General features: G+C 42.9%; 3 protein-coding genes across 3 annotated transcripts in view; all 3 read right to left on the minus strand.

Annotated features, from left to right (window-relative positions):
• Positions 1-378: 378 nt before the first annotated feature.
• Positions 379-8,708, minus strand: LOC106602932 (vascular endothelial growth factor C). Its single transcript, XM_014195953.2, has 7 exons — positions 8,138-8,708; positions 4,984-5,197; positions 3,337-3,527; positions 3,010-3,140; positions 2,095-2,198; positions 1,545-1,881; positions 379-736 (listed from the first exon to the last, which is right to left on the minus strand). The coding sequence occupies exons 1-7, from the start codon at positions 8,231-8,233 to the stop codon at positions 622-624; spliced, it is 1,188 nt and encodes a 395-aa protein (XP_014051428.1). The 5' UTR covers positions 8,234-8,708; the 3' UTR covers positions 379-621.
• A 7,454-nt stretch (positions 8,709-16,162) lies between these two features.
• On the minus strand, positions 16,163-42,979 carry LOC106602933 (macrophage colony-stimulating factor 1 receptor 1). The gene is made up of 21 exons (XM_014195954.2): positions 42,813-42,979; positions 32,966-33,232; positions 32,605-32,883; positions 32,365-32,501; positions 32,060-32,228; positions 31,583-31,793; positions 31,316-31,431; positions 31,064-31,175; positions 30,738-30,895; positions 30,414-30,541; positions 30,196-30,322; positions 30,005-30,112; positions 29,714-29,824; positions 29,422-29,602; positions 25,308-25,387; positions 19,416-19,525; positions 18,778-18,900; positions 18,559-18,670; positions 18,352-18,451; positions 18,152-18,257; positions 16,163-17,706 (listed from the first exon to the last, which is right to left on the minus strand). Exons 1-21 carry the CDS (start codon positions 42,862-42,864, stop codon positions 17,557-17,559), a joined length of 2,937 nt encoding a protein of 978 aa, XP_014051429.2. The 5' UTR covers positions 42,865-42,979; the 3' UTR covers positions 16,163-17,556.
• Positions 42,980-49,339: 6,360 nt separating this feature from the next.
• The window catches only part of LOC100380851 (platelet-derived growth factor receptor beta), a 26,151-nt gene continuing 4,130 nt past the window's right edge, over positions 49,340-71,360 (minus strand). The window contains exons 2-23 of the mRNA XM_014195955.2: positions 66,143-66,216; positions 65,685-65,966; positions 65,057-65,314; positions 64,757-64,887; positions 64,486-64,645; positions 64,089-64,272; positions 63,847-63,962; positions 62,039-62,159; positions 61,532-61,743; positions 61,106-61,200; positions 60,381-60,513; positions 60,142-60,246; positions 59,894-60,004; positions 59,631-59,793; positions 59,309-59,460; positions 56,579-56,697; positions 56,293-56,415; positions 55,523-55,634; positions 50,808-50,907; positions 50,589-50,694; positions 50,214-50,494; positions 49,340-49,955 (exon numbers count right to left, since the gene is read on the minus strand). Coding sequence (XP_014051430.1) covers positions 49,787-49,955; positions 50,214-50,494; positions 50,589-50,694; positions 50,808-50,907; positions 55,523-55,634; positions 56,293-56,415; positions 56,579-56,697; positions 59,309-59,460; positions 59,631-59,793; positions 59,894-60,004; positions 60,142-60,246; positions 60,381-60,513; positions 61,106-61,200; positions 61,532-61,743; positions 62,039-62,159; positions 63,847-63,962; positions 64,089-64,272; positions 64,486-64,645; positions 64,757-64,887; positions 65,057-65,314; positions 65,685-65,966; positions 66,143-66,216 — 3,307 coding nt within the window. The 3' untranslated portion in view covers positions 49,340-49,786. The remainder of the gene's footprint in view (positions 49,956-50,213; positions 50,495-50,588; positions 50,695-50,807; positions 50,908-55,522; positions 55,635-56,292; positions 56,416-56,578; positions 56,698-59,308; positions 59,461-59,630; positions 59,794-59,893; positions 60,005-60,141; positions 60,247-60,380; positions 60,514-61,105; positions 61,201-61,531; positions 61,744-62,038; positions 62,160-63,846; positions 63,963-64,088; positions 64,273-64,485; positions 64,646-64,756; positions 64,888-65,056; positions 65,315-65,684; positions 65,967-66,142; positions 66,217-71,360) is intronic.

Genomic DNA, 71,360 nt, shown 5'->3' on the forward strand with positions numbered 1-71,360 from the left:
AAGCCGGTTGGACGTACTGCAAAATTCTCTAAAACGACGTTGGAGATGGCTTATGGTAGAGAAATTAACATTAAATTATCTGGCAACAACTCTGGTGGACATTCCTGCAGTCAGCATGCCAATTGCACACTCCTTAAAAACTTGAGACATCTGTGGCGCTGTGTTGTGTGGCAAAACGGCACATTGTAGAGTGGCCTTTTATTGTCCCCAGCACAAGGTGCACCTGTGTAATGATCATGCTGTTTAATCTGCTTCTTGATATGCGACACCTGTCAGGTGGGTGGATTATCCTGGCAAAGGAGAAATGCTCACTAAGAGGGATGTAAACAAATGTGTTTTTTTTGGGGGGGGGAGAAAAATAAGCTTTTTGTGCAAATGTCAAATTTCTGGGATCCTTTATTTCAGCTCATGAAACATGGGACCAACAGTTTACATGTTGTGTTTATATTATTGTTGAGTATAGAATACCATTTGGTCAGTCTCCTCTCTGCCACACGTTCCTCTCTATTCCGGCCCATGTGGACAATGGTTGTGGACAGGTCAGCCTTCATTTCTGCTCTATTTCACCATACAGTTACAGTACATTGCAGTTTGGCACCAGTGCTAGTGACACCAGCTTTGTCAGTTCCACTCCTCTGACCTCATGTGGTTGGGTATGCACTGGCAGACGTAGTGGCTGTAGTAGAAGCCAGTTGGACAGTTCTTGTGTGGCTTTCTGCAGGGCAGCCGGTAACAGCTTGGTGGAGGGGAAGAGAAACCGACAGAACAGTTGGTTTTACGCAATGTACTGTAGCTTCAACTCAACTGTGACCCACTTGCATGACCCTGCGTGTGTAAGTTATTTGTGTGTGTGATCTCGGACCAATCCCCATTGTCTCATTGATAAAACATGCTCTAACTCTTTCCTCTGTTTGGATAGAACATTAAAAATAATAATGTTTTATCTCTTGCAAGAGAGGGGAATTCTGTGCTTTCTGGTAAATCTGGTTTCTCCATTCCAAAGAAATGTGGCAGGTGCCTTGCCTCGCTTATCCAGATTCATTGTAAAGGGACGTAAACAGGATATGAATTCTCAAGCTCGAGTAGTTCTTCACATTAATGTCTTGTCATTATCCGGAAGTATGAAATAATATTTGTATAACCATCATTACGTTTGAACAGATTCCACTTGAAATACACATTGCTGATGATACCGATACAGTCTCTGGATTCAGACTTCACCTTACGTTTGAGTTTCGTCTACTTAGTTCCTCTCTGTCTCTTTAAGTGGAACAGGTTGTGTGTTGCTCTTGCCAAATTAAAATAACCTGTAGTTTTAGCAGTTAAAGCTTTATACTATGTGTTCCCAAGTTGTCACACTAAGGTCATACGTGTATTATTACTTTGACCGCATCATAGTTCTGGGAATAGTACTTCATAGTTTTCTAGAAATGGCAAAGGGGATGTCCACCCGTGTCATTCGGCCTAATGAAATGTGAAGTGTTTGAACTTTCACCCTCTTCTGTTGTACTATCTGTGTTTAGAGTCAAATGTTTTTTTTTTACCTGCAGTTGTGTGCGTTGAACCTCTTGCCCTGCAGCAGGCAGGTGTGAGGACTCTCCCTGCACTGGCACAGGCACGTCTCTGGGTTGAGAGGCTGACTACGGGGGCACTCTGCCCGGCACACACAGCCACACAGATCTGGGTCCCAGCGTTGGTTGGGTGGGCAGGTCCATGGGCCGGGCTGGTCCTCACAGAGACACTCACAGGACTCTTGGTCTAGACGCCAGCCTGGCCCACAGCTGGCCTCCGTCAGACCGTTCTGACACACACACTCACAGCTGTCCTCATCCACGACTTTGTTGGGGCCACACAGCTCCAGCAAGGCTGACTCCAGGGGCTCTGCAACAGATGGTGGAGAGGAGAGATGCTAGTTAGTGTCACTTCTTGACCTCTAGACAGACATGTGGTTTAGTACATTTCACTTCAATGCGGTGAGGCATTAAATCATTCGAATTGACCAACTCTCTGACCTATGAGCTACAGTATCTCTCGGTGTTGGCAAACGGAAACGACTGTACTGGGGTTGTATGGGTACGGGCTAGTTTAACTTACCTAGCTCTCTCTCTGAGAAGGAGCTTGTGTCCATGGGAACACACAGGCAGCTGGTGGGGTCCCAGACCAGTCCTGTACTGCAGGGAACATCTGGCGGGGAACACCTGGAGAGGGAAGGAGGGACACACAGGCCAGTCAGTATCAGATCAGAGGTCTTGGCTTAGGGGGACCGCTACTCTCACAAAGCATTCCTGTGAATGGGCTGGACACCATGGGCGGTCTGTGAGAGGGAACTGAATCCCCTGGCCCTCCTCCCTGCTGGCCTTGGTCTGGCAGACAGCCTACACACAGCCGTCTGGAGCAGTTAGGCTGGACACAGAAAGACGAGGAGAGAGCAGGGGGAAACATGGCCTCTTCTCCATGGCCTCAGTTCAAAAGCAAATGCACACGCAAAGCACTTGTGACGGAATAGCTGATGGTCTAGCTCATTCACTTGCATCGTCAGATGCTGGTCCACATAAAATAGGATTAGATGGAATGGTTTAGTATCCTTGGCTTTGTCAGTCAGTTATATTATTACATTGCATTAAAATTGGACGATATTGTTTAACATGAACCAAATACTGTATTCCTTAAAGGTCCAATGCAGTCATTTTTATCTCAATATCAAATCATTTCTGGGTAACAATTAAGTACCTTACTATGATTGTTTTCAATTAAAATTGTAAAAAAAATAAACAAAAATAACTTTCTGGGAGTGGTTACAGTTGTTGGCGCGGTTTCCGGCCCCATCAATGCGCACGCATCATTTTTGTGACGTCAGCCAACCCGTCTATATAAAACACAGGAAAAACCCAAGTGTTTTGACTGCACTGGGCCTTTAATAATAGTGACATGTGGGTGTGTGTGTACACGTTGTGTCTTGATCGGCAGAGGTTACGTCTTAAAGTTGACTAGTCCTCACTACTCACTCACACGGTGAGGTGAGCTGCAGCGGCCCTCCTGATGACGGAGTGCAGGGGCCTCTTGGACAGACACTCACAGGACGTGTGGTTGACGAACGCCACCATCACCATAGAGCGGTCACGGTGAGACAACTCCACCAGCTGAGGCCACAGGGGGAAACAACACGGTGTCAATGACTAACATTCGGATTCGGCGTCTATTGAATACAATGCTCTTACTAAAGTTGTGACATTGGTACAACGCGGGTATAAGAGCGACTTGATGTAAAGTGTTACCCTGTACAGTAGCGTCATTTTAAAATGTCAAATGATATCTAGTTTGTCCTCCGCTGCTCACCGTCTTGTTGATGTAGATGTGGCTGGTGTTGGTGCAGTACAGACCCTCCTGGGGACAGCAGCCCCCACAGCGGTGCACAGACACACAGCGAGGCACGTAGAAGTGACTGGTGCTCTCCGGGTACTCCTTAGACACCTCCAGACATACCTCCCGAGGAGTACACATGGTACGCTGGATCTCCTCCAGAATGACTGGGGATGAGTGGAGTGACATTGACAGAGACAGGTTATCAGGGATAATATAATACAATATGCCATTTAGCAGACGCTTTTATCCAAAGCGACTTACAGTTAAGCGTGCATACGTTTTACGTATGGGTGGTCCCAGCGGGAAACGAACCCATGGTGTTGCAAGCACCGTGCTCTACCGACTGAGCCACACAGGACCGCCAAGTTCTAGAGAATATCCTGACTAATGTGGAATAGAATCGTCAGGAACATTCTGTTATTGGCCATCTTAAGCCACCCAGGTAATAATGTAGCTGCATTATTAGGCTATATTGCTGCGCTAATTGGTTGCAACATCATTGACAGCGTCCCCACCTACAATTTGATTTGTAATAGGCAATTTCCTTTTTGAAAGCCCATCCCAATAACTTAACCACAGAACCACACTGCCACCCACTAAGCCACATTGAGTAGGAAATATAAGATTAATGTCCATTTTTAAAAGGTTGAATTCAACAAATCATTTCCTTTTTAGTGCAATTTCTGTTGTCGGATGATCACCATAATAATGTGCAATTTGTCTCGGTGACAGAGTATAAGGACAACAGACTGCAAATACTCAAAGAGCGGGGAAGGAGAAAAGCTAACCCCTAATGATATTAACTTTTTAGACAACTTGGCGTCTGTCCAATACACGTCTGTTATGTTGTCTGATGGAAGGACACAATAGGTGGCTTTGACTGTGTTTGCTGTGTTACTGTGCCAGCTCTTTCATCTTGGGATGTCTCTTGTAAAGTATCATTGTTTAATGTCTTCTAATTCAATCTGATGTCCTACTTTCTGGCACTGGTCGATTCTCCAGCATGACTGTTTCCTTCATAAGACCTTTAGTCACTGGATCTGACTGTTTGCTTGACTTTAGTCTGTGGATCTGACGTCCTTTCTTTGAATTGTTTCTGGCATCATTTCATAGAGGTTGGGGTTGGTCAATGAAAGGCAATGGAGCAAGATCAACAGTTTTGTAATGTGCCCTTTTTACAACTTTCTCTCAGTAGCATCTGGAGGTCTGTTGTGTAAATGGGTGAACTGAGGCCAGGCCACCTCCTATCATTGTCCTTTAGGTTATGAGGGTCCCCTTAGCCTTTATCAGCTCTCCAGTAGGGCCTATATCTTCTGTGATGAGCTCCTGTGATCAGGAAGCAGACAGCTAGTTTAAACTAGAGCACAGAGAGAGAACACACAGTCTCTGATGAGTGGGGAGGGAAGAGTGAGGGGCCTCTTTAACTGTTAGGAAAAGAAGCACAGGCTTTTCTCTCTCCTTTTAACAACGACACACAGCTGTACTGCTCCCATCTGTGGGTTTGAGGGGGAAGAGAAATGGACTATCACGCTAACAGTTCCCCCTTGTGAGATAGGAAGACAACATTCTCTCTCAATGGGTGTTTGCTGTTATTAGGGCCATTCAACTGAAGAGCCTTACCTTCAATGGTGCTGTCAGACTTGACCAGTGCCAGCTCCCTGGGCTTGCCCCAGGCCCAGATATCGTCTTCAGCATGGAGAGGAGGGGAGGTGTGCAGGGCTTTCCTACGTAGGCAGTGCTGCACGAGACTATACTCTGGGTACAGCAGCTCCACCAGCTCGTCCACATTGGACACTGTGTCCAAACCACTAAGGCCTTCGCCAACCAGTGGGGCCTGATGAGGAACGGAAATATGAACAATGAGAACTTAAAATGTGTTACTTTGATCTACCAAAATTCAGTTTATGTTGATCATCCACTGCAATATATTATGTAGAAAATAATATATCAAATGACACAGATGGGTATCTCAACATATAGAAAAAAAAAACATGTTTGTAATAAAGACCATTTGATAAGTCAGAACTGTCTGTAACTAAGTTGTAGTCTGTCACTACTACAGTAAGAACCCTAAGGGCATCACTGCAACATTATCACTGTCTGCCTCAGAGATCAACACCCACCAAGCAGTCTGGGTGCTACCTTGTCATTATCTCTTATGGAAACAAATGCTGTTATTTTTTTCCCAGGTTGGTAATGCTAGACTGTCACTTCTGTCAGGGATGCAATGGAAACTGAGCCGGGTATGGAGCACTGTGTCTGTCTGAGCCCAGGGAAAACAAAGCAATGCAAGATCATATTTTTTCCATTGAGATCAGCCAAGTTCTTTCCTAGAGATAAGGAACAAGGTTATTATGTCTGTTACAATCAAAGGTCTCCATGTTCAGATGAAAGCCTTGAGTTCACTATCAGACATATTAAAATATACTTTAAAGGTCCTTCAGAAAGTATTCACACCCCATGTCTTTTTCCCACATGTTGTTGTTGTTACAGCCTGAATTGTCACTGGCCTTCACACAATACCCCATAACGTCAAAGTGGAATAAAGTATTTTTTTAATTATTTTTTTTACAAGTGAAATAAAACAAAATAAAATGCTGAAATGTCTTGAGTCAATAAGTATTCAATCCTTTTGTTATGGCAAGCCTAAATAAGTCCAGGAGTAAAAATGTGCTTAACAAGTCACATAATAAGTTGCACGGTCTCTGTGTGCAATAACAGTGTTTAACATGATTTTTGAATGACTACCTCACATACAATTATCTGTCCCTCAGTCAAGCAGTGAATTTCAAGCACAGATTTAACCACAAAGACCAGGGAGGTTTTCCAGTGCCTTGCAAAGAAGGGCAACTATTGGTAGATGGGTAAAAATAAAAAGCAGACATTGAAAATGCCTTTGAGCATGGTGAAGTTACTAATTACACTTTGGATAATGTATCAATACGCCCAGTCACTACAAAGATAGAGGCGTCCTTCCTAACTCAGTTTCCGGAGAGGAAGAAAACTGCTCAGAGATTTCACCATGAGACCAATGGTGACTTTAAAACAGTTACAGGGTTGAATGGCAGTGATAGGAAAAAATTGAGGATGAATCAACAACATTGTAGTTACTCATCAATACTAACCTAGTGAAAAGTGAAAAGAAGGAAGCCTGTACAGAATAAAAATATTCAAAAAACATGCATCCTGTTTGCAACAAGGCATTAAAGTAATGATGCAAATAATGTTGCAAAGCAATTAACTTTTTTGTCCTGAATACAAAGTGTTATGTTTGGGGCAAATTCAATACAACACATTACTGAGTACCGCTCTCCATTTTCAAGCATAGTGGTGGCTGCATCATGTTATGGGTATGCTTGTAATCATTAAGGACTTAATGGAATGGAGCTAAGCACAGGCAAAATCCTAGAGGAAACCTGGTTTAGTCTGCTTTCCACCAGACACAGGGAGATGAATTCACCTTTCAGTAGGACAATAACCTAGAACACAAGGCCACATCTACACTGGAGTTGCTTACCAAGAAGTCAGTGAATGTTGGCCGAGTTACAGTTTTGACTTAAATCTACTTGAAAATCTATGGCAAGACCTGAAAATGGTTGTCCAGCAATGATGAACAACCAATTTGACAGAGCTTGAAGATTTTTTTAAACAATAATGGGCAAAGAATAAAGGGCAAATGCACAATCCAGGTGTGAAAGCTCTTAAAGCTCTGTAAATGCTGTCAAATGTGCTTTCTACAAAGTATTGACTCAGGGGTGTGAATGCTTATGTAAATTAGATAATTCTGTATTTCATTTTCAATACATTTGCAAAAAATTCTAAAAACATGTTTTCACTTAGTCATTATGGGGTACTGTGTGTAGATGGGTGAGAAAAAATATATATTTAATACTTTTTGAATTCAGGCTGTAACACAACAAAATATGCAATAAGTCAAGGGGCATGAATACTTTCTGAAGGCACTGTAGCTGCTTCTAATGTTGTTTAGTATACACATTTTGAATGTGGACTTTTATGTAAGCCACTTGTGAGATTTCGGTTCCACTGGACTTGCAAATGTCACCCCTTGTGGCTGACAGTAAGCTCCTGCTCAGATCACACAACATGAGGTCATCCCCTTGGCAACATGAGGTCATGGCTGACCAATAGATAAACGGTGTATACCTCCCACACGATCGCTCATAGTGCTCAGGGTGAGTGTTTCTCATCACACGCAACCCATTGTCAGTTTACCTCACAATTTAAACAACGTAGCCAACTCAATTGTAACCATCCATAGTCACTTTTGCTATTCAACCTCACTCGTCTCCTATTGTTCAAATTGACAGTCCCTCTCTCCATTCAACCTTTTCAAAGGCAGACGTCTGTCTGAAGGTATGGCCTACTACCCGCCTCAATAGTGGAAGTAGACAGGCACAACATGACTAAGTCATTCACCTTTAATGATGCACAATGTAGCCACAAGCAGAGGAGGATGTTTTATTGCCAAATAAAGACACACCCGCTGTAGTGAAAGCACTGACGAGTAACAAGGAAACCGCCTGTCTCTTTTTGTTGTTGTTGAACTATTGAGACACCTCATTTAGTCAACAAACTGATTTAGTCAATAACAGTAGTCTATTACCTTCACATGCCTATTTATTTCGGTACTGAAATCAGAGTTCGGAGCATAATGGTTTCGTCCGAAAAAGCATCATCTGGTCAATTCTTATCTGTGCCGAACAATACGACACATCATCCAAAAGCAGCAGCGTGTTGTTAGTTAGTTACTCACCGTTGTGTCCTCCTCACCTGGGTACTCATCATAGTCATATCCATGAGTGAGATTGGTGACATTGAGAATCCAAATGACTAAAGATAATATCCACATAGTGTGTCGATGATGAAAGGGGGAGCAGGAGGAGGACGAGGGGGAGATGATGAAGGATCAGCTAATGCCCCACAGTTGAACTCTTATCCCACAGAGCACAAGGATCTCCTCGTTCCTTAGCCAGGAACTGACCTTGAGATAAGATGAGCCCCGTAGAGTGCCTTTCAAACACAGCATTTTCCTCCAGGAAGTATTTTCTTTCACTTCATACAGCATGTGAGACAACTTTCATTGTTTCATTCCAAGTATTTCCATCGCTACTCCCTTGAGTTTCCCTCTGAAGGCTTTGTATTTGGAATCAGATCCTTGTAGATGATCATAATCAGAAAAGAGGTGTAGAGATTGTGAGGCCAGATTCCATAGGGGTCCTGCAGGTCCAGATGGGGTGAGAGAGTGTAGGGTTGTGTCTGTCTCCTGTGAAGCCCGAGTACAGAGGAAGTGAGAGCAGACACATGTGACAGCAGGCAGGCTCCCTCGGCAGAGTGCCCTCCTTTCTCTCTCTCTCTCTCTCTCTCTCTCTCTCTCTCTCTCTGTTTTGGGAGGAGCTGCCACCGCCTCTCCAGACTGGGAGTTAGTGTGTGTGTGTGTGTGTGTGTGTGTGTGTGTGTGTGTGTGTGTGTGTGTGTGTGTGTGTGTGTGTGTGTGTGTGTGTGTGTGTGTGTGTGTGTGTGTGTGTGTGTGTGTGTGTGTGTGTGTGTGTGTGTGTGTGTGTGTGTGTGTGTGTGTGTGTGCGCGCCTGTGTACCAGTGAGTACTGTTGTCTCTGAGCTTGGTGAGCACACTTTTTAAGGTGCTATATTTTCCATCTCCACAGTATAATCTCTTATTTTCAAATGCTCGCTCTGTATATTTCCCTATAACGTGCTGAGGCAATGTGCTTCTCCAGAAAGGTGTTCGTATCTGACTTGGCCTCATCTCTTATCACCATAGCACCTGGCCTCCTGCTTTTCAGGGTGGTCTACTGTACTGTTCTGTACAGACGGGAGAAGCAGAAGCTCTCATTCTATGATTCAATGCTATCAAAACAGAACCTACTAAACTGCATGATCTCCCTACGGCTATGTGCTGTATGATTGTCTACTGTCCTCCTCGACCTCCCCATCGCTAACAGTCTACAGTAAACTTTAGATATGTCATGCCTGTCTTTGTAAATCCCTGGCATGGGTGTCAATGCTGGCATGGTGATCTAGTGAGTGAATCGTCAGTCCAACTGTACAACAATGTTTATTTTCATGGATGATTGAGCAGCAGAAGGAGTTGTGGTCATTTGTAGGTAAGTTGGTAGAGAATAGCTCTTGTAAAGCCGGGGTAGTGGGTTTGATTCCTGGGACCACCCATATGTAAAAATGTACACATGCATTTATTGTAAATTGCTTTGGATAAAAGCATCTGCTAAATGAACATTTGTTATTATTTTAGTTGTACAGATAGGGCTGTTTATGAGTTACTATGCTGTATGAAATGATTTACACATTTTGAGTCATTGAATTTGGCTCTGCTAAGAAGTTGACTTCCCTGATTCCTTGGTACAGTCTTAGAAAAAAGGTTCCAAAAGTGTTCCAAAAGGGTATTTCGGCTGTCCCGACAGGAGAATCCTTTTTTGTTCCAGGTAGAACCCTTTTGGGTTCCATGTAGAACCCTCTGTGGAAAGGGTTCTACCTGGAACCAATAAGGGTTCTTCAAAGGGTTCTCCTATGGGGACAGCCAAAGAACCCTTTTAGGTTCTAGAAGAGTGTATTTCCGAAGAGTGTATTGATGCAATGGCCTTTAATCAATATCTGCAAAGCACTCACATCTTACTTGTTGAGTGCGGTTGTTTGAGTCCACCTAGTGTACAACTGCTATACATCTGTCGTCATCATGCTGCTGGCGTGGGGACAGCCAGCCAGGCAGCGAGTATGGCTCGGCTCTGGCCAGCCACAGTCATTACACGTAATGGGCTCAATCCTCTCAAGTAGGGCCATGTTTACCCTGCTCCTAATGAACATCTCCCCATCGACAATATCTGGCTAATTCAATTCTCCCACAGCCAAAACACTCATTTCCTCCCAACAACTGCTCTGTTTCCCCCATTGTTTTCTCTTGGATGATAGAGACATACTGTAGTTTTTTTTTGGGGGGGGGCAGCAGCTGGTTGTTTTCAAACTGAGACACACTCACATAACATACTGTATATCCGGAGCACAAGTGTTCTGTATATGAATGGTCTCTAAGTTGGAGTAACAGACAAAGTAGATGGAAGACGAGTGGTGTTGCAGTGTGAAAGCCAGCAGCTGGCCATCGTATGCTGTAAGCTCAACAGCTCTTCATTGGGACTACCAAAGATTGCTCCAGTTTGTAGACAAGACAATATTCTGCATGACACAGTAGTGATGAACAGCTCCTCTCTCAGCCACAACTCTCTTCTCTCCACATACCCTTTTTAAATGTCAAATTATATGAGTACAAATCTTGCTAGTGCCTTTAGTGCTGGAGGCGATCAAGGCTTTTGTAGTGCACAGTAGCAGGTCTTGCCAGTGCATATCTGAGATATCTGTGTGCGGTAGATCCCTTACTATTGGGGACATGTTGGAGCTCGTACCTAACGCAACTCACAAACGTGAACTCTACAATGAGGCAAAGACTAAGTTGTGAAGGAAAGGGGATTACAATATGGCTGGATTGGTTGACAATAACCGTAAAGTAGCTAATAAAATCTACGCTGCGTTTTGGGGTTGGATTGGCATGTTAAATGTGCACGTATCCATTTTGGTGTACATGATTTATAAACGACACGCTGTTAGATGCAATAGATCTCTGTAGATTCTCTTAGCAGATGTGATCTAATCACAACAAAGGGTTGATGGGCAACAGATGGCGGAAAATGAGTTTTAAAATGCCAAATAGAAGAAGACAAAGATAATTGAGTGTCATCCCAGTGTGTAACGTTACAGACAAAGGCTGCAGGTGAGACACGAGAACAAGGTGGGAGCTTTTCAGATCTAGCCTCAGACCCAGTAAATCTCTGCAATGTGAGTGACAGGAAGGTTCCCAGGAACCTGCTCTGGATTAATGGCAGGAAACACGATGGAATGTTGTCTTTCTCCCACATGCACTGTGGGCCATGGCCTGGGGCCCTCAATGGTTTCACAGGAAAACATGAACCCAAACACCATTATCATAGAACCAAGACAGATCTATGTTACTGTATGTACCCATTAGAGATGGAGGTTTCAGAACTTTTCAGATGGCAACTCTGAAAGCAAAGCCTTTATTTGGCTTTGTTTTGTAATTCCTTTAAATATAGAAGGCCTCTCAAACATTTTGTCGGAAGACAAATATAGCCCTCAGACATCTCGTAAAATGCCAAGCTTTCATGAAAGTTTGGGAAAGGGCTCGAAAGGTTAATACAGCAATGTCCTTTGCTCTGAGCACAGTAGGGAGAATTCTTTGTTATCTGACAGTGGACATCGTTTTCATACCTATTGTATCTCTGAGGGGTTTTATTAGAAGGAAAAGTTGGTCTCGGGTTAGTCTGAAGTTACTCTCAGTGAGCCATACTCCAAGTGCTCTGCCAAGCTGTCTGGCTCATAATGACGTAATAGAATGGGCTATAGAAAGTACGTGATGTGGCCACACAGTGAGAGGATGTTGGTGAGGAACAATCTGAGATGTAGCTGAGTGGCTAGTTTCTTAGAACTCTGTTAATAAATTGTGTGCAATGGTACCCCCTAGTGTCACAAACAGTCACATACAGGTTAATGAGATAAGTAGGGCAACTGTCCATGAAAGATCAGCATAAATTACAGTTATTAATCTGTGGATTGTCATCACTCAGCCTTACCCTTTTTATATCCAACCCCTCTTCTGAATTCTTATTTTCATGGTTAGTTTTTGTGGTTATGAAGGGAGGGTGTCATCTTCCAGAATTGCAAAATAGTTTCACAGCAGAAGTAACTTGACCGTTTTTGCAATGTCTGGACTCTTTGTTTTCAAGAAATTTGGGCAAAATTCAGCACTTCCTGATAGTAAAAATAAAAGCTAATATGCACATTTTGGGTATGTGTATACACACTCGACTTCCTCAAGACAAGTTATATGCATGGGAAAATATACCCTTTACCATGACTGGATATGTGGAGTCAATGAAATTCATAGCATAACACCCCAATGTTTCCCACAGTTGTGTCAAGTTGGTTGGATGTCCTTTGGGTGGTGAAGTATTCTTGAGACGCACAGGAAACTGTTGAGCATGAAAAACCCAGCAGTGTTGCAGTTCTTGACACAAACCGGTGCACCTGGCACCTACTACCATACCCTGTTCAAGGCACTTAAAGCTATCGTCTTGCCCATTCACTCTCTGAATGGAACACATACACAATCCATGTCTCAAGGTAAAAATCTTAATCTACACTGATTTAAAGTGGATTTAACAAGTGTATTTAATAAGGGATCATAACTTTCACCTGGATTCACCTGGATTCCCCTGGTCACCTGGAAAGAGCAGGTGTCTTTAAAGTTTTGTACACTCAGTATATACACTGCTCAAAAAAATAAAGGGAACACTTAAACAATACAATGTAACTCCAAGTCAATCACACTTCTGTGAAATCAAACTGTCCACTTAGGAAGCAACACTGATTGACAATAAATTTCACATGCTGTTGTGCAAATGGAATAGACAACAGGTGGAAATTATAGGCAATTAGCAAGACACCCCCAATAAAGGAGTGGTTCTGCAGGTGGTGACCACAGACCACTTCTCAGTTCCTATGCTTCCTGGCTGATGTTTTGGTCACTTTTGAATGCTGGCGGTGCTTTCACTCTAGTGGTAGCATGAGACGGAGTCTACAACCCACACAAGTGGCTCAGGTAGTGCAGCTCATCCAGGATGGCACATCAATGCGAGCTGTGGCAAGAAGGTTTTCTGTGTCTGTCAGCGTAGTGTCCAGAGCATGGAGGCGCTACCAGGAGACAGGCCAGAACATCAGGAGACGTGGAGGAGGCCGTAGGAGGGCAACAACCCAGCAGCAGGACCGCTACCTCCGCCTTTGTGCAAGGAGGAGCAGAAGAAGCACTGCCAGAGCCCTGCAAAATGACCTCCAGCAGGCCACACATGTGCATGTGTCTGCTCAAATGGTCAGAAACAGACTCCATGAAGGTGGTATGAGGGCCCGACGTCCACAGGTGGGGGTTGTGCTTACAGCCCAACACCGTGCAGGACGTTTGGCATTTGCCAGAGAACACCAAGATTGGCAAATTCGCCACTGGCGCCCTGTGCTCTTCACAGATGAAAGCAGGTTCACACTGAGCACATGTGACAGACGTGACAGAGTCTGGAGACGCCGTGGAGAACGTTCTGCTGCCTGCAACATCCTCCAGCATGACCGGTTTGGCGGTGGGTCAGTCATGGTGTGGGGTGGCATTTCTTTGGGGGGCCGCATAGCCCTCCATGTGCTCGCCAAAGGTAGCCTGACTGCCATTAGGTACCGAGATGAGATCCTCAGACCCCTTGTGAGACCATATGCTGGTGCGGTTGGCCCTGGGTTCCTCCTAATGCAAGACAATGCTAGACCTCATGTGGCTGGAGTGTGTCAGCAGTTCCTGCAAGAGGAAGGCATTGATGCTATGGACTGGCCCGCCCGTTCCCCAGACCTGAATCCAATTGAGCACATCTGGGACATCATGTCTCGCTCCATCCATCCAACGCCAACGCCACAGACTGTCCAGGAGTTGGCGGATGCTTTAGTCCAGGTCTGGGAGGAGATCCCTCAGGAGACCATCCGCCACCTCATCAGGAGCATGCCCAGGTGTTGTAGGGAGGTCATACAGGCACGTGGAGGCCACACACACTACTGAGCCTCATTTTGACTTGTTTTAAGGACATTACATCAAAGTTGGATCAGCCTGTAGTGTGGTTTTCCACTTTAATTTTGAGTGTGACTCCAAGTCCAGACCTCCATGGGTTGATAAATTGGATTTCCATTGATTATTTTTGTGTGATTTTGTAGTCAGCACATTCAACTATGTAAAGAAAAAAGTATTTAATAGGATTATTTCATTCATTCAGATGAATGTGTTATTCATCTGGGATGTGTCATTTTAGTGTTCCCTTTATTTTTTGAGCAGTGTATTTAAGTGATAATGCCCGAGGAGCCGGTGTTTGTAGGATATATTGGCACGAAGTCGAGGGCCGACAAACACTCCAAACACCGGCTCTGAGGGAATTATCAATTTTATACAAGGGGTTACCAACATTTTCAAATAATGATTGAAATTATTGAAACGTGTTTTGATTAATTTATTCATACCATTTCATACTTCCACGAGATATAGCCCTGACACAAATCTAGGGTTGCTACCCAAGCCGGCTGGTCATTCATTCTATCGGTTCAGTTGCCAGACCAAGTCGTTAAGTCTTTTTGTGCTGTATCTATGGACATTCGTTCATTCTAAATGTTCGATTGCCATACTGGCTGGCAACGTTCTTCTTCTTATTGCGCTACCTGCCCGAATGCATAGTACCAACTGTAAAGTTTGGAGGAATAATGGTCTGGGGCTGTTTTTCATGGTTTGGGCTAGGCCACTTACAGTGGGGGAAAAAGGTATTAGATCCCCTGCTGATTTTGTACGTTTGCCCACTGACAAAGAAAGGATCAGTCTATAATTTTAATGGTAGGTTTATTTGAACAGTGAGAGACAGAATAACAACAAAAATATCCAGAAAAACGCATGTCAGAAATGTTATAAATTGATTTGCATTTTAATTTGCAAATTTGCAAATTTATTTCAAATAAAAAATCTTGGCTGTGTGCTTAGGGTCGTGGTCCTGTTGGAAGGTGAACCTTTGCCCCCAGTCTGAGGTCCTGAGCACTCTGGAGCTGGTTTGCATCAAGGATCTCTGTACTTTGCTCCGTTCATCTTTCCCTCAATCCTGACTAGTCTCCCAGTCCTTGTCGCTGAAAAACATCCCCACAGCATGATGCTGCCACCACCATGCTTCACCGTAGGGATGGTGCCAGGTTTCCTCTAGATGTGACGCTTGGCATTCAGACCTTTGAGTTCAATCTTGGTTTCATCAGACCAGAGAATCTTGTTTCTCATGGTCTGAGTCCTTTAGGTGCCTTTTGGAAAACTCCAAGCGGGCTGTCATGTGCCTTTTAATGAGGAGTGGCTGCCGTCTGGCCACTCTACCATAAATGCCTGATTGGTGGAGTGCTGCAGAGATGGTTGTCCTTCTGGAAGGTTCTCCCATCTCTCCAGAGAGGCTCTGTCAGAGTGAGCATCGTGTTCTTGGTCACCTCCCTGACCAAAGCCTTTCTCCCCCGATTTTGTCAGTTTGGCCGGGCGGCCAGCTCTGGGAAGAGTCTTGGTGATTCCAAACTTTTCCATTTAAGAATGATGGAGGCCACTGTGTTCTTAGGGACCTTAAATTCTGCAGACATTTTTTGATACCCTTCCCCAGATCTGTGCCTCAATGGAATCCTGTCTCGGAGCTCTATGGACAATTCCTTCGACCTCGTGGCTTGATTTTCACTTTGACATACGCTGTCAACTGTGGGACCTTGATATAGACAGGTGTGTGCTTTTCCAAATCATGTCCAATCAATTGAATTTACCACAGGTGGACTTCAATCAGGTTGTAGACACATCAAGGATGATCAATGAAAAAAGTATTCACCTGAGCTCAATTTTGAGTCTCATAGCAAAGGGTCTTAATACTTATGTGAGTATGGTATTTCATTTTTTTTATATACATGTTGCAAAAAATATAAAAACCTTTTTTCCCTTTGTCATTATGGGGTATTGTGTGTAAATTGAGGAAAATATTTTATGTAATGCATTTTAGACTTAGGCTGTAACGTAACAAAATGTGGAAAAAGTCAAAGGGTCTGAATACTTTCCGAATGCACTGTATATACTGTACCAGTCAAAAGTTAGGACACCCCTACTCATTCAAGGTTTTTCTTTATTTTTTACTATTTTCTTCATTGTAGAATAATAGTGAAGATATCAAAACTATGAAATAACACATATGGAATCATGTAGGAAGCAAAAACAAAATCAAACGTATTTTAAATTGTTCAAAGTAGCCACCTTTTGCCTTGATGACAGCTTTGCACACTCTTGGCATTCTCTCAACCAGGTTCATGAGGAATGCTTTTCCAACAGTCTTGAAGGAGTTCCCACATATGCTTAGCACTTGCTGGCTGCTTTTCCTTCACTCTGTGGTCTAATTGATCCCAAACCATCTCAGTTGGGTTGAGGTCGGGTGATTGTGGAGGCCAGGTCATCTGATGCAGCACTCAATCACTCTCCTTGGTCAAATAGCCCTTACACAGCCTGGAGGTGTGATTTGGGTCATTGCCCTGTTGAAGTCAAATTATAGTCCCAGTAAGCGCAAACCAGATGGGATGGTGTATTGCTGCAGAATGCTGTTGTAGCCATGCTGGTTAAGTTTGCCTTGAATTCTAAAAAAAATAACAGACAGTGACACCAACAAAGCACCATCACGCCTCCTCCTCCATGCTTCACGGTGGGAACCACACGTGTGGAGATCATCCATTCACCTTTAGCGGTTGGAACCAAAAATCTGAAATTTAGACTCATCAGATCAAAAGTCAGATTTCCACCGGTCTAATGTCCATTGCTCGTGTTTCTTGGCCCAAGCAAGTCTCTTCTTCTTATTGGTGTCCTTTAATAAAGGTTTATTTGCAGCAATTCGACCATGAAAGCCTGATTCACACAGTCTCCTCTGTTATTTGGGCTGCAATCTGAGGTCCAGTTAACTCTAATGAATTTATATTCTGCAGCAGAGGTATCTCTGAGTCTTCCTTACCTGTGGCGGTACCATCTAAACTGCTGTGAAATAACAAAAAAATATTGTATTTTCAGCTGTTTGAAGCTTGTGTACAAAATAGAAAGCGAAAGATGCAAAAACGAAACTTGTGAAAGGAAAAGCATAGAAATAGTGCACAGAACAGATCTACTGCTTCTTAGACTTGCTTTCACTGCAAATGACAGATCTATAACTCACATTTCCATGTGAATTTGGTGGGGTCACCCAAAAACGTACATATTGCAGCTTGAAAGATACTTTAACTATGTTACCTAATTATGAGCTTTTGGTCATTTGATCAATGATCAAGGCATAACATGATCAAGGCATAAAAGCTTAGTTCCCGATGTTGCTTACTGGCAGTTACCGTATTGGCACTGAAATCATGTTCTGTACAATGAGAATCAAGGCATTTGGATAAACTGGTGTGTGTCCACCCATCTCTTGCCTGTGATTGACAGATATTAATGTGAATGTATAGTCATTGATGATGGTCTGATGTGCTCTCAGCAGATCTGGTAGTTGTTCTTTTTCATCATGGGCTCCTCCTCTCCCTCCTGGTTCAGTGTCTGATCACAATCCTCATTCATCTTAGCTGGGTCCCCCTGCTCTCCTGCCTCCTGCTGTGGAGTCTTATCCTGCACATTCCTGTAGGTCTGGCAGAAGTCAGGATACTTAGTATCACATTAAAAGTCTTGATGTCCCCAAACCATATTTTCCCACCAAATGATATTCTTCCTCATACTTGTAGAAGTACAGTAGATCTAGCTGTAGGGAATGATTAGAAGTTAATGGAATGCTAAGAGAGAGACTAAACTTAAATATATTTTCTACAGTGAAAGGGGGATACCTAGTCAGTTGTACAACTGAATGCCTTCAACTGAAATGTGTCTTCCGCATTTAACCCTCTGAATCAGAGAGGTGTGGGGGGCTGCCTTAATCGACATCCACGGCGCCCGGGGAACAGTTGCTTAACTGCCTTGCTCAGGGGCAGAACGACAGATTTTTACCTTGTCAGCTCGGGGATTCGATCCAGAAACCTTTCTGTTACTGGCCCAAAGCTCTAACCAGTAGGCAGTAGGTCACTTAAGTCCATCTTACATGGTCTGGCTGGTCAGGCAGTAGCCTCTGGATAAGTTGGCCGATGGTACTGAAGGTTGGACGCTCTGTTGGTACCAGGTTCCAGCACATCTTCATGATGGTGTATCTGAGGAGAACAATCCGTTTCAGATAGTGCAGCAGGCTGTCAGGTAATGTCTTATCTCTTCGCTGATATACCCATCTTGAAGTATAATACTCACATTTCTGGAGGGGCAAAGTCCGGCTGAGACATGTAGCATCCATCTTTGATCATCTTGTAGAACCAGGTGTCCACCACAACATTAGGGTATGGGCTCTTACCTAGAAATACCAGCCAAACATTTATTTCGGATATTTTATTTGGACACAAACTTTGATTAATTCAACATAAGACAGTATTTTTGTCATCACATGCCAGTGTGACCCACCCAGAGAGAAGATCTCCCACAGCAGTATCCCATAGGACCAGACGTCACTCTGCACTGTGTACACACATTCAAAAATGCTCTCAGGGGCCATCCACTTCACTGGCAGACGGGCCTGGGAATACAATAGTTTTAGAGATCATCATCATTTCATAGTTCGCAATCATTCAAGGATCGGAGCCTCTAAAACTAAAGTGATTTCTTGATATGTTATTAACTCACATTTCCTTTCACCACATAGTTGGAGTCATTCTCGATGTCTCTGGCGAGGCCAAAGTCGCAGATCTTTGCCACACGGCCATCGGTCAAGAGGACGTTCCTAGCCGCCACGTCCCTGTGAATGCACTGCACGAAGACAACATAGGTTTCATTCATATGTACGTGTTTGCATCTGCATGTTACACTACATGAGTTATGATATTACCGTAATTTCCGGACTATTAAGCGCACCTGAATATAAGCCGCACCCACTGAATTTAATTTTTTTATTTATTTTGAACATAAATAAGCCGCAGATGTCTATAAGCCGCAGGTGCCTACCGGTACATTGAAACAAATTAACTTTACACAGGCTTTAACGAAACACGGCTTCTAACAAAAAATAAAAAATTACCAGTAAACTTTAGTTGTCTTTTTGCACTGAGTCAATTCCTCACGCTGCTGTTTCCAACGTCTTATCATCGACTCATTAAGACCAAGCTCCCGTGCAGCAGCTCTATTTCCTTTTCCAACAGCCAGATCAATCTCCTTCAACTTGAACAGCCGCGTCATTGTTGAAGCCGCGAGGCTCAAAGCGTGGGAAAAAAGTTGCGACTTATAGTCCGGAATTTACGGTAATTACATTTGTATTGTTGTATTACATTTTTGGATGCCAGGAAGTCCATTCCCTGAGCCACCTGAGAGGAGAACCTCAACAAGTCTTCTATGTCCAGCGACCAGGTGCCTGTCTCTGGATCCTCACATAGGGAACCTATCAGGAAGAGAGAGAGAGTATATGAGCCCAGGGTTGCAAAGGGAGGGCATATTTCAGGTAACCTTCGAAGTTTACCAGTAAACTACTGACATTTTGGAAACATTCAAGGTTTTTTTATGGAATTTTCATAACATATAAAAGGTATAGAATAATCAAATATAATTGTAATATAACAAATGGAATGACAAAGCTGTAAAACATTATCCTAAATATAACCCATCAACTAAGTGAATACCATTGGTGTTTAACATGAGAGTTTCAGCATGAAATATCCTTTATATATTGCACACGCTTCTATTTATTTTACAATGCCAATAGGTCTTTGTCATAAATGTTTTGGTGCCAAACTGGTGTCAGTTGTGAAAAATGTAAATCATTGGAAGCGTTGCATAGATATTTGCAAATCGAGACCTTGGGAGTATAAGGATCTATCTGACATTTTGGTCAAAAATGGGTTATTCACATAAAGCTGTTCTTTAGGTGGTTCTTCACATGTGAGATGTCAGATTTGTGAAAAAGTCAATTTACAATGAACAAAAAAAGTTATGTCTGTGCCAACACCTTTGAACTTGGTTCTATAAGGTTCTAGCAGCAATCCAATCCCACAATGCTGGGTTGTAAATAGAAAATAATTGTATGTAAGGTGATGTACTTATTGAGTCATGAAAGACGAAGACAAAACAGTTCTGAGATCTGGGACTTGAAAAACAAATTATCTCCAACCACACATTTTGCAGATAGAACCTTCATTTTGCAGAAGTCCTTCATTATTCGTATCATAAGTTCTGGTCTGCGTTTGCAAGTATTTAGATTTTTTTTCACCATTTTTTCAGAAGAATGGTCTTTATGGTAAAAATAAATAAATGCAGTGGCCTTACAGCTTGTTTAAGGCCCATTGGAGAGGCATTGCTATTTTTTTTACATGTTCTATATAGCAATATAAAAACCTCCATGGAAGGGGTATTTCACTAAAATAAACATCTACTACAGTTTATTGATAACTAGCAAATAGTTTACTGATTTTGGGTGTCAGAGACCAGAAAAATATATCACCCAGAGCTAAACTTTAGCAATGTTGCTAGTTTTCCATAGGATATAGAGTATTTGTCAATTTAGTGAACTATCGCTTTAACAAATGTGTGATGAACATTAATAAATACAGTGCCTTCGGAAAGTATTCAGACCCCTCGACTTTTTCCACATTTTGTTACATTACAGCTTTTTTCTAAAATGGATTAAATAAAAAAAACTTGGTCTACACACAATACCCCATAATGACAAAGTGAAAACAGTTTTTTAGGTTTGCAAATGTATTAAAAATAAAAAGCAGATACCTTATTTACATAAGTATTCAGACCCTTCACTATGACTCAAAATTGAGCTCAGGTGCATCCTGTTTCCATTGATCATCCTTGAGATGTTTCTACAACTTTATTGGAGTCCACCTGTGATAAATTCAATTGATTGGACATGATTTGGAAAGGCACACACCTGTCTATATAAAGGTCGCACAGTTGACAGTGCATGACAGAGTAAAAACCAAGCAATGAGGTCGAAGAAATAGTCCGTAGAGCTCCGCGACAAGATTGTGTCGAGGTACAGATCTGGGAAATTGTTACTAAAAACTGTCTGCATTATTGAAGGTCCCCAAGAACACAGTGGCTTCCATCATTCTTAAATGGAAGAAGTTTATAACCACCGAGACTCTTCATAGAGCTGGCCGCCCGGCCAAACTGAGCAATCGGGAGAAGGGCATTTGTCAGGGAGGTGACCAAGAACCCTATAGTCACTCTGATAGAGCTCTAGAATTCCTCTGTGGAGATGGGAGAACCTTCCAGAAGGACAACCATCTCTGCAGCACTCCACCAATCAGGCCTTTATGATGGGGGTACCACAGGGTTCAATTCTTGGGCCAACTCTTTTCTCTGTATACATCAATGATGTCGCTCTTGCTGCTGGTGAATCTCTGATCCACCTCTACGCAGACGACACCATTCTGTATACTTCTGGCCCTTCTTTGGACACTGTGTTAACAACCCTCCAGACGAGCTTCAATGCCATACAACTCTCCTTCCGTGGTCTCCAACTGCTCCTAAATACAAGTAAAACTAAATGCATGCTCTTCAACCGATCGCTGCCTGCACCTGCCCGCCTGTCCAGCATCACTACTCTGGACGGTTCTGACTTAGAATTTGTGGACAACTACAAATACCTAGGTGTCTGGTTAGACTGTAAACACTCCTCCCAGACTCACATCGATCATCTCCAATCCAAAATTAAATCTAGAATTGGCTTCCTATTTCGCAACAAAGCATCCTTCACTCATGCTGCCAAACTTACCCTCGTAAAACTGACCATCCTACCAATCTTCGACTTCGGCGATGTCATTTACAAAATAGCCTCCAATACCCTACTCAACAAGCTGGATGCAGTCTATCACAGTGCCATCCGTTTTGTCACCAAAGCCCCATATACTACCCACCACTGCGACCTGTACGCTCTCGTTGGCTGGCCTTCGCTTCATAATCGTCGCCAAATACATTGGCTCCAGGTCATCTACAAGACCCTGCTAGGTAAAGTCCCCCCTTATCTCCGCTCACTGGTCACCATAGCAGCACCCACCTGTAGCACGCGCTCCAGCAGGTATATCTCTCTGGTCACCCCTAAAGCCAACTCCTCCTTTGGTCGTCTCTCCTTCCAGTTCTCTGCTGCCAATGACTGGAACGAACTACAAAAATCTCTGAAACTGGAAACACTTATCTCCCTCACTAGCTTTAAGCACCAGCTATCAGAGCAGTTCCCAGATCACTGCACCTGTACATAGCCCATCTATAATTTAGCCCAAACTACTACCTCTTCCCCGACTGTATTTATTTATTTATTTTGCTCCTTTGCACCGTATTATTTATATTTTAACTTTGAACTTTCTTCAAATAACAAATCTACCATTCCAGTGTTTTACTTGCTATACTTTATTTACTCTGCCACCATGGCCTTTTTTGCCTTTACCTCCCTTATCTCACATCATTTGCTCACATTGTATATAGTCTTATTTCTTTCTACTGTATGTCGTTGATTGTATGTCGTTTTACTCCATGTGTAACTCTGTGTTTTTGTATGTTGTCGAACTGCTTTGCTTTATCTTGGCCAGGTCGCAATTGTAAATGAGAACTTGTTCTCAACTTGCCTACCTGGTTAAATAAAGGTGAAATAAATAAATAAAAAATAAAATAAAAATGATAGAGTGGCCAGACAGAAGTCACTCCTCAGTAAAATGCACACGACAGCCCACTTGGAGTTTGCCAAAAGACACCTAAAGACTCAGACCATGAGAAACAATATTCTCTGGTCTGATGAAACCAAGATTGAACTCTTTGGCCTGAATGCCAAGCATTACGGCTGGAGGAAATCTAGCACCATCCCTACGGTGAAGCATGGTGGTGTCAGAATCATGATGTGGGGATGTTTTTCAGCGGCAGGGACTGGGAGACTAGTCAGGATCGAGGCAAAGATGAACGGAGCAAAGTACACAGAGATCCTTCATAAAAACCTGCTCCTTCCAACAGGATAACGACCCTAAGCACACAGCCAAGACAACGCAAGAGTGGCTTCGGGCCAAGTCTCTGAATGTTCTTGAGTGGCCCAGCCAGAGCCCTGACTTGAACCCGATCTAACATCTCTGGAGAGACCTCAAAATAATTGTGCAGCAACACTCCCCATACAACTGACAGAGCTTGAGACGATCTGCAGAGAAGAATAGGAGAAACTCCTCAAATACAGGTGTGCCAAGTTTGTAGCATCATACGAGGCTGTAATCGCTGCCAAAGGTGCTTCAACAAAGTACTGAGTAAAGGGTCTGAATACTTATGTAAATGTTATATTTATGTTTTTGTTCATATAAATTAGCACACACACTTTTTTTTTTTTTTTTTTGCTTTTTCATTATGGGGTATTGTTTGTAGCTTGATGAGGGAAAAAACGAATTTAATCAAATTTAGAATAAGGCTGTAACCTAACAAAATGTGGAACAAGTCAAGGGGTCTGAATAATTTCCGAAAGCGCTGTATATTTTATGTGATTAGAAAGACGTAAGGGTATTATCTTTATTTATTCATTAAATGTCAAATTTTCTATTGTGAAAAAAAAAGAAGAAACCTGCACACTGCTCTTGATAGTATCACTGCTCTTTAATAAGCTTACGTATCGGCCTCAAGGCCTTCGTCAGAGCTTTTGGGAGTTTTTTTAAATTAGCACCCTTATATAGACATAGCCCCACCCACATCCGTTCCACGCATCGAATGGGGTTGGAGTCGAGGGAAAACAAGTAAGGCTACCAAATATAACAATCTGCATTTCATAAATATTCTTATAAAGTGTGTACATAAAATTTATTAAACACGTCTGTAAAACCACAATGAGGACATCGACCTACCAAGCAAGTTTTCATAAATCATTGGGTACAGCGCAAGCAAAACGTCAGAGTAATCTGAAATGGGGGCATTCATTTATGTTCACATTTACATCATAACATACGTTGGCATTTCATCATTAAGACTTTTAGGAAATAATGTCTGAAGGGTGAAAATCCCAAAACATTCTCTTTTGCTCAGAGTATTTAGTTTATCACCTCCCCTGTCTGATATCTTAACTTTCTCTATGCCACAAAATAAAAAGGAAGAAATGTCATGTTTTAGGTCATTAAATTGTGCTGCGACTGGATAATCCCTGTCGTTTCTCCTGATTTGAATTTTTATATTCACAGATTCTCTGTTTGAGAACGAGAGGTTTTATCTACATCAGACAGCCCACATGGACATTTAATCATGTAGATAACATGGGTGGTGTATCACATAATGTCATTTGTTTGTAACCGTTTCCCTGTATGTGGGTGGCAGAACTATTCACACCTCATCCTATTGCTGCACTGTGCGCAACCTCTGCATTTATAGCTACCACTCGGGAGAGGGCGTGAAAGAGCCTGGCTGATTTTCTTTTGTGGCTGGCAGTTGGCATGGACCATTTCATCTCGTAAATTGCGACATCTCATATGACAATAAGTGGTAGATTCTTAAATTAAGCTGGCAAAGCTGTGTCCGATGATTAAACATGCCAGTGTTTCTTGACATCTCCCACTTTTTTGTTATGTTCTATTGAAATTGAAAGAATTGTAACATTCTGTGTCAAATTGAACCTTATTGTTCTGAAATGTCAATCTGGGTTCAGCCATACGGTTCTATCTGCGATTGCACCCCCCTAGGAAGACTGTTTTACAAACGTCTCAGTATTTTGATAGTCTGCACTTAAGGTACTTTAAGGTGAAGACCTGAATTGGTTATGAAAGAAGAATTCACTACAAAACAGTTCTGAGATCTGGGTTGTAAACATTTTGATGCTCAAATTTCTCAGAACTATGCTTTGCGCAGATAGAACCTTATAGTCCCAACATTAAAATGTCATTGTTGATTAGACGCTTTTTAAAAGAATGAAACAATTTTTTTCTTGAACCATATGGACTATCAACTAGAAACTCATGGGCAATATGGACAGATATAAAGATTAAGAAAATATATATTTTATATGATCACATGTTTAAAAGTTATTCAAGTATAAATTACCAAATTTGCAATAGATTACCTGTTAATTACAAAATGTACTGAAAATGCTGGTAACTTTTGTAAATTATCAGTAGTTTTGCAACCTTAAGACTTAGCCGTGTATACTGCTGTTCCACTCCACAAACCTCTCTATGTTACTGTGATGAGTAAAGGATGCTAATTACCCATAGGACAGTGTTTGGGTCTCTGCGCTGGATGCATGGCCAGGTAGTTGTCTGAGCTGGAGCACGAGATCCCACTGTCACTGCAGACACACAGAGGACTGAGAGGTTTGTTCTGTTGTACGGCAGAATTACAGAACAGAATTGTTTTATTTTTTATTTCGTCTTTATTTAACCAGGTAGGCTAGTTGAGAACAAGTTCTCATTTGCAACTGCGACCTGGCCAAGATAAAGCATAGCAATTCGACACATACAACAACACAGAGTTACACATGGAATAAACAAAACATACAGTCAATAATACAGTGGAACAAAAGAAAACAAAAAGTCTATATACAGTGAGTGCAAATGAGGTAAGATAAGGGAGTTAAGGCAATAAATAGGCCATGGTGGCGAAGTAATTACAATATAGCAATAAACACTGCAATGGTAGATGTGCAGAAGATGAATGTGCAAGTAGAGATACTGGGGTGCAAAGGAGCAAGATAAATAAATAAATACAGTATGGGGATGAGGTAGGTAGATAGATGGGCTGTTTACAGATGGGCTATGTACAGGTGCAGTGATCTGTGTGCTGCTTTGACAGCTGGTGCTTAAAGCTAGTGAGGGAGATATGACTCTCCAGCTTCAGAGATTTTTGCAGTTCGTTTCAGTCATTGGCAGCAGAGAACTGAAAGGAAAGACGACCAAAGGAGGATTTGGCTTTGGGGGTGACCAGTGAGATATACCTGCTGGAGCTCGTGCTACGAGTGGGTGCTGTTATGGTGACCAGTGAGCTGAGATAAGGCGGGGCTTTACCTAGCAGAGACTTGTAGCCAGTGGGTTTGGCGACGAGTATGAAGCGAGGGCCAACCAACGAGAGCGTACAGGTCGCAGTGGTGGGTAGTGTATGGGGCTTTGGTGACAAACGGATGGCACTGTGATAGACTGCATCCAATTTGTTGAGTAGAGTGTTGGAGGCTATTTTATAGATGACATCACCGAAGTCGAGGATCGGTAGGATGGCCAGTTTTACGAGGGTATGTTTGGCAGCATGAGTGAAGGATGCTTTGTTGCGATATAGGAAGCCGATTCTAGATTTAATTTTGGATTGGAGATGCTAAATGTGAGTCTGGAAGGAGAGTTTACAGTCTAACCAGACACCTAGGTATTTGTAGTTGTCCACGTATTCTAAGTCAGAGCCGTCCAGAGTAGTGATGCTGGACGGGCGAGCAGGTGCGGGCAGTGATCGATTGAATAGCATGCATTTAGTTTTACTTGCGTTTAAGAGCAGTTGGAGGCCATTGAAGCTCGTCTGGAGGTTAGTTAGCACAGTGTCCAAAGAGGGGCCAGAAGTGTACAGAATGGTGTCGTCTGCGTAGAGGTGGATCAGAGAATCACCAGCAGCAAGAGCGACATCATTGATGTATACAGAGTCGGCCCGAGAATTGAACCCTGTGGCACCCCCATAGAGACTGCCAGAGGTCCGGACAATAGGCCCTCCGATTTGACACACTGAACTCTATCAGAGAAGTAGTTGGTAAACCAAGCGAGGCAATCATTTGAGAAACCAAGGCTGTCGAGTCTGCCAATAAGAATGTGGTGATTGACAGAGTCGAAAGCCTTGGCCAGGTCGATGAATACGGCTGCACAGTAATGTCTCTTATCGATGGTGGTTATGATGTCGTTTAGGACCTTGAGCATGGCTGAGGTGCACCCATGCCCAGCTCTGAAACCAGATTGCATAGCGGAGAAGGTACGGTGGGATTTGAAATGATCGGAAATCTGTTTGTTATCTTGGCTTACGAAGACCTTAGAAAGACAGGGTAGGATAGATATAGGTCTGTAGCAGTTTGGGTCTAGAGTGTCACCCCCTTTGAAGAGGGGGATGACCGCTGCAGCTTTCCAATCTTTGGGAATCTCAGACAATACGAAAGAAAGGTTGAACAGGCTAGTAATAGGGGTTGCAACAATTCCGGCAGATCATTTTAGAAAGAGAGGGTCCAGATTGTCTAGCCCGGCTGATTTGTAGGGGTCCAGATTTTGCAGCTCTTTCAGAACATCAACTATCTGGATTTGGGTGAAGGAGAAATGGTGGGGGCTTTGGTGGGTTGCTGTGGAGGGTGCCGGGCAGTTGACCGGGGTAGGGGTAGCCAGGTGGAAAGCATGGCCAGCCGTAGAGAAATGCTTATTGAAATTCTCGATTATAGTGGATTTATCGGTGGTAACAGTGTTTCCTAGCCTCAGAGCAGTGGGCAGCTGGGAGGAGGTGCCCTTATTCTCCCTGGACTTTACAGTGTCCCAGAACTTTTTTGAGTTAGTACTACAGTATGCAAATTTCTGTTCGAAAAAGCTAGCCTTAGCTTTCCTAACTGCCTGTGTATATTTATTCCTAACTTCCCTGAAAGGTTGCATATCATGGGGGCTATTCAATGCTAATGCAGAACACCACAGGATGTTTTTGTGCTTGTCAAGGGCAGACAGGTCTGGAGTGAACCAAGGACTATATCTATTCCTAGTTCAATTGTTTTTTAATGGGGCATGCTTATTTAAGATGGTGAGGAAGACACTTTTAAAGAATAGCCAGGCATCATCTACTGACGGGATGAGGTCAATGTCATTCCAGGATACCCCGGCCAGGTCGATTAGAAAGGCCTGCTCGCAGAAGTGTTTTGGGGAGCGTTTGACAGTGATGAGGGGTGGTCGTTTGGTCGCAGACCCATTACGGATGCAGGCAATGAGGCAGTGATTGCTGAGATCTTGATTGAAAACAGCAGAGGTGTATTTTGAGGGCAGTTAGGATGATATCTATGTTTATGGATTTGGGGTTGTACCTGGTAGGTTCATTGATAATTTGTGTGAGATTGAGGGCATCAAGCTTAGATTGTAGGATGGCCGGGGTGTTAAGCATGTCCCAGTTTAGGTCACCTAGTAGCACGAGCTCAGAAGATAGATGGGGGCAATCAATTCACATATGGTATCGAGGGCACAGCTGGGTGCAGAGGGAGGTCTATAGCAAGCGGCAACAGTGAGAGACTTGTTTCTGGAAAGGTGAATTTTTAGAAGTAGAAGCTCGAATTGTTTGGGTACAGACTTGGATAGTAATACAGAACTCTGAAGAACCTACTGAGACGTAGTGATGGGAAGTTTGGCTCTTTTTACTGAGTCTGATCTTTTCGACTCGTTCAGACAAAATAATGAATATTTCGACTCATTTTCGTTCATTTGAGTCAGCAATGCTGTGAGGGTCATAGCCCCCCCCCAAAACAATTAATTCCCGACTTGAATTTTATTGAGGAGAGGGTGTGTATGTTTTGGTTCTACAAAGCTGTGTCCATTATAAAATTCAATAATAAATTAATTGTAGTCATTCTTGCACCATGCGATCTATCATGAGTTCTAAACATGTATTTTTTAATTCTCTATGCTCATGATCTATTTTCCTGCGAGCATAATGACAGGCAGTTAGTAGTCGGAGCAGGTCTCTGGAGCCACTGAGCTGGAGGAGTGTGTATCAATCCTGCAGTAGGACTCATTGCGGCCAGCACTAGCAGGTCAAACGACTAAAATGAACAAGTCATGACTCTCGGGTCAGTAAAAAGAGTCGTTCAAAAGGAACGAATTGTTTGCGAACTGCACATCACTACGGAGATGATGTAGTGCTATGTAGAAGAAGAGTATATGTGCTGATGATGTTTGCTGTGATGGAGTGGTAAGCTTGCAGAGTAAATGTACCCTTTAATTATACCCATTGTGTCCTCATGTTACTGAGTCTACTACATGACAAGGTTACACTACGGTCTACACTATACATGTATTCTGTGTAGGCATTATAATGTGTGGTTTCAATGAAAGCATAAAGACCTTGACACGTGTGAAGAGGCATGCATTTCTTGTTAGAATGTGGATTGTGATACGGCACCACAGAGAGCAATGAATAAAATTGGAGCACATGAGGTCACTGACTAGTGGAATACACATTACATAAACCATTTGTGGAGACTGAAACTTTGTTTCACATCTGTTTTTCGTTTCTGGTGTGTTTTCACTTAAACAGGAACCATGTCTCTGCTGGGAGATTGGAAAAAGAAGAGTGAGTTGAGACTAGAGAGGCGTGTTAGTGATCAGTACAGCCTACCTCCTTACACGGGACTCCTGTGCACATGTGTTCTTGTAGTGATCACTGTTCTCTGGAACCCGTGGAACCTCTGGATTCCCTGGTCCGCTCGGGATAGAGTACAGGAACAGCTTGGCCTTGCCATGCAAGAAGTTAAGCAGGTCGCCATAGCTGCAGTACTCTGTGATCATCAGCATTGGGCCTGTGGTCGAACACAATAATGGGATGACCGATTTGGTTAACCAATGACACTCACCAAGTCATGTTGACCTTCTTGTGTGGAAATATAAGTACAGAAAAGAGTTTGTCGCACCTCCTTGAGTACATGCCCCTAACAGGTTAACAATGTTGTCATGAGATCCCAGGTGACTGAGGATCTTCAGTTCTGACATCAGAGCTTCTCTCTCTTCTGAGTGGGCGCTTGCTGAGGAGGAGAAGTAATTTTGTACTGAGGTAGTGCTTCTTCTACGATCGGTACAAGTATTCAATAACAGCAAGTATCCAATAACAGTTATCTATTGTACAATAACTTTGACTTCCTTTTGTAAAGTAAATGCAACGCTGCAGGAAAGATTTTACACACAGTATGAGGAGGCTAACTCACGCTTGAGCATCTTTACTGCCACGCGTGTGGTCATGTTGTCATTGGTCCCCAGACCATAGGCAGTGGCTTCCACTACTTTCCCAAAAGCCCCTGCTCCCAGAATCTGGCCTGGAACACACAGTATTCAGTCAGTCATTACTGTTTAGTGTACTGGTCTCTGTTTTTATCCCCAAAACTGCAATTAAACATACCAAGCCTCAGCTTATCACGAGGGAACTCCCACTTCTTATTATAAGGAAGTTGTGTAGGATCAATAAAGGTGTAGTTATTCCCGTCATTGGCCTCAATGATCTTCCACCGGACTTCATATTTTGGTTTCTATGAGAGAAAACATATGTTGTGTAATGGTCTAACTGCACATGTCTTTGGACATTGATTGCCAGTGAATGGGCTAGTAAATGCAACTTACCTGCTTGTATTTGTACAGGACAATGACAAGCAGAAGGAACAGAAGGGCTGCTGTGCTGGTGGCTCCAATGAAAGTGGGTGTGAACAGCTTGGACGTTACAAATTCTGGTGAAATCACAGCAGGGACACCTAAGACATAACAAACACATTTGATGCCCTTGAAGTCAGCTCATGACATTATTCAGCACTGAAAGGGGATATTACAAATAACACTACCTGTAGCTGTTTTAAAACTAGTCATAATGTGACAGAACCAGCGCCATGTGAGAATCTCACAAAACTTTTCTTTGTACAGTATATTGTATATCTGCAAAGGTTGTCTTACGCAATACGAAGATGTCCCGCTCTTTACCAACCAGGTTAAAGGTCACACACTCCACTGTGACCTCCATACTTGAGGGACTGAGGGTCAGCTCACTCTGCACCTCCATGGTGCTGGTGAGAAGAGGCTGCACCTCCACGGTGTCATTATCACCATCACACCTGACAACAGAGGAACATCAGGATGAGCACAGAACAGTGAAACAGCTCTCTCTGCATCTTGTGCCTTGGAAAGATCTTGTTCTATTGCAATCCAGTTAGGGAATCTACAATCAATCAATCAAATGTGTTTTATAAAGCCCTTTTTACATCATCAGTTTTTACACCTACGTGGTTTTTATTCCTGGGCACTGGTACCAGAGGATTGTGGGAGCTGGGTATCCAGAGGCGGTGCAGGTCAGGGTGGTAACATTCTTCAGTCTGACCATGGCACTGGGCTTCTCTACTCAGTCAGAGAGGGCAAACACCATCACGCTTTTTAAGTCGGCGTCACATCCTCAGATCGGGTCACAATTGCGGTCCATATTTTCTTGCCAGTTTGAATGTTGATGTGACCGATTACATTGGAGTGAGATCACTTACGGTAGACTTGGACATTGAAGGTGATGGAGCCGTTGAGGCATGTGCTCCTAGTGTGGAGGGTGTACTGGCCTCTCTCCTCAGACCTCACTCTCTGTAGCAGCAAGCTGCTCTCGTACCTACAGGGTGACCGTATCAGTCGGTTTCAAATAACAGCGCAGTTTCAGTAAATAGATTCTGTATTTACGCAGCATCTTTATAAATGATGCGATACAAACATTCAGAATCAGACAAATCATGTCCAGTGAAACTAGAGTGGAAAACAATGACCTGTTATTGTATCGGACGGCCCATGTGTCGTCATGAGTGGAGATGTTGTGATTGTGAGACATGGGGATGTCCCACCACTGCTCCTTGATTTGGGGATATGCTTCGATCTGAATGTTTATCTCAAGGTTTTCTCCTTCGTTCACTTCAACTAAGGAGCCATTTAGGTAGAGATCTGGTGACAGGCGGGGTATGAGCCTAATGTAAGGCTTATCTGATGAGGTGAGAGGGAAAATAGAGAGATAACATTATTGTGACCACGAACTTGAACTAAACTGAAAATTGAGATTGTCACACCCCAATTTCCTTTGAGGATGCTGAGCTGAGTTTCACTTTTAAAACAGGTTTCCGTGTTTGGTGTTTGTGGAAATCAACACTAGCCTCGTACTACCATCCTGATCTTGCAGGCTTACATAACTACTGTATGTTTCTGTGTAGTGAAACATATTAGACACTAGATCAACACTCCCTAATGCTTACCTACAACCTGCAGGTAGGTGGTGGAGCTGTTGAACCCAGCCTCATTTATGGCTGTACAGGTGAAGTTTCCTGTGTGAGACATGGCCACAGCTGGGATAGTCACACTACTGGTGATGTGCACTTGATTACTCTGGTCCTCTTGTATTATTTTACGTGAAAAGTCCAATGCCTATAAAAACAACACCAACATATCAGTTCAGATCTTCAGAAATATACTGTATCATACAAGTTAAAAGCACACGTCGGTAGGGAAAACATCTATGATTTAATGACAGAAATTGACAATACGCTACTGTTTAACTGACTTCGAGGGAGGAGTGTTTCCATGTCACGTTGTAGAAGTGGTTAGGGTTGCTGGTGATGCAGAGGATCAGGAGCTGCTCTCCAACAATACGAACATACCCATCTACCTCAATTAACACAGATGGTGGAAAACGCAACCCTGGAACAGACGTAGAGAAGTGTTTAGACGTGTTGAAATGCTTTGGGGCTAATAACCTCAATGTCCAACAAACACAAATGCACAGGCATCAACTTCATCTCACTTTGAATGACGAAGATGGGGACAACTTTGGAGACTTTCGTGACCCCATTGATCTTTGCACTGCAGACGTAGTCTGCGCTGTGGCTGGTCAGAAGGTATCGGATGAGGATTCCTCTCTTTGGGTTGACAGTGTAGTTCATGTCGGTGGGTGTAGGGTCTCCATTGGCCTTACGGACGGATAGGTCAGTGGCTATGGGGTTGGTCAGCTGACAGAGGAGAACATCACTGCCCTCCTTCACATCTCCCAGGGTTCGAGGGGTCACCAAGATGTTATGGGGATCTATAAGGACAATAACACGTGATATATGGTGCATGTGAGTCTTCAAGTTGAGCACTGAATATGACAATACTTACACACTTACCTTTCACATAGATGTGGACCTCTGACATGAGGTCTGGTTGGTTCTCATACATGCACTTGTATGTGCCAGTGTAGTCTACTGTAAGGCGGCTGGTGGTAATCACACTCCCCAATCTAGTATTCCTCATGAGTTTGAATGCTGTGGTTGACCAGGTGACTGTGCTGTACCCCTCACAGGTCAAGGTGAAAGATGAGGTTCCAATAGGGATAGTCCACTCAGCCTCCCTCAGCACCACCGAGTTCAGCTTGATCACTGGAGGGCTCTGCTCTGTCAACAGACCAAAGACAGAACCAGGAATAAATAACACACATAATCAAATCTAGCAATCTCGTGCATCATGGAATGCAGACATAGTCTACAGCAGCTATTCCCAAACTGGGGTACGTGCAATGCTGTCGTTAGTATGCCAAATAAAAATGGGATTCACATTTTCAAACAGTACATTTCTATTTTCCAACGGGGCTATACTTTTGGGTGAGGTTTTTTCTCGCCTGAGTAGCCTCGTTTCACTGCCAAAAATAAAATGAAACTATCTAGTGTCCAGCGAAATAAAAACACAATGTCAAATACAGGTAGCCTAGACAAATAATTAACATCCAATCACATTAACTGTTACTCTCTCGTGGGAAACTTCACTCTTGCGCAGACATTTAGAAACGAAACATGACAATTTGAAAAATAAGCCATGGGAGTTTTTTGAGCGAGAATAAAGACGACTTTTGAGTAGTAAGACATGTATAAAAGTAACAGATACCATTAATAAGAAGGGGCTATAAGCGTCTTATATGGTGAGCTACCGAGTGGCTAGGACAGGCAAGCCCCATACTATTGTGGAGGACTTAATTCTTCCTGCTGCCGCGAATATGGCTGGGACACTGCTGGGGGAAAAGGCCAAAAAACTATACAGACATTGTCTTCATCAAACAACACTGTTTCACAACGCATCAGTAACATGAAAGGAGATGTTTTGAAACAATTACTGCTTCACATACAAACCAGTGAATTATATGCGTTACAGCTGGATGAGCCAACAGATGTGTCACGCCTGGCACAGCTCCTGATATATGTCCGTTAAGTTAATGGGGGGCGGCAGGTAGCCTAGTGGTTAGAGCGTTGGGCCAGTAACCGAAAGGCTGCTGGATTGAATCCCCGAGCTGACAAGGTAAAAATCTGTCATTCTGGCCCTGAGCAAGGCAGTTAACCCACTGTTCCCCGGGCACCAAAGATGTGGATGTCGATTATGGCAGTCCCCCGCACCTCTCTGATTCAGAGGGGTTGGGTTAAATCCGGAAGACACATTTCAGTTGAAGGCATTTAGTTGTATCACTGACTAAGTATCCCCCTTTGCCCTATTAAGGAGGACATCCTCTTCTGCAAACCACTGGAAACCAGGACAATATGAGAGGATATTTTTAAAGTACTGGACAGCTTTATGACATCAAATGGACTTTGGTGGTCAAGATGAGTTGGTATCTGTACTGATGGTGCAAAAGCCATGACAGGAAGACATAGTGGAGTGGTAATGCATGTGCAAGCCGTTGCTCCCGACGCCACTTGGGTACACTGCAGCATCCACCGAGAAGCTCTTGTTGCCAAGGGAATGCCTGACGGCTTGAAAGACGTTTTGGACAATACAGTGAAAATGGTTAACTTTGTTAAAGCAAGGCCCCTGAACTCTCGTGTATTTTCTGCATTATGCAATGATATGGGCAGCGACCATGTAACGCTTTTACAAAATACAGAAGTGCGCTGGTTATCAAGGGGCAAAGTTTTTTTAAATTGAGAGACAAGCTTAAAGTTTTCTTTACTGACCATTTTCACTTGTCTGACTGCTTGCATGATTACGAGTTTCTCACACAACTGGCCTGTCAGGATGATGTTTTTTCTCACCTGAATGATCTAAATCTAGGATTACAGGGACACTCTCCAACTATATTCAATGTGCGGGACAAAATTGAGGCTATGATTAAGCTATGGGGTTGGTCTGTGTTAACTTCACTAGGATAGGGGGAAGCATTCGGAATTTTGGATGAAAAGCATGCCCGAACTAAACTGCCTGCTACTCAGGCCCAGAAGCTAGGATATGCATATAATTGGTAGATTTGGATAGAAAACACTCTGAAGTTTCTAAAACTGTTTGAATGATGTCTGTGTATAACAGAACTTATTTGGCAGGCAAAACCCCGAGGACAAACCAACCAGGATTTTTTATTTTTGAGGTCACTCTCTATTCAATGGGGTTTCATTGGGAATCTAGAATTCTAAGGCAGTTGCTTGCAGTTCCTATCGCTTCCACTGGATGTCAACAGTCTTTAGAAATTGGTGATGTTTTTCCTTTGTGTAATGAAGAAGTAGCCCTTTTCAGAACGAGGGTCGAGGGAAGTGTATTGTTTGATAGAGGCGCGTGACCTGAAAAGCAAGCTCCACTTTGCTTTCCTCCGGTATTGAACGCAGTTTATCCTTTCTTAAATTTTAACGATTATTTACGTTAAAAAATACCTAAAGTTGTATTAGGAAAGTTGTTTGAAATCTTTGGACAAAGATTACAGGTAAGATATTTTGTAGTCATGTTGCGCGAGTTGGAACGGGTGTATTTTCTGAATAATACGCGCCAAATAAATGGACATTTTGGATATATAACGACAGAATTTATCGAACAAAAGGACCATTTGTGATGTTTAATGGACATATTGGAGTGCCAACAGAAGAAGATCTTCAAAGGTAAGGCATGCATTATGTTATTTCTGACTTTTGTGTTGTGCCTGGCGGGTTGAATTATGATTTCATGTGTATGTTTGCTGGGGTGCTGTCCTCAGATAATAGCATGGTTTGCTTTCGCCATAAAGCCTTTTTGAAATTGGACACTGTGGTTGGATTAACAAGAAGTTTATCTTTAAAATGGTGTATAATACTTGTATGTTTGAGGAATTTTAATTATGAGATTTCTGTTGTTTGAATTTGGCGCCTTGCAATTTCACTGGCTGTTGTTGAGGTGGGACGTTAGCGTCCCACATATTCCACAGAGTTAACAAGGACAACACACAGGTCTTTCCATCATTGTATGATTTTTTGTGTGCAAATGAACTCAAGCTTATGGACAATGTCAAATGTGATATAGCGAAGCACTTGAGTGAGCTGGACACGCAATTACACAGGTACTTTCCCGAAATGGATGACACAAACAACTGGATTCGTTATCCCTTTCATGCCCTGCCTCCAGTTCACTTACCGATATCTGAACAAGAGACCCTCATCGAAATCGCAACAAGCGGTTTTAATCTAATTAAATTTAATCAGAAGCCACTGCCAGATTTCTGGATAGGGCTGCGCTCAGAGATTATTGCCTTGGCAAATGTGATGCCCTTTGCAACCACATACCTATGTGAGAGTGGATTCTTGGCCCTCACTACCATGAGGTAGAGGCACAGACTGTGTGTGGAAAATGATTTAAGACTGAGACTCTCCAATATAACCCAACATTGCAGAGTTATGTTCTCATTAACCTGTGGAGTTATTCACAATTTGTGATGAACAAATAAGGTATTATATGTAAGATGGCTAAAGAAAGAGCAAAATTATTGATTATTATTATATTATTATTTGTGCCCTTGTCCTATAAGAGCTCTTTGTCACTTCCCACGAGCCGGGTTGTGACAAAAACTCGCACTCATTCTTATGTTTAATAAATGTATAGTATAGTGTGTGTGTGGCAGGCTTACAATGATGGCAAAAACAACATTTGAGAGTGCGCTGACCCTGGTTCTAGAGGGGGTACGCAGCTGGAGGTTGAATGTTTGAAGGGGTACGGGACTATAAAAGGTTTGGGAACCACTGGTCTACGGTAATGATATACTTCACATTTGAATTATCACATTTGTAACTGCAATACCTACAGTACAGTGCATTCGGAAAGTATTCAGACCCCTTGACTTTTTCCACATTTACGTTAATAATTTCTCTTATCTATCTACACACAATACCCCATAATGACGAAGCAAAAACAGGTTTTTAGACATTTTTACAAATGTATTAAAAATAAAAAACAGATACCTTATTTATAAAAGTATTCAGACCCTTTGCTTTGAGACTCGACATTGAGCTCAGGTGCATCCTGTTTCCATTGATCATCCTTGAGATGGTACATTTGATTGATTGGACATGATTTGAAAAGGCACACACCTGTCTATATAAGGTCCCACAGTTGACAGTGCATGTCAGAGCAAAAACCAAGCCATGAGGTCAAATGAATTGTCCATAGAGCTCTGAGACAGGATTGTGTCGAGGCACAGATATGGGGAATGGTACCAAAACATTTCTGCAGCATTGAAGGTCCCCAAGAACACAGTGGCCTCCATCATTCTTAAATTGAAGAAGTTTGGAACCACCAAGACTTTCAGCTTTAATTTGAGGGTATTTAACATCCAAATCGGGTGAACGGTGTGGCAATTACTTTTTATATGTGGTCACCCCCTTTTTAAGGGACCAAAAGTAATTGTAATAAAGTAATTAGGCTGAAAAATCTAAACAAACCTGTCAGAGAGATAGCTAAAACATTAGGTGTGGCCAAATCAACTATTTGGTACATTCTTAAAAAGAAAGAACGCACTGGTGAGCTCAGGAACACCAAAAGGCCTGGAAGACCACAGAAAACAACTGTGGTGGATGACAGAAGAATTCTTTCCCTGGTGAAGAAAAAACCCCTTCACAACAGTTGGCCAGATCAAGAACACCCTCCAACTGAGCATGCATTTCACTTGCTAAAGGCAAAACTGAAGGCAAAACACCCCAAGTACATGCAGGATCTGAAGACAGCTGCAGTAAAGGCCTGGCAGAGCATCACCAGGGAAGAAACCCAGGATCTGGTGATGTCTATGGGTTCTAGACTTCAGGCAGTCATTGACTGCAAAGGATTTGCTACCAAGTATTAAAACTCACAATTTAATTTATGATTATGTTAGTTTGTCCAATTACAGTTGAAGTTGGAAGTTTACATACACTTAGGTTGGAGTCATTAAAACTCATTTTTCAACCACTATATACATTTCTTGTTAACAAACTATAGTTTGCGCAAGTCGGTTAGGACATCTACTTTGTGCATGACACAAGTCATTTTTCCAACAATTGTTTACAGACAGATTATTTCACTAATAATTCACTGTATCACAAATCCAGTGGGTCAAAAGTTTACATACACTAAGTTGACTGTGCCTTTAAACAGCTTGGAAAATTCCAGAAAATGATGTCATGGCTTTAGAAGCTTCTGATAGGCTAATTGACATCATTTGAGTCAATTGGAGGTGTACCTGTGGATGTATTTCAAGGCCTACCTTCAAACTCAGTGCCTCTTTGCTTGACATCATGGGAAAATCTCAAGAAATCAGCCAAGACCTCGGAAAAGAATTGTAGACCTCCACAAGTCTGGTTCATCCTTTGGAGCAATTTCCAAATGCCTGAAGGTACCACGTTCATCTTTACAAACAATAGTACGCAAGTATAAACGCAATGGGACTACGCAGCCGTCATACCGCTCAGGAAAGATACGCGTTCTGTCTCCTAGAGATGAACGTACTTTGGTGTGAAAAGCGCTAATCAATCCCAGAACAACAGCAAAGGACCAGATGCTGGAGGAAACAGGTACAAAAGTATCTATATCCACAGTAAAACGAGTCCTATATTGACATAACCCGAAAGGCCGCTCAGCAAGGAAGAAGCCACTGCTCCAAAACCGCCATAAAAAAGCCAGACTACGGTTTGCAACTGCACATGGGGACAAAGATTGTACTTTTTGGAGAAATGTCCTCTGGTCTGATGAAACAAAAGTAGAACTGTTTGGCCATAATGACCATCATTATGTTTGGAGGAAAAAGGGGGAGACTGTAGGCAAGCCAAAGAACACCATCCCAACCATGAAGCATGGGGGTGGCAGCATTATGTTGTGGGGGTGCTTTGCTGCAGGAGGGACTGGTGCACTTTACAAAATAGATGGCATCATGAGGAGGAAAATGATGTGGATATATTGAAGCAACATCTCAAGACATCAGTCAGGAAGTTAAAGCTTGTCCGCAAATGGATCTTCCAAATGGACAATGACCCCAAGTATACTTCCAAAGTTGTGGCAAAATGGCTTAAGGACAACAAAGTCAAGGTATTGGAGTGGCCATCACAAAGCCCTGACCTGAATCCTATAGAAAATATGTGGGCAGAACTGAAAAAGTGCGTGCGAGCAAGGAGGCCTACAAACCTGACTCAGTTACACCAGCTCTGTCAGGAGGAATGGGCCAAAATTCACACAACTTATTGTGAGAAGCTTGTGGAAGGCTACCCAAAATGTTTGACCCAAGTTAAGAAATTAAAGGCAATGCTACCAAATACTAATTGAGTGTATGTAAACTTCTGACCCACTGGGAATGTGATGAAAAATAAAATCTGAAATAAATAATTCTCTCTGCTATTATTCTGATATTTCACATTCTTAAAATAAAGTGGTGATCCTAACTGACCTAAAACAGGGATTTTTTTACTAGGATTAAATGTCAGGAATTGTGAAAACTGAGTTTAAATGTATTTGGCTAAGGTGTATGTAAACTTCTGACTTCAACTGTACACTGGTGCAACGACTGTGCTTTTTTTTGACGAATGCACTTTTGTTATAAATGTATATAAATGGTTATAATTCCTACACGGTTCATACAATAATTTTGTAAAAACCCTTAAATTAGAGATGAAAGTCTAAACTTAAAGCGCATCTTGATTCTTTCCTTTCAAATCCATTGTTGTGGCGTACAGAGCCAAAATTATGCAAATTGTGTCACTGTCCAAATACTTTGGACCTGACTGTATATGTATTTAATGGTTAAGATCTATCTAGCCGCTCTTTCGTCCTGTCATATAGGCTTTTGACAATAACACGGTGGGATAACACCCCTTGTTATGTTGTTTCATTAAGTCCAGTTTCCAAGCCTTGAGCCGCGTCTTGGGATCTGTCTATTGTGCTTGAGGGTATTTCACAGCAGCCTTTTGAGCCTCTGGAAAGCGTTGAGAGTTATCTCTTCTTCAAGACCGCTTTACTGTTAGCCTTTATGGCCATAAAGCAAATGAGTGAGCTGCATGCACTTTTAGTTCACCGTTCATGCCTACAGTTTGCCACGGGGTTTTACAAGGTTCCCTTGTTTCCTAACCCTGCCTTTATGCCTAAGGTCAGCGACAATTAGAATTGTTTTGCCTTGGCACATGTGGCTTTCTACCTCCCTTCCCTTCAGTTTTACGGAAGATGAGTGTCTGTACCATTTGTGTCCAGTACGCGCATTGCACATATTCTTGATAGAACAAGAGCATTGCGCAAGAGGAGTCAACTCTTTGTGTCCTGGGCCCTGCAAGGGGAGGCCCCTCTCTTGTCAACGGTTATCACATTGGATTGTGGAAGCTTTTATATTGGCCTATAATAGCAAGCAGTTACAGCCTCCGAAAAGTCTGAGGTCTTGTTGGGCATCGTTCGAGAGTATCTCCTTACAGGAGATTTGCAATATGGCTTGTCGGGCATCATCTCCTCATACTTTTGTGAGGTTCTACTGGCTAGATGTCACTGCGCCTTCTTTGGCACATACCGTCCTGTGTCAGGGCCTCTGAGGGTTGGCTCTGTCACGATCATCGTAAAAACTGGACCAAGGCACAGCGTACGTAGCGTTCCACATCTTTATTATAAAGTGACACTTCAGCAAATACAAAATAATAAACGAACAAATGAAACGTGACGTTCTGGAGTGCTCACAGGCAACTACACAAAAACAAAACAAGATCCCACAAAACACAGTGGAGAAATGGCTGCCTAAATATGATCCCCAATCAGAGACAACGATAAACAGCTGCCTCTGATTGGGAACCATACCAAGCCAACATAGAAATAGAACAACCTAAACTACCCACCCTAGTCACACCCCGACCTAACCAACATAGAGAATAAAAGGCTGTCTATGGTCAGGGCGTGGCAGGCATGTGGAGACTACCTGGCTTTGGAAGAGCATGTTTGCCATACGGAGTTGGCCATATCCCACGTGAGATATTGAAAGATATATTATGAGATTCAGGTGAATCCCATATGTGCGATATCTCATTCATAATATCAGAGAACCTGGGTTACGAGAGTAACCTTGACTTATATTCACATTATTTGAGTATCAGACTGTGATTGGTTTATCACCTAATTGTTAACCTTGAGTCGATGTCCGTGCCCCCATTGTTGCATTGGATTAGACATTGTTGCATTGGATTAGATACAAAGTATTTAAAATGAGAAAAACATGTCGAGACTGTGGTTTCTCACTCTACTATATGCCATCTCAGCCTTGAGGCTGCGTGACTATCAGCAGGTACAAGCAGTTCGCATCCTGAGAATTAAAGAGATACATTACCATTACCCAGTACTTTTCCATCATTGCGCATTGCAAGCATACAAAGGTTATCACATATATACAGTAATCATGGCATTGGTGTAGCCCCACACCCGACCCCCAGGGTAACCCCCAACAGTGAAAACAAAGACATTTTGTGGTGAGTGAAGACATCCCATTTTAATTCATGGCAACAAACCTGCAATAATAATTGTAATTTTTTTACTGTACATCATAGTATTTCACTTTTTTGTATGTAAAATACTAAATTGGGCATCAAACAATCCCCTTACTTTAAGTCAGTGAAGTACATCTTCTTGAATTTCTCCTCTGTCAGGAATGATGCCAACACTTGAGTACCAAAGTTATGTCATTTGCTGTTACTGACATGATAGCATTGTATCATAATGGTGAATGATGAGTTACTTCAATGGTAATGCCTTAGAAATCATCCATAGAAAAAAGGAATGATTCAAGGAAAATGTAATTTCTCGGTGTGCACCAACGTCAACAGTGAGAATTATTTAGCAATTAAGGCATTTCTGTCTGTTTCATATTTGTTCTGTTGTTTTTTTTTAGGGAGAAAGGGGAAATGAGAGTGTGCCTGAGCCGGTTTGACCCGTGTCTTTGTGTGTGTGGAAATGGTTGAAACGAAACCCCACATAGCGTCTAGTTCCAGGAAACACATTGGGCTGGGGACCTGCTTAGGCGGATCGTGGTCTTTGGGGGCCTGTTTCCCATTCTCACTCTTACTTCTGCTTTTTATGGGGATGTGGGGAAGTGAGGGGGGGGGGCTCACCAGGAACTGGACAGGTCCCGTTAGCTCTGCCCACCCCCCAGCTCTCAGATGTCAGAACTCACAAAGCCAACTAAACACCTGTTCTCACTGTAACAGTCTTCACTAATGCAGAACACCTCAAAGTCATTATCAACTTGAGTAAAAATTCTGTTACACCCATGGTTACATTTTTATGTTTTGTCATAAACCTTTAATTAAGACAAAACATAATGTATCTATATTGTAGAATATGTCAAATATAATACAACCACCCAGAATATTGTGGGTTTTTATGTGTGTTATAAATTCATTAGAAACTTCAGAAACACTTTATATGAAAGATACACTTTTGGATGACTTTTGTGAATGATGTAATGACAATTTATCTGTGCAAAATACAATATAATGATTTTTTTTTAAATCAAAATAACTCATGACACATTTATTACACATTTTAGTGAATATTAACAGAACCATATGATTTTAAATTAGGTCTTGTTGGTTAAGAAATCCCAATTATTTGGATAACAAAGGCTGCGTTTAAGCAGGCAGCCCAATTATTTTGCCCATTTATTGCCAAACGATCTGATCTGATTGGTCAAAAGACAAATTACGCAGCCATAGGAGCTGATTTTCAACTACTTACAGTATTACTAGGGTAGCATTTGATTCACGTGCTTACCTTGGGCTGTGCAGCAGACCATGATGCCCAGGAGAAGGGCTAGGAAGAGCATTTTCTGTCCCTCTCACTGCCTCTGTCTGTCTCTGACTGCTCTGTCTCTATGTGTAAATGTCTGTCCGCTCTACTCAAGGGTAGTTAAGGAACTGGTTGATTGGTGTGGCTTCTCAGTCCTTATAGCCTAATGTCATCAGAACTTCCCCTTACTCACCTCGCACAGTGCATACAGCCAGTACATGTTAAAGTAGTTTGGGTTTTCTTTCATTCTTTTGATGAACGAGTCAATGAGTAAGGTTATGTGCACACAATAATGCGATTCTTGTGAATAGTCAGATTAATATAATAGTTTGATTTAAAAGTTAACAAGCTTTGCAAGAAGAATGATTTCCATAATAATCCTGTTTTACATGGACACATCTGAAATCAGGCTACCTGACGGGACTTTTGATAAATGCAGAAAATCACCAATCAAAATAAACTTTCTACCACAGCGCCCATGTTATTTTTGTGAAGAATATTTGATTCTGAGTTAGGAAACATAATGTTTGTATGTGAAAACTATTTCTAAGATGCACACTTTCAGCTATTTCGAGCTCACTTCTGTCCTGCAAAAGAAAGAAGTTTGCGCTGCTTGTGCTAGCACATGCGCAGATCAAGTACGCCACTATAATTCTGATTTATTGCTTTTACATGTAAGGGATGAACACTGACGTTCTGTACATTACCTTGAAAATAATGGACTACACGGCGTGACGAGGCGGAGCCAAGTCTCGTTGCGGAGTTCATCTGTACAGAACCGAGGTATTTACATTTACATTTTAGTCATTTAGCAGACGCTCTTATCCAGAGCGACTTACAGTAGTGAATACATACATTTCATTTTTCATTTCATGCATTTTTTTTTTATCCCGCTATACCACAGTTGCCAAAGAAAACAATACTAAAGCACACATTTACGGGTATAAAAAAAAAAATCCATTGATAATTCATTATTTCTCATCTTTTGGTTGCTTGAGACGCAACCCAGTTCTATGTGTTCTGTTGCCATGCTCGCTGGCAACATTCTTGTCCCTTGCTTACTAACTAGACAACTAGCTATGGGTAACACAGTCTCGACCTCTGCAGCCAGAATAACCGCAAAGTAGCTGCATTTGTTTAGGATATTTTCTATTGACAGTCATTCGAATACATCCATAACAATGAGCTAAGTATGTCCGATTTTGCCGGGCATAGCTAGAAAAAGTTTCCTTCTCGCCGAGCCCTGAATGCTAAGGCACCTTGGAGGTTTGTGATATACTGTATGGCCAATATACCATGGCTAAGGGCTGTATCCAAGCACTCTGCGTTGCGTCGTGAATAATAACAGCCATTAACTATGGTATATTGGCTATTTACCACAGCCCCTCGGGCCTTATTGCTTAATTATATCACAACATTGTTGAATACTCGTTTCTGATTGGCTAGAAGGGCATTCTAGAGTTGACAGTTGGAAAAAATTTCAGGACAGTTAGAAATGATATCAGGACACCTTGCAATCATGACACAATATGCCTACACATGCAGACCATACTTGCAACAAAGTTAAAGAAAGCTAAACCTACAACCACACAAACCGAAATTGGATACATTGTAAACGCTGGCCCAACTAGGAAAAACGTAGCTACTAGTATCGATTTAAAAAAATTTTTACAGAGACATCTTTTTGGGGACCATCTGGTGTCCTAATGCAGTGAGTGATCAACATGAATTTCACCGGTCCCTTTGTTGCAGTCATGACGCAAGTGGCGCTATGCTGTCAAATCCTCCCACATGTTTCTAGTTTGAACAGCTACTTTCAGCTACTGGTATGTTTTAATTCGGTTGTCATACTGGTAGGTTTTCTGGAAACAAACTAACGTTATTTAGCTAGCTTCTAGCCTAGTGTTTGATATGCTATGCAATCGCCTCATAATAAACAGTGTTGAGTGCCATGACAAGAAGGCAACCTTTTCTAGCTACCCAGGGCATCATCAGCTCATTGTTATGGATGTATCCAAATGAATGTCAATAGAAAACAGCTTAAACAAACGCAAATCCGGCTACTTGCTTTTATTCTGGCTGCAGAGGTTGTGATTGTGTTAGCCATAGCTAGTTGGCTGGCTAGCTACAGTAGCAAGCAAGGGACAAGTATGTTGCCAGCGAGCATGGCAACAGAGCATACAGAATTAACAACTGTGTCGCATCCATAAATATTGAACTAATCGAACGAAAGACTGGGTCGCATCTCTAGCAACCAAAAGATGAGAAAGTATGAATTATCTTCTAAAAATGAAAATATCAATGAAGATATAATTTATACCTGTAAATGTGTGCTTTAATATTGTTTTCTTTGGCAATTGTGGTGTAAGCATGATAAACACCTCTGTTATGTACATTACCTTGGAAAAATGAACTCCCCAAAGAGACTCGGCTGTGTCGTCCATTATTTCCAAGGTAATATACAGAACGTTGGTGTTTATCCCCTTACATAAGTCTAAAGATTGCTCAGAAAGCAAGGTGTTTTAGTTGGTGTATGCTTACTTCGATTATGACCTTATGCCGATTAAGACAAACAGAGTAAGGTGTTTACATGTGTCACGCCCTGGCCATAGAGAGGTTTTTTTATTCTCTATTTTGGGTAGGCCAGGGTGTGACTAGGGTGGGCAATTCTATGTTCCTTTTTCTATGTTCTTTATTTTCTATGTTTTGGCCGGGTATGGTTCTCAATCAGGGACAGCTGTCTATCGTTGTCTCTGATTGGGAACCATACTTAGATAGCCCTTTTTCCCTCCTTGTGTTGTGGGAAGTTGACTTTGTTTATGGCACATAGCCTTTAGCTTCACGGTTTGTTGGGTAGTGTTTATTGTTTTGTTCAGCGTCTTTTCTAATAAAAATAATATGTACGCTCACCACGCTGCACCTTGGTCCTCTCCTTTCAACCGACGTGACAACATGACTAATGCCATAACCGACCTACTGCTATAATCAGTTTAATATTGAATTATTAGTGCGCATGTAAACTTACTCATAGTTAGTAGATTTTTTTTACAATATAACAACGTTCACAGTTAATACAATGTATTTACAGATGGTCAATTCAATTACACATGAGTGGAAATAATAGTGAACATCTTTATTGCATGTACAGTAGAATGGGCTGCCCATTATTCACTTAAACTGATATAACAAAATACGCAAGCAAATGCCATTAAAAAACCCTCGCAGTGCATTTGCTGTGTAGCAATGTATGCATCTCAATTAATGTATGGAGTTCATTAAAAATAGAAATGTGCACCTTTTTTTCTGTCTAAGATGTTTAGATATCGTTTTTTGTCTTATTCAGAAACATCCCTCTACCGTGTGCCTTTCCATCTTACTATTATTTACAATTTAGATACCTAACAGAACAGGGAACACATACATGTTTTGCCAGCCCTGGTTACAGTAATGAAAAGTGTATATTTAAGCAATAAGGCCCGAGGAGGTGTGGTATATGGCCAATATACCATGGCAAAGGGTTGTTCTTAGGCACAACACAATGCGGAGGCTTGGATATAGCCCCTTAGCCTGGTATATTGGCCATATACCACAAACCCCTGAGGCACCGTATTGCTATTATAAACTGGTTACAAAAATAATTAAAAGTAATTTTGCATCATATCTGTGGTATATTGTCTGATATACCACGGCTTTCAGCCGATCAGCATACAGGAACCTACCCAGTTTATAAATAAGAATATACTATCATTGCTTTGATATAGAGGTACCATACATTACAGACTGTATACGAATGATACTATACCGAGAGTAAAAATTGAAAGATTATGACAAAAATGTTAACAATAAAGGCACTTCATTTGAAATTAAACAACATGAAAATCATTAAGACAACATTAAAACTAAGTCATTTACTACATCTCAAGAAATTGCATGTAAAGTATCAACTGCCCTTTCAATGTGTCTGAGTTAACACTCAAGGATACATGCCACAGACCTTTCAATATAGAGTTGGAAATTCAACAGCATTTTGTACAAGACAATACTCTAGCCAGGCAAACAGATTAGGCACAATGAATATATACTATTGATGAAAAATGTATCACAAATTAATTCTGACATTTACAATCAGTACCTTTTAATATGCTGACGAAACCTGATGGAACAACCCTGACCGCATGAGAACCCTTGGAAGGAATGAGATGTAGTGCTTAAGGGGGAAATCTGCAGTTCAAACAATAACAAAGCCGTCATCCTGCCCCTGTTTTGGGTAAACAGCTGAGGGATGGGGCTGGAGAAATGCAACCACTCTCAAATTCATAAACAGAGCTACGGATGGAAGGACTGACCATCCATCATATCAAAATAATAGTTTGATATAATCATATCTGCTTTAGCTGACATCCACATAGCAGCTGCCTTGGCGGTGTCTGAGGTGGAACTGTATTAAGCTTACAGTATGCTTCCCAGTCCAAACAGTTTGCTTAAATACAGTGCAATCGGAAAGTATTCAGACCCCTTGATTTATTCCACATTTTGTGATGTTACAGCCTTATTCTAAAATGCATTAAATCAAGTTTTTTCCTCATCAATCTATGCACAAGTCCCCATAATGACAAAGCAAAAAGATGTTAGAAATGTTTCCAAATTTATAAAAAATGTAAAACTGAAATACCTTATTTACATAAGTATTCAGACCCTTTGCTATGAGACTCGAAAGTGAGCTCAGGTGCATCCTGTTTCCATTGATCATCCTTGAGATGTTTCTACAACTTGATTGGAGTCCACCTGTGGTAAATTATATTGAATGGACATGATTTGTAAAGGCACACACCTGTCTATATAAGGTCCCACAGTAGACAGTGCATGTCAGAGCAAAAACCAAGCCATGAGATCAAAGGAATTGTCCGTAGGATTGTGTCGAGGCACAGATCTGAGGAAGGGTACCAAAAAATGTCTGCATCATTGAAGGTCACCAAGAACACAGTGGCTTACATCATTCTTCAATGGAATAAGTTTGGAACCACCAAGACTCTTCCTAGAGTTGGCCGCCCAGCCAAACTGAGCAATCGAGGGAGAAGGGTCTTCATCAGGGAGGTGACCAAGAACCCGATGGTCACTCTGACAGAGCTCCAGAGTTCCTCTGTGGATATGGGAGAACCTTCCAGAAGGACAATCATCTCTGCAGCACTCCACCAATCAGGCCTTTATGAAGTGGCAAGACGGAAGCTACTCCTCAGTAAATCTAGTACTGAAAGCATAAGCCACGGCTAGCTAGCACTGCAGTGCATAAAACATGGTGAGTAGCTGACTCAAGGAGAGAGAAAGACAATAGTTGAACAGTTTTGAACAAATACATTTCTTCAAAAATGAAGATCCAAGAGAGGGAGAGCTATATTTTGTATTTTTTTCACTTTCACTTACTTAGCTATGGAATGCAGCTAGCTAGTTTAGCCTACTCAAACACCCGGCTCAAACAGAAAAGGATGCTATGTTACCTAGCTGACTATGGCGATCCAACAGTGGATCTCTTCCAAGTCAAGGTAAGCTTTTGGTTTGATTAATTTATTGCCACCGGGGCCCGCCAATGTAACTGCTAAACTGCTTGCTAACTGTACACTGCACTGAAGTCCACAAGCGAATCGAAAAGGTGAGAGGAGTAGATGCAAGAAGGAATTCTACAACGATCGAAGGGATCATGCTGTTTGTATGTGGCTGCTATGAAATTGAACTGTTTGAGTGTGATCAGGGGTGTATTAATTCCGCCCATTCTGTTGAAAAAAAAAGCTTAAATGGGGATAAACATAACTGAATTGGTCCAATAGAAACTCTCGTTTGCAACTGTTGGACTAATGATTACACCCTAGATCAGCTAGATGCAGGCAAGATTGTGCAAAGCGGTTGAATGTGTCAATGGCTGTCACCTTGATTACTCAAATTTCTCTCGACCTGTTGCGCCTATGTTGTAAACTCATTCATAGGCTAGGTTTTAGCAAACTCATGATGGGTATAGGGAAAATTTGTGTATCATGTAGTAGCCTAAACTTATCGATGTTACGTTGAACTGGGTGAATGGAATATGAATGACAAACAAGTGTTCTACCTGACAACAAAAAGGGTTGTTCAAAGGGTTCTCCTATGGGAACAGCGAAATAACCCTTTTAGGTTCTAGATCGCCTACACTTCTGACGCGAGTGGGGCGTGGGTTGCTTCGTTACAATGATCGCAAGAGCAGCTGCTGACTGATTTGATCGCTCCAATGCAGTTCCACCTCCAACACCGCCAAAACATCCTATACAGCTGTTTGCTATCGCCGGTTAATGCTTGATTTGATTGAATTTAGGCCCATGTTTTGAGGCAGTGTTTGTTTACAATTACATTGTTTACAAACAGTGGAGTTAAGCAAGCTTATATTTTGGGTTCTGATGGGGTATGACAGTTGAGCTAAGCTGGCATTTATAAGTTATATTCTTCAAGAATCAATGGGTATATATCATTCATTTAAAAGTCCCAAAATGTATGCTTAAATTTATTTAATCGCTTTTACAAAACATAATTTTGTCTAAAATTGAGAATGAGAAGTGCAAATATGCGGTGCATTACTGCAAGCTTACATTCTCTTAAAAAAACTTTTTTTTTAATGATTGAAATTAAATGTATTCCCATGCCAAATATACTTTTCTTTACAGTTTGACAACTTCAATTTGATTACATTTGCATATAATATTACCATTTCCATTGCCATTTGTCAAACTGCTGATGCTTTTTTTTGTGAATCATAGCATTAAAAGGGAAAAAGTACCTGAAAGATATACAGTATATTACCAATATACAAAAATAATAACGATATAATGTTTCCTAAAAGGGCCTACAACATTAGTGTTTAACTAACAACACACATTGTCATGTACAACATTGTCCTATACAGTAGACACCTCTAACTTCAGCTCTCTAATGAGGGGCTACAGGAAACTCTCCTCCACTTCAGGGGTACATGGAGACTGGGGGAGCTTGTCTTCTTGCGTGGGGGGAGGCACCTCTTCCTCTGTGGGTACTGGTTCTTCTAGGGATGCTTCTGGTCCATCCAGGGAGGCTGTATCAGTATCTGTCTGGTCGATTGTGCTTGGAGGACTAAGAAGGCAGAACAAAGATTGGTTTTACGTTATTACTGCTTTATTAATGTCAGAGGAAAATCAATAAGACCGAGTGTCAACTGCCAATTATTAATGACAATGAGCAATAAACAAAAACAACATAAGAAAACATTGTGCAGAATTGGGAAGTCCTCAAATGCTGCCTCTGACTCACGCAACCACACTCTTCCTGTGGGAAACAGCCACAGAGTTGACAGACAAGAGACATATCTGTGGAGAGAAGATCCTACGTTACCTTGATGTACTCTGTGTGGCGGTGTCCAGCACCTCACCACCTGCTTCTGCCTCTTCGACTACATGGATATCTGGGATGGCGATTATGTAGTCAGTCTGGGAGGGGCCAGCCTCCTTCCCAGTCTCCCCTATCTCCCCCGTCTCCCCTGTCTCCTGACCCGCTCGATCCCCTGAGGAGTGGTCATCTGAAGACACAGCCGGGTTCCCTGCCGGTATGGGTTTGGACCTGATCGCAGCGTGGTGGTCGCTCTTCAGAAAGCTCTCATTCACCTGGGTGTATTTCTGGGATGGTTTGGAAATTATATGGAGTTATTAATACATGAGCAATCAAAGTAGTCATAGCCATAGTGTTGAGAATGATTCTAGTTTTCCATACCTTTTTGTAAGCATCAGTCAGCAGCTTTCCCGTCAAATTAACCAGAGAGGAGAACAGTGGCCTCTTCTTGAATTTCTCATCCCAACACTTGCACATGACGTCATAGCTGAAAGAACATTTTTATTCCGAGTGAATCTCACCTTGTCCTATGCATGCAGTAGTTATTTTACTCATAACCGCAAAACTCCTACAGACAAAGAGAGACAGATGAGGCCTTACATCTCGTCTGTAGCGTGAGCGGGTTTGGGCATCCTGTAGCCTCTCTTCAAGGCAGCGTAGAATTGTTCGTTCATGGGAATGTCAGGATAGGGCGTTCCTCCTGAAGTTAGGCCGAAACAAGGTGTATACAGTGCATTCGGAAAGTATTCAGACCCCTTGACTTTTTCCAAATGTTCTTACGTTACAGCCTTATTCTAAAATTGATAACTACTTTCCCCCCCCTCATCAATCTACACACAATACTCCAGAAATAAAAAACAGAAATACCTTATTTACATAAGTATCCAGAACCTTTGCTATGAGACTCAAAATTGAGCTCAGGTGCATCCTGTTTCCATTGATCATCCTTGAGATGTTTCTACAACTTGATTAAAATTCAATTGATTGGACATGATTCGGAAAGGCACACACCTGTTTATATAATGTCCCACAGTTGACAGTGCATGTCAGGACAAAAACCAAGCCATGAGGTCAAAGGAATTGTCCGTAGAGCTCCGAGACAGGATTGTATCTGGGGAAGGGTACCAAAACATTTCTGCAGCATTGAAGGTCCCCAAGAACACAGTGGCCTCCATCAATCTTAAATGGAAAAGTTTGAAACCACCAAGACTCTTTCTAGAGCTGGCTTCCCGGCCAAACTGAGCAATCGGGGGGAGAAGGGCCTTGGTCAGGGAGGTGACCAAGAACCCAATGGTCACTCTGACAGAGCTCCAGAGTTCCTCTGTGGAGATGGGAGAACCTTCCAGAAGGACAACCATCTCTGCAGCACTCCACCAATCAGGCCTTTATGGTAGAGTGGCCAGGCGGATGCCACTCCTCAGTAAAAGGAACATGACAGCCTGCTTGGAGTTCGCCAAAAGGCACCTAAAGGACTCTCAGACCATGAGAAACAAGATTCTCTGGTCTGATGAAACCAAAATTGAACTGTTTGGCCTGAATGCCAAGTGTCATGTCTGGAGGAAACCTGGCACCATCCCTAAGGCGACGCATGGTGGTGGCAGTATCATGCTGTGGGGATGTTTTTCAGCGGCAGGGACTGGGAGACTAGTCAGGATCGAGGGAAAGATGAATGGAGCACAGTACAGAGAGATCCTTGATGGAAACTTGCTCCGGAGTGCTCAGGACCTCAAGCTGGGGAGAAGTTTTACCTTCCAACGACCCTAAGCATACAGCCAAGACAACACAGGAGTGGCTTTCGGGATAAATCTCTGAATATCCTTGTGTGGTCCAGCCAGAGCGCGGACTTGAACCCGATCGAACATCTCTGGAGAGACTTGAAAATAGCTATGCAGCAACGCTCCCCATCCAACCTGACAGAGCTTGAGAGGATCTGCAGAGAAGATTGGGAGAAACTCCCCAAATACAGGTGTGCCAAGCTTGTAGCATCATATCCTCTTTTGGAAGAAGCTAGCTAGCTAACGAAGAACAACAAAGAATATCTAGTTAACAGAAGAAAAGAAAGAGAAAATCAGGACAGAAGAAAAAGGATACCAAAGTCAAACAGTTCTCTAAAGATACAAGAGACAATAATACAAGAAACAACACTTCTGTAGCTTGTCAACTATGTGTCTGCCTATCCCTGTTCTCTCCCCTCTGCACAGGCCATACAAACACTTCACACCGCGTGGCCGCTGCCACTCTAACCTGGTGGTCCCAGCGCGCACGACCCACGTGGAGTTCCAGGTCTCCGGCAGCCTCTGGAACTGCCGGTCTGCAGCCAACAAGGCTGAGTTCATCTCAGCCTATGCTACCCTCCAGTCCCTAGACTTCCTGGCGCTGACGGAAACATGGATTACCACAGATAACACTGCTATTCCTACTGCTCTCTCTTCGTCTGCCCACGTGTTGTAGCATACCCCTAGAGCATCGAGCCAGCGGGGTGGTGGCACTGGAATCCTCATCTCTCCCAAGTGGACATTCTCTCTTTCTCCCCTGACCCATCTGTCTATCTCCTCATTTGAATTCCATGCTGTCACAGTTACCAGCCCTTTCAAGCTTAACATCCTTATAATTTATCGCCCTCCAGGTTCCCTTGGAGAGTTCATCAATGAGCTTGACGCTTTGATAAGTTCCTTTCCTGAAGATGGCTCACCTCTCACAGTTCTGGGTGACTTTAACCTCCCCACGTCTACCTTTGACTCATTCCTCTCTGCCTCCTTCTTTCCACTCCTCTCCTCACCTCACCCTCTCACCTTCCCCCCCTACTCACAAGGCAGGCAATACGCTTGACCTCATCTTTACTAGATGCTGTTCTTCCACTAATCTCATTGCAACTCCCCTCCAAATCTCCGACCACTACCTTGTATCCTTTTCCCTCTTGCTCTCATCCAACACTTCTCACTCTGCCCCTACTCAGATGGTATTGCGCCGTCCCAACCTTCGCTCTCTCTCTCCCGCTACTCTCTCCTCTTCCATCCTATCATCTCTTCCCTCTGCTCAAACCTTCTCCAACCTATCTCCTGATTCTGCCTCCTCAACCCTCCTCTCCGTCTTGTGACGGCCGGGCCGCCCAACAACCTGCCCACTTGACCCTATCCCCTCCTCTCTTACATTTACATTTTACATTTTAGTCATTTAGCAGACGCTCTTATCCAGAGCGACTTACAGTAGTGAATGCATACATTTCTTTTTTTTTTTTTTTGTGCTGGCCCCCCGTGGGAATCGAACCCACAACCCTGGCGTTGCACACACCATGCTCTACCAACTGAGCTACAGGGAAGGCTCTTCTCCAGACCATTTCCGGAGACCTTCTCCCCTACCTCACCTCGCTCATCAACTCATCCTTGACCGCTGGCTACGTCCCTTCCGTCTTCAAGAGAGCGAGAGTTGCACCCCTTCTGAAAAAACCTACACTCGATCCCTCCGATGTCAACAACTACAGACAAGTATCCCTTCTTTCTTTTCTCTCCAAAACTCTTGAACGTGCCGTCCTTGGCCAGCTCTCCTGCTATCTCTCTCAGAATGACCTTCTTGATCCTAATCAGTCAGGTTTCAAGACTGGGCATTCAACTGAGACTGCTCTTCTCTGTGTCACGGAGGCTCTCCGCACTGCTAAAGCTAACTCTCTCTCCTCTGCTCTCATCCTTCTAGACCTATCTGCTGCCTTTGATACTGTGAACCATCAGATCCTCCTCTCCACCCTCTCCGAGTTGGGCATCTCCGGCGCGGCCCACGCTTGGATTGCGTCCTACCTGACAGGTCGCTCCTACCAGGTGGCGTGGCGAGAATCTGTCTCCGCACCATGTGCTCTCACCACTGGTGTCCCCCAGGGCTCTGTTCTAGGCCCTCTCCTATTCTCGCTATACACCAAGTCACTTGGCTCTGTCATATCCTCACATGGTCTCTCCTATCATTGCTATGCAGACGACACACAATTAATCTTCTCCTTTCCCCCTTCTGACAACCAGGCGGCGAATCGCATCTCTGCATGTCTGTCAGACATATCAGTGTGGATGACGGATCACCAGCTCAAGCTGAACCTCGGCAAGACGGAGCTGCTCTTCCTCCCGGGGAAGGACTGCCCGTTCCATGATCTCGCAATCACGGTTGACAACTCCCTTGTGTCCTCCTCCCAGAGTGCTAAGAACCTTGGCGTGATCCTGGACAACACCCTGTCGTTCTCCACTAACATCAAGGCGGTGACCCGATCCTGTAGGTTCATGCTCTACAACATTCGCAGAGTACGACCCTGCCTCACACAGGAAGCGGCGCAGGTCCTAATCCAGGCACTTGTCATCTCCCGTCTGGATTACTGCAACTCGCTGTTGGCTGGGCTCCCTGCCTGTGCCATTAAACCCCTACAACTCATCCAGAACGCCGCAGCCCGTCTGGTGTTCAACCTTCCCAAGTTCTCTCACGTCACCCCGCTCCTCCGCTCTCTCCACTGGCTTCCAGTTGATGCTCGCATCCGCTACAAGACCATGGTGATTGCCTACGGAGCTGTGAAGGGAACGGCACCTCCATACCTTCAGGCTCTGATCTGGCCCTACACCCAAACAAGGGCACTGCGTTCATCCACCTCTGGCCTGCTGGCCCCCCTACCTCTGAGGAAGCACAGTTCCCGCTCAGCCCAGTCAAAACTGTTCGCTGCTCTGGCACCCCAATGGTGGAACAAGCTCCCTCACGACGCCAGGACAGCGGAGTCAATCACCACCTTCCGGAGACACCTGAAACCCCACCTCTTTAAGGAATACCTAGGATAGGATAAAGTAATCCTTCTAACCCCCCCCTTAAAAGATTTAGATGCACTATTGTAAAGTGGTTGTTCCACTGGATATCATAAGGTGAATGCACCAATTTGTAAGTCGCTCTGGATAAGAGCGTCTGCTAAATGACTTAAATGTAAATGTAAATATCCAAGAAGACATGAGGCTGTAATCGCTGCCAAAGTTGCTTCAACAAAGTACAGAGTAAAGAGTCTAAATACTTATGTAAATGTGATATTTCAGTTTTTTATTTGTGATAAATTTGCAAAAATGTGTAAAAACCTGTTTTTGCTTCGTGATTATGGGGTATTTTGTGTAGATAAAACAAATATTTAATTCATTTTAGAATAAGGCTGTAACGTAACAAAATGTGGAAAAATTCAAGGGGTCTGAATACTTTCCGAATGCACTGTAACTAATATCAAGAAATACAGTCATAGATATTATCTCTAGTTGCAATAAGTAAAGAATCAAAACACATCTGTTCTATGCAGAGACTTTTGTATTTACCTAGAGTAAAGATCTCTGAAAGCAGAATGCCAAAAGACCAAACATCGCTCAAGGTTGTGTAGAGGTTCTGGAAGATACTCTCTGGAGCCATCCACTTCAGTGGCAGGAATGTCTATAATATCACAGACATACTGTAGGTAATCAATTTTGGGTAATGACAGTTGTAATACAGAGTTACAGATGTAATTATGGAAAATGGCCTTCTGCTTTTGGTACAGTGAAGAAAATGTACATTGTTTTGGTATTCTGACCGAAGTCCTGTACCATCTATGGCATAATGACTTTTGGAAAGCTGTTTCACATCCTCTTCTGATCGAAGACCAAAAAAGCCAAAAGCCAAGAAAACCCCAGTGGAAAGAGTCTGCAGCCCAGATATCCAATAACTCAACCACATTTCTGGCAAAAACAACTTCACCCTACTAGGAAGTTTTAGCATTTAAAAACCCTGAAAATGGCGTCTGCGCCATCTTTTTAACCTAAAACATATTTTACTCTCAGGATGTACAGAATTAACCAACAAGGGGGGAAAAAATTGCTAAAACCATTTAAACATTATAGTGTTGTCGGTCAGATATTTTGCATAAGTAGGTCATATTTACCCACATCTCTGGAAGTTCCTTATCAAAAAATTGTCTTTCAGTTTCAATCACTTTCATCTCCGAACAGAATGACTGTTTGGTTGGTTCTTCCCTACCTTTACTTACTGCACATCTTCCAATGGCATGTAAACAAATACATAACGACAAAAAAAACGAAACAAATGAACTCACGTTGCCTTTGGCTATGTAGTTGGAGTCATTCATGACATCACGGGCCAGGCCAAAGTCACAGATCTTCACCAGCTTTCCCTCGCAGATGAGAACGTTTCTTGCAGCCAGGTCACGATGAACACACTGTGAGGACAGGGCCAACAGTATAGACTATTATTGGAGTTCATGTGGGTTCAGTAAGGTAATTTACACATGTTCTCCAGAATTAAGGAACGTTTGATGTGACAAGGCAAGAAATGTCATGATATGAATAAGGATGTATTATGAAGCTATTCCATAGTCATACATTCTTGGACGCCAGAAAGTCCATGCCCTTAGCCACTTGGTAGCTAAAGCCCACCAGATCTGTGTAGCTCAGAATTGGGGAGTCACTGATAGACAACGGGACGTCTGCTCTCTCTTGGCCTGAGCAACATGAAAAGAGAACATCAAATTGTCATAAACTTTGAGCCAGACCGTGCAAACAAATGACCAACTGATGGTGTTTATCAAAAGAACAGTGTTAGAAGGCATCGTCTGGTTACACAAGAGGTTGAAACATATATATATTTTTCTGGAAGATGCTTGCGTGTCAACACTCTTAAGTGGAGAGAAAGGCTTCCCTATTTTGGTCTCTCCGGTAGTATTTCAACATCAGGGGTCTGTTTGTCTGCTCACCATCTGCCTGACGGATGTTGAAATGTCTTCAACACACTAAAGTAGCGTGAGGAGGACCATTGTTTGCTCCTGCTTCCCATAATACATGATGAACAACCAAGTTTTCATCAACTAAAATGTTGCTTTTATGAAGTGTTTTATGCCTTCAGTATTTATATTTTGTAAAAACAAAAATTTATTCCACCTTTATTTAATTTAACCAGGTAGGCAAGTTGAGAACAAGTTTTCATTTACAATTGCGACCTGGCCAAGATAAAGCAAAGCAGTTCGACACATTCAACAACACAGAGTTACACATGAAATAAACAAACATACAGTCAATAATACAGTAGAAAGTATTATATAAGTCTATATATAATGTGAGCAAATGAGGTGAGATAAGGGAGGTAAAGGCAAAAAAGGCAATGGTGGCAAAGTAAATACAATATAGCAAGTAAAACACTGGAATGGCAGATTTGTAGGGGAAAAAAGTGCAAAGTAGAAATAGAAATAATAGGATGCAAAGGAGCAAAAATAAATAAATAAATACAGTAGGGGAAGAGGTAGTTGTTTGGGTTAAATTATAGATGGGCTATGTACAGGTGCAGTGATCTGTGAGCTGCTCTGACAGCTGGTGCTTAAAGCTGGTGAGGGAGATAAGTGTTTCCAGTTTCAGAGATCTTTGTTGTTCGTTCCAGTCATTGGCACCCGGTTCCCTATATAGTGCACTACTTTTGACCAGGGCCCATAGAACTCTGGTTAAAATTTGTGCACTATATAGGGAATAAGGTGCCAATTCAGACACACCCTATTTCTTTGTAGAAAGCAGGGGTTGAAATGGAAATACATTTCCAATCGGTTCACTTTGAACAGAACCCTTATTTATTTTATTCCGTTCCACTGCTCCAACCAGCAAAATAAAGTTCTGAACCAGTTCAAACCTCCCAAAAAGTACCGGTTTATATCGTTCCTGTCTGTTCATTTTTAAACCTCTGAAATTGTCACGATTCCCACCGACGGTGGCGCCCCCTCCTGCTCGGGTGGCGCTCGGCGGTCGTCGTCACCGGCCTATTAGCTACCACTGATTCCCTTTTTGGTTTTCCCTTCTTTTTGGTTTTGTGCACCTGTGTTAGTTTGGTTAATTAGCGGGGCTATTTATGTTAGCTGGTCCGCTTCCGTGTTGTGCGGGATTATTTCTATTGTGACGGCTCATGTTCGTGTCGGCGCTATTTTACGCCGTGTGTATTTTCTCCCCTGTGTTTGGGAGTATTTGTTTGATGAGTGAGTGTAAATTAAATACGCCTCTACCCTGTGCTCGCTGCTTCCTGTGCCTCATTCCTTCACCACAACTGCCAACCCGTTACAGAAATCATACTTTTTTAACAATTAGCTCGACATTAAATTACTTCACCAATCATGCGCTGCGGATAGAGCAGCTTGCTATGGAGCAGGAAAACTATAGCTCAGTGAGTTGTTTACATGCTGTGATAGAAAGACAAGTGTAGGGCACGAGATGCAACTGACATTTTGCTGGTGTGGAGAGTGCAAGGGAGGGTGAATGAAGGAGGAGGAGGCTTGGCTTGAAGTGCTGGGCATCTTGTGATGACATGCATTATCTGAATTAGGCCCACAGAATTATGCCTGTAGGAGTGGCTTCTATAGAGGAACTTTGAATGTGTTTGAACTTCAGAGTTGGCTAAACGTTGGACCAGAACTAGCTAGCTAACAAGCTTGTGTGTGCAGAGCGGCACCTGGATTAAAAGCACATCTTACCTTTTTGTAGTTAATACATCCAATGTGAAAGGTGATAACTATAGAATCCCTAACTAGCATTGAAAAAGTGAATCCATTCTCCTCTAATAAAAAATCTCTCTCCCTAACTTCTGAATCATACTTACGTCAGTAGGCTACTAGACTATGCTTGGAGGGGGATGGGCAGGTAGCCTAAATGAACACATACTGGCAAAGATTTTCATCTGGCATGCAGACACTGGAAGAAGTTTCTGATTGACAGAGGGAGGGCTTTGAATAGGCGCTTCGTTGCGTTTTTTATGGGACTGGAAGAAATGGCCAGAATGTAAAATTATGTTATTAATCAGTTCCATGTTTTTGAAATAACATTTCTGTTCAAGGAAAGTATAGATCACTTTCGTTCCCGGTTCTGATTCTGTTCCTTGTAGTTATTTTTTTTTTGTAAAGTTATTTTTCTGGTTTTTGGTTCTGGTCCCTGAACTGGTTCCAACCCCTGAAAAAGAAAGTGCCCACTGGGCACAGGCAACATCTATTCCACATTGGTTCAACGTCATTTAGTTGAAACGACATGAAAACAATGTTGATTCAACCAGTGTGTGCCCAGTGGATAATGTGTACACAAATGTACCTTGTCCTTGGTAGTTGTTGTCCTGATGGTAGGGTGTCTCATTGACTGAAGGCTCGATGTCTGCATACTTGATGTTGTCACTCAGCTCTTGCATTGGGACATAATTTAAAGATTCTTCCTTGGTCATGTCCATGTAACCCCCATCGCTCTCACTGTCAAAAACCAAGGGCACAATTTGTTACAATAAGTGATAGTACATCTTTGACTTACAGAAAGCATAGGCCTCTGAATACATTTTCCAATGCAACTAAACATTGAATGCTGATGGGTGATTTTGCAATGTAAAATCAGTAGTGTGTATTTCGGAAGGCATCAGTCTTGCCTTTTTCCTTGGATTTGGACTGTACTCTCTGTGCTGTTCCTGCACATATCAGCATCCCTGCGGTTTTTGTCTGCATAGTACTGCAGGAAGGTATGCTTGTTGCGGTGAAGGTAGTCAGCCAGGTCACCATAGCAACAGTACTCAGTTATGAGGTAAATAGGACCTTCAGGACAGAGAAAAGTGGGCAGTTGTTAACACACACTTTGACTAACTTATCAGAATATGTTAAGTCTATAAGCAGTGGTATGCTTTCCAGTTCCCACCTCGTTTCGTACAAGCCCCCAGTAGGTTGACGATGTTTAGATGGGGCCCAAGGTGACTCATTATCTTCAGCTCAGATATCAGAGCCTGAGTCTCACTTGTCCTTGCTGTGGCTGTCAGTCAAAACAATAGCAGAACATGCAGCGTTGCAATATTGTCCCATGGTAGAATGAGTACCGAGGTCAGTGGTTTGTGTGTAAAATGGAGGAAATGGCAAGCTGTTGGTAATAGTAAAGCATAAAGCACTCACACTTGAGCATCTTCACAGCCACTTTGGTGGTGGACTGAGAGTGACGAAGGCCATAGGCTGTGGCCTCCACGACCCTCCCAAATGCTCCAGAACCCAGAGTGTGACCTGGTATGACAGAAAAGGAGGTGTACTGTTAGCTTAGCTCATGTCAAATATATCAATACATCATGATTCATAAATAGGCTATAGTATTCACACAATTATACTAAAACATTCCCTGTAATATAATAGTCGCTCACCCAGGACCAGGCTGTCCCGGGGCACCTCCCATACACAGTCATATGGCAGGTGCATGGGGTCCATGTAGGTGTACTTATGGCCATCTGAGCTCACTGACTCGATCACCTTCCAACGGATCTCATACCGGGGCTTCTAAAGGCAGATACTAAAGGCTGTCAGAGTTTTATATATTATATATTTAAGTAATAAGGCACGAGGGGGTGTGGAATATGGCCAATATACCACAGCTAAGGGCTGTTCTTGCCTGGACACAGCCCTTAGTCGTGAAAAATTGGCCATATATCACAAACCCCTGAGGTGCCTTATTGCTATTATAAACTGGTTACCAACGTAATTAGATTAGTAAAAAATAAATGTTTTATCATACCCGTGGTATATGGTCTGATATACCATGGCTGTCAGCCAATCAGCATTCAGGGCTCGAACCACCCACTTTATAAACAGTATTATACTTCATTGTCCCCAAGGGGAAATTTGTCTTGGACAATGAAAGAGTGCTGCTGCTTCCACAAAAATACATAAATACATAGAATCAACAGAAAGTTTGTTATGCCAGGCAAGGCTGTTACTTAAGTGGCAGTTCCACATGATTTAAGACCTACTGGCCAGGCTCCAGTCAATTATTGTAATCCTCGCTAATTTTACAATCTCATCTTTCAACAGTAGCATCACTACCAAGACAAATGTGATGGGAAGGAGATTGGTTTCTGTTTGGGGGGGTCACCTTTCTCCAAAGGGCGATGAGGATGATGAGGAAGATGACGGCAATGACCACCAGGGCTAACACTGCAGCCAAGACAGCCACCTGGGAGAACAGAGCTGCAGATACACACACACAGAGAAGGAGCTCATACAAGAGGACAACCTCTGTGTTCCTTATTCATACTCTGTTAGTCAAAGTCAAAGACTTTGCCAAAGACTAATACATTTCTAGGATTTTATTTGTATAAATATGGCTGTAAAGTGTATTGAGGCTTTTGATCAATGCACTTTAAATAGATTGTGATTTGAAAGAGTTTTTATCAGTAAATCAAAAGTAATCAAATTGTTTCCATTTTAAATGAAATATTTTAAATGACAGTTACTGTAACTGCTTATAGCTTATTTGCATATATGTAAATACGTATCGCTTATTTGCATGAATGCTTACAGTTCGAGACCAGTTTGATGTCCCAGGCCCTGCGCCCTCTCTCGCTGCGGGCTTCACAGCGCACTGATGTAATACCCCCCATGGTCTGGAAGGTCAAAAGGCTGCGGACATGGTTGACCCCTGAGGCCTCGATGTAGCTCACGTTCATCTGGATGCTGACGTTGTCTTGGTCAGCCGACAGAGACTTCCACGCTGTGGTCTTATTACTGCATCTGGGTGAAGATGTCATAATTAGCATCGATGGTGATAGAAAATATGCTTGTTCAGTTCGTGAGACTTTCTGTCTGAGCGAGATATTGGGTGACTGATAAAAAAAACAGCTATAGGCTATTGAGAGTCCAAAATAAGCAACAGGTCTAACAAATATCACTCAATTGTTTAATTACAATGTGTGACCCTATTGTAACACTGCCCTCTACAGATTGAGAGTAAAAGTCAAAACACAACTGAAGAGCCAGAATATGCTTCATTGTGTTGGTCAGTATTTCCAGGGGTCTGTTCCCTTACTTTCCAATGCTTTCACAGCTGTACCAGTGAATGGTGGGTGTGGGAACCCCCTCTGTGACACAGAGCACACCGTGGCCCTGGTCCATATGCTGGTCAGACAAATCTATTATCTTCGGGGGAGCTGCAGGGAGAGGAAATATCCAATGAGACAGTGAAAGGTAGTGAAGCATAGATACACTGAACAAAAATATAAACGCAACATGTAAATGGTCCCATCTTTCATGAGCTGAAATTTAGTCATTTAGCAGACGCTCTTATCCAGAGCGACTTACAGTAATGAATGCATACATTTCATGCATTTTTTTTTGTACTGGCCCCCCGTGGGAATCGAACCCACAACCCTGGTGTTGCACACACCATGCTCTACCAACTGAGCTGTGATCCCTGAAATGTTCCATATGCATAAAAAGCTCAATTTCTTTGCACAACGTTGTTTACATCCCTGTTAGTGAGCATTTTTCCTTTGCCAAGATAATCCATCCACCTGACAGTTGTGGCATAACAAGAACATTGTGCTGGGGACAATAAAAGGCCACTCTAAAATGTGCAGTTTTGTCACACAACACAATACCACAGATGTCTCAACATTTGAGATTGCGTGCAATTGGCATGCTGACTGCAGGAATGTCCACCAGAGCTGTTGCCAGAGAATTGAATGTTCATTTCTCTTCTGTAAGCGACCTCCAACATCATTTTAGAGAATTTGGCCTCACAGCCCCAGACCACGTGTAACCACACCAGCCCAGGACCTCCACATCTGGCTTCTTCACCTGTGGGATCGTCTGAGAACAGCCACCCGGACAGCTGATGAAACTGTGGGTTTGCACATCCAAATAATATTTGGACAAACTGTCAGAAACCGTCTCAGGGAAGCTCATCTTCATGCTCGCCGTCGTCACCAGGGTCTTGACCTGACTGCAGTTCGTAACCGACTTCAGTGGGCAAATGCTCACCTCCGATGGCCACTTGTACGCTGGAGAAGTGTGCTCTTTACACGTCATGTGGGTGAGCGGTTTGATGATGTCAACGTTGTGAACAGAGTGCCCCATAGTGGCGGTGGGGTTATGGTATGGGCAGGCATAAGCTACGGACAATGAACACAATTGCATTTTATTGATGGCAATTTGAATGCACAGAGATACCGTGACAAGTTCCTGAGGCCCATTGTCGTGCCATTAATCCGCCACCATCACCTCATGTTTCAGCATGATAGTGCATAGACCCATGTCGCAGGGATCTGTACATAATTCCTGGAAGATGAAAATATCCAAGTTCTTCCATGGCCTGCATACTCACCTGACATGTCACCTGTTGAGCATGTTTGGGATGCTTTGGATCGACACGTATGACAACGTGTTCCAGTTCTCAAACAATATCCAAGAACTTCGCACAGCCATTGAAGAGTAGTGGGACTCTAAGTGAAGGAGATGTGTCTCGCTGCATGAGGCAAGTGGTTGTCACACCAGATACTGACTGGTTTTCTGATCCACGTCCCTGCATTTTCTTTTAAGGTATCTGTGACCAACATATGCATATCTGTATTCCCAATCATGTGAAATCCATAGATTAGGGAGTAGTTAATTTATTTTAATTACATGAACTTTAACTCAATAAAATCTTGGAAATTGTTGCATGTTGTGTTTACATTTTTGTTCAGTGTAGTTGATTGTTTAATCAATAGAAGAAACTGTTCAACATCCTTTAAATTCAGACATGTTAACTCAATAAAGAAAAATGGCTCAATAGTGATCCCATCTAATGTAGATATGTCTGTCCAGAGTTGATAATGATTCAGGCATGTATCTTACACTTGACTTGAAGATCAAAGGTTATCTCCTTGACGTCGTCTTCATTGGCCACCTGGACAGTGTAGAGGCCCCTCTGTTCCATCCTGACCCTTACCAAGGTCAGAGTACTGAGGTAACTTAAGGTCAAAGATCAAACAGAACACAATCAATATCATGGGTCTTATGTACTGATTCTCAATTTCATTGTCACCATAATAATAGATTTCTTTGTTGGGTTGTTCATGATCATGTATGATGGGTACCTGGTCTCATGCACCTGTCTGGTGTCCATGGATACAGTTTCCCCAGTAAGGGTGGTGTTGTCTCTGGTCCAGAGCACCTGAGGTTTGGGATATGCTTCAATCTGCACTTTGAGCTCAACGCTCTGATACTGCAGCGCTGAAACATTAGTGTTGATGGAGGGTTCCAAATCTACAAAGCCCCGTTCTGTAAAATGATATTTGAATAGAAGATCACTACCTTATAGATGCATGGCAAGAACATCAATCAGTTAGATACTTTCCAAAGCAGACACACACAAAGCCCATGGAGGCCCCATTACATTGTGCATAGTATTGCCACCTTTTCACTCGATTTAATGAAAAGTTACTCAGCTTATGTTGTTGTGAGTTTGGAAACGCTTTGAGGGTGGTTGCTCACCCAGAACAGTGACAGTGAGATTATCCATGGCTGACTTTCCGGAAAAAGGGTCCTGCACTCGGCAGATGTACTGGCCAGAGTCCTCCAGAGTGACACTGGAGATGTTCAAGAAGGAGCGGATTCTAATCTCCGATAGAAAGTCTGTCAGTGGCTCAATTGTCTTCAGATGGAAACAAAATATAACAGAAGTAAGAACAGCATTGCAACAACCTAATTATCAACAAAAGAGATGATTATGCTTGGTAATATAGGTCACATATTGTCCACTCACCTCTTTACGAGGAAAATCCCATTCGAAGTAAACTATCTCTGCTTCTTCTACAGTACAATTAACCATTAAGGCCTCGCCTTGTTTCAGCACAGTCTTTGAGAGTGTCATGAAGGCGTTCATGGATTTGGGGACTGGAAAGAATAAATCGGAAGAGGACATTATAACAGGTCCGAACTTCCTGCAGCCTGGTCTTCAATAAGCATTTTACAGCTTTTTAAAGAATATTTTAAGATTGTGCATTGAGACACTTTTTTTTATTTTGATTTAAGTTTCACTTTGAGGGTTGACACAGAGCCTTACCCACAATGCTGTAGACATAATACACCTGGGACGCCTTCTCCTCTTCGTTCATGGCACCTCGGCAGATGTAGGAGCTATCTTTCAGGATGGCGGTGAACCCTTTACTGGGGTGGTATGTTCCCTCCACAGAGGCCTTGTTGTCCCTCTCGTACAGGGTCACGTTAATGCCAGGGTCAGTCACCATGCAGGGAATGGTACCTTCCTCTCCCTCCTTCATCACTACTGCTTGCCGCAGGGGAAGAAACCATTCCTCAGGGTCTGAGGAAGTAAAAAGGGAATCAAAAACAATGACATTTCTAAAATAGCCTTTAGAGACACGGGGACATTGTATTCAAACGGTAGGGGGTGGTGTCAATTGTGAAACCAGCCCTAATTTGTATTAGCTTTGAATTGTAACAGTTTGTCCCTCCATAGTCCTCCCTAAAATAGAAGGTTCAGTGGTCTAGGATGGTCTAGTGGTCTAAGCCACTGCCTCCGGATCTCACATATCGCTGCAGCATCCGGCCCACTGCTATTTTAGCACACTCTCTCCTCTATCGTTCCGCTCTACCTCTGTCCTATCCAATAAAATAAAATACAAATGCATGAAAAAGAAAATAGAAGGTTCATAGAGGGTGTTTGGTCTCACCTGGTACAAACACCGATATGTCCTTGGCCTCCTGTGTAGAGGGCTCTTCACAGATATAGTTCCCAGAGTGCCTCCAGGTGACGTTGTGGAGGACCAGCACACTGGTGGTTCCCCTGTCCTCCACAGCCACTCCCTCCAGGCTGGGGTCGTGGGGAGACTTCCACGTCACCTTGCTCCAACCAGAACAGACCACCGTGAAGGAGGAGTTGGTGCTCAGTATGACCTCTTTCTCGCTGGGGCTGAGCTCCAGACTGAAGCCCTCTGGACAAAACTGCAGCAGCACTGGGAAATGTATTTAGCATTTATTAGGATCCCCAATTAGCTGCTGCCGAGGCAGTGGCTACTCTTCCTGGGGTTCAAACATAATGAGATGAACAACGCGAACACGTTACAAATGTGCAATCTTGACCAATTTACAATCCAACTACAGTGTAAAAACCCATTTAGCTTTTTCTTACCTGCAAAGATGGCCACCAAAGGCAGAGACTTTGCCAAGCCCAACTCCATAGTGCCAGTGTGAATTGATAACACTCTGGAAAATAAACATTGAATGGTGAAGAAGTCAGTAAAGGAGTACTGTGTAGAGAGAGGCCTTTAAATACTATGTATGTGATGTTTTTAGAGGGATTGTAAGCATGGAGGACTTGCCGTGTCTGGAAACAATTAGGCTCAAATAAAGAGTGGAGAGCACAAAGATGGCAAGGACACTGGGACAGGAATGAGAGGGTGTACTGGGAGTGCACAGAGCATGTCAACTCAAGTAAGTAAGGTCTGTGAAATGGAAGCTCACCAACCAGGGGTAGATGTAACATAGTAAGTGTAAATCTGTCTCCCTCCATTTAGTATGATATGTTACGTTTCGTATGGTATGTTTTAATTTGGGGATGTCCATCATCCATTTTGTATGATACACGCTTAGAAAAAAAAGTTGTATTGTATCTAGAACCAAAAAGGGTTCTTCGGCGAACCCTTTGAACAACCCTTTTTGGTTCCAGGTAGAACCATTTTGGTTCCAGGTAAAAACCCTTTTGGGTTCCATGTAGAACCCTTTCCACAGAGGATTATATACTGCTCAAAAAAATAAAGGGAACACTTAAACAACACAATGTAACTCCAAGTCAATCACACTTCTGTGAAATCAAACTGTTCACTTTAGGAAGCAACACTGATTGACAATAAATTTCACATGCTGTTGTGCAAATGGAATAGACAACAGGTGGAAATTATAGGCAATTAGCAAGACACTCCCAATAAAGGAGTGGTTCTGCAGGTGGTGACCACAGACCACTTCTCATTTCCTATGCTTCCTGGCTGATGTTTTGGTCACTTTTGAATGCTGGCGGTGCTTTCACTCTAGTGGTAGCATGAGACGGAGTCTACAACCCACACAAGTGGCTCAGGTAGTGCAGCTCATCCAGGATGGCACATCAATGCGAGCTGTGGCAAGAAGGTTTGCTGTGTCTGTCAGCGTAGTGTCCAGAGCATGGAGGCGCTACCAGGAGACAGGCCAGTACATCAGGAGATGTGGAGGAGGCCGTAGGAGGGCAACAACCCAGCAGTAGGACCGCTACCTCCGCCTTTGTGCAAGGAGGAGCAGGAGAAGCACTGCCAGAGCCCTGCAAAATGACCTCCAGCAGGCCACAAATGTGCATGTGTCTGCTCAAATGGTCAGAAACAGACTCCATGAGGGTGGTATGAGGGCCCGACGTCCACAGGTGTGGGTTGTGCTTACAGCCCAACACCGTGCATGACGTTTGGCATTTGCCAGAGAACACCAAGATTGGCAAATTCGCCACTGGCACCCTGTGCTCTTCACAGATGAAAGCAGGTTCACACTGAGCACATGTGACAGACGTGACAGAGTCTGGAGACGCCGTGGAGAACGTTCTGCTGCCTGGAACATCCTCCAGCATGACCGGTTTGGTGGTGGGTCTGTCATAGTGTGGGGTGGAATTTCTTTGGGGGGCCGCACAGCCCTCCATGTGCTCGCCAGAGGTAGCCTGACTGCCATTAGGTACCGAGATGAGATCCTCAGACCCCTTGTGAGACCATATGCTGGTGCGGTTGGCCCTGGGTTCCTCCTAATGCAAGACATTGCTAGACCTCATGTGGCTGGAGTGTGTCAGCCGTTCCTGCAAGAGGAAGGCATTGATGCTATGGACTGGCCCGCCCGTTCCCCAGACCTGAATCCAATTGAGCACATCTGGGACATCATGTCTCGCTCCATCCACCAACGCCACGTTGCACCACAGACTGTCCAGGAGTTGGCGGATGCTTTAGTCCAGGTCTGGGAGGAGATCCCTCAGGAGACCATCCGCCACCTCATCAGGAGCATGCCCAGGCATTGTAGGGACGTCATACAGGCACGTGGAGGCCACACACACTACTGAGCCTCATTTTGACTTGTTTTAAGGACATTACATCAAAGTTGGATCAGCCTGTAGTGTGGTTTTCCACTTTAATTTTGAGTGTGACTCCAAATCCAGACCTCCATGGGTTGACAAATTGGATTTCCATTGATTATTTTTGTGTGATTTTGTAGTCAGCACATTCAACTATGTAAACAAAAAAGTATTTAATAAGATGATTTCATTCATTCAGATCTAGGATGTGTTGTTTAAGTGTTCCCTTTATTTTTTTGAGCAGTGTACATGGAACCCATTTACATTTACATCATTTAGCAGACGCTCTTATCCAGAGCGACTTACAAATTGGTGCATTCACCTTATGATATCCAGTGGAACAACCACTTTACAATAGTCCCTCTATATCTTTTTTTTTGGGGGGGGGGGGATTACTTTATCCTATCCCAGGTATTCCTTAAAGAGGTGGGGTTTCAGGTGTCTCCGGAAGGTGGTGATTGACTCCCCTGTCCTGGCGTCGTGAGGGAGCTTGTAGAACCCAAAAGAGTTCTACCTGGAACCAAAAAAGTTTCTCCTGTGTGGACAGCCACAGAATCCCTTTGGAACCCTTTTTTCTAAGAGTGTATGTTACAAATTAGCTAGGCTAGGGGTTAAGGCTAAAGTTAGGGGTTGAGGTTAGGGATAAGGTTCGGGTCAGGGGTTAAGATTAGTGTTAAGGAAATCGTTAGCTAACCTGCTAAGTAGTTGCAAAGTAGCTAAAACATTTTAGGTAGTTGTTGCAAACTTACTAATTAGCTAAAATGCTAAAGTTGTCCGTGATGTGATCCGAACAGGCAACCTTTGGGTATACGCCCACCCACCCATCCTCCCTCCCCGCCCGCCCGCCCGCCCGCCCGCCTGCCCAAACTCCCTTCTTTCATTTTTGTCTTAAGTAACCATTCGAAATGTAACACATCTGTCACAGATTTACATTTACTCAGTAGCGGTGCATGGGTAAAATCACTGGGGAAGCCAAGCCAGAAAAGCCAGATAATTGCGTTGTTTGATCTATGACCTGTTAGTTCATATGCTTTGCGACCGTGATATATAGGCCTAAGACCGAGACAATAAGAAGACACACTGGCAGAATAAATTCAACCACACCTTTGTTTCCTCACAAAACCAGAGAGCAACCTCTGTCCAGTGAAATTCACAAAGCATATTGCAAACAGTTACATGACCCACAGCATGGTCATGCAAGTTAATGTTTCCGACATTTTCAGACTACTAAACAACTATTTATTTAGAACCACAGAGAGTTACCGCAAGTCGCAAAGAAAACACAAGCTGCCTCCACTATTCCAGCACCATTTCAACTTCAAACATTTCAGCATCACAAAATCACTGATAGTTAGTCTACAGTGACAACTAAAGGATACCAAAAACAATTTAGTTCAATCAACGTAAGCTAAATATGATGTGGCTTTCAATGGTTCTGATTTGTTACCTGTACAAAAGACATCTGTCCACAGAAGCAATCAATCAGATTCCAAACTCTCCACCATGGCCAAGACCAAAGAGCTCTCCAAGTATGTCAGGGACAAGATTGTAGAGCTACACAAGGCTGGAATGGGCTACAAGACCATCGCCAAGCAGCTTGGTGAGAAGGTGACCTTAGTTGGTGCGATTATTCGCAAATGGAAGAAACACAAAAGAACTGTCAATCTCCCTCGGCCTGGGGCTCCATGCAAGATCTCACCTCGTGGAGTTGCAATGATCATGAGAACGGTGAGGAATCAGCCCAGAACTACACGGGAGGATCTTGTCAATGATCTCAAGGCAGCTGGGACCATAGTCACCAAGAAAACAATTGGTAACACACTACGCCGTGAAGGACTGAAATCCTGCAGCACCCGCAAGGTCCCCCTGCTCAAGAAAGCACATATACATGCCCGTCTGAAGTTTGCCAATGAACATCTGAATGATTCAGAGGACAACTGGGTGAAAGTGTTGTGGTCAGATGAGACCAAAATGGAGCTCTTTGGCATCAACTCTACTCACCGTGTTTGGAGGAGGAGGAATGCTGCCTATGACCCCAAGAACACCATCCCCACCATCAAACAAGGAGGTGGAAACATTAAGCTTTGGAGGTGTTTTTCTGCTAAGGGGACAGGTCAACTTCACCGCATCAAAGGGACGATGGACGGAGCCATGTACCGTCAAATCTTGGGTGAGAACCTCCGTCCCTCAGCCAGGGCATTGAAAATGGGTCGTGGATGGGTATTCCAGCATGACAATGACCCAAAACACACGGCCAAGGCAACAAAGGAGTGGCTCAAGAAGAAGCACATTAAGGTCCTGGAGTGGCCTAGCCAGTCTCCAGACCTTAATCCCATAGAAAATCTGTGGAGGGAGCTGAAGGTTCGAGTTGCCAAACGTCAGCCTCGAAACCTTAATGACTTGGAGAAGATCTGCAAAGAGGAGTGGGACAAATTCCCTCCTGAGATGTTTGCAAACCTGGTAGCCAACTACAAGAAACGTCTGACCTCTGATTGCCAACAAGGGTTTTGCCACCAAGTACTAAGTCATGTTTTGCAGAGGGGTCAAATATTTTTTTCCCTCATTAAAATGCAAATCAATTTATAACATTTTTGACATGTGTTTTTCTGGATTTTTTGTTTGTTATTCTGTCTCTCACTGTTCAAATAAACCTACCATTAAAATTATAGACTGATAATTTCTTTGTCAGTGGGCAAACGTACAAAATCAGCAGGGGATCAAATACTTTTTTCCCTCACTGTAGATACATTTTGAACTTCCAGGGGCACAATGTATGAATTTATGGTTGGATCAGAGTTGCCGTTATAATCATTGGCCAGTACGGAGAATTAAGAAAAACCACAAGTCCAAATCCCTATCTTCATCCATGGTTAATTTAGGAAAGGGCCAATTTTAGCTAGCTAGCTAGCCACCGGAGGACAACAAACAACGAGATGCAACAATTCAAGAATGTTTCTATCAATGACACATTTTTTCAAGGGAGGCCAAATGCACTGCATCTCAGGGCAAGTGGTGCTACTATAGTACCTGGTTCGAATCCAGGCTGTATCCTGGCCGTGATTGGGAGTTCTATATTGCGGGCACACAATTAGCCCACCATCATCCGGGTTTGGCCAGAGTAGGCTGTCATTGTAAATAAGAATTTGTTCTTAACTGACTTGCCTAGTTCAATTTTAAAAAATGCTACTGGCGGCAACAATGTCATACTCTTTATGACCAGACACCATCCGATACATGGCCTATGCATACAGAGACAGAGGGGCGCTGTTTTGCT

This window comes from Salmo salar, chromosome ssa04 (genome assembly GCF_905237065.1).
Source record: "Salmo salar chromosome ssa04, Ssal_v3.1, whole genome shotgun sequence".
NCBI classification, from domain to species: Eukaryota; Metazoa; Chordata; class Actinopteri; order Salmoniformes; family Salmonidae; genus Salmo; species Salmo salar.

What these genes read in the sequence shown, in the direction of transcription:
- LOC106602932 (XM_014195953.2), bottom strand. Translation starts at nt 8,233, where the DNA reads ATGTGGATATTATCTTTAGTCATTTGGATTCTCAATGTCACCAATCTC. An exon ending in GTCTGACAGCACCATTGAAG is followed by an intron (nt 3,528 to 4,983) that starts GTAAGGCTCTTC and finishes ACTCATCCCCAG; the next exon opens with TCATTCTGGAGGAGATCCAG. An exon ending in CTTCTCAGAGAGAGAGCTAG is followed by an intron (nt 1,882 to 2,094) that starts GTAAGTTAAACT and finishes CATCTGTTGCAG; the next exon opens with AGCCCCTGGAGTCAGCCTTG.
- LOC106602933 (XM_014195954.2), bottom strand. Translation starts at nt 42,864, where the DNA reads ATGCTCTTCCTAGCCCTTCTCCTGGGCATCATGGTCTGCTGCACAGCC. An exon ending in ACCCAAACACTGTCCTATGG is followed by an intron (nt 19,526 to 25,307) that starts GTAATTAGCATC and finishes TCTTCCTGATAG; the next exon opens with GTTCCCTATGTGAGGATCCA. An exon ending in GACTTTGCCCCTCCAGAAAT is followed by an intron (nt 18,258 to 18,351) that starts GTGAGTATTATA and finishes TGTTCTCCTCAG; the next exon opens with ATACACCATCATGAAGATGT.